The sequence below is a fragment of the Myodes glareolus genome, chromosome 19 (genome assembly GCF_982192425.1).
Source record: "Myodes glareolus chromosome 19, mMyoGla1.1, whole genome shotgun sequence".
In the NCBI taxonomy this organism is placed as follows: domain Eukaryota; kingdom Metazoa; phylum Chordata; class Mammalia; order Rodentia; family Cricetidae; genus Myodes; species Myodes glareolus.
In genome coordinates, this window is record NC_142044.1 from 50,305,171 (window position 1) to 50,377,259 (window position 72,089).

Consider the following 72,089-nt stretch of genomic DNA (forward strand, 5'->3'; position numbering starts at 1 on the left):
TGGCCACATATAGGGCAGTGGACCACTAATATATTTTCAGCGTCTCGTGGTCGGCCCATGCTCCCTCTGGTCACACTTTCCCTCCGCTGGAATCTCCTTCGTCTGGCATTGGTGGGTGTTGTGGGTCTCCGTCCCACAGAGAGCAGCAGAGACGACAGGGTCATCTCCCATTCATTCACATTGGTCTGCCCGGAACTCTTAAGGGGTTCCATCTTCTGTGGCTCTCTTCTCTAGGGCTTGAGATGCGATGGGGACCACGATCCTGGAGCTCTGACCTTGTATATGACAGTAGAGGAGTGTGTGGGTTGTGCAGCAACCGAAGACAGTGGCACAGTCGACGGTGGGAGCTTTCCGCGTCAGGCAATAAAACAGAGCTCATACTGAATATTAAACAGGAAGTTTAGGCCCATCAGTGGCAGGGTCGCGGAACCACATAAAAAAGACTCTTGATGTTATTAACTCGTTAAAACTTCAGAGCCGAAGTGCCTTTAGCCCAAGGAGTGCCTTTTGTCTATTGGCATGCTAACAGGCTTATTTTCTCCGTGATCAGTTAAGGCGGGTGAATAGATTTCCCAACACCGAGACACCGTTGTGTTGCTGAGATAAAACCTTTGGCTGGTGATGTATTGGTTTTTTAAGTACCTTGTCGAAATAGTTTCCATCTTTTGTGGAGGGTCTAAAAGCTTTAGACTTGGAGGTAAGAGGCTGGTGAGAGCACCCTCCACACCTGCCACCTGCTGTCACAGAGCGCTCAGGCTGCCTTCTTTTGTCTTACTTTGTTTCCTTCAGGCAATTCCTGGTCGTGTTTTCTAGAACATGCCTTCTTCTGGCATTTAAGCTTCACGATTGTGTATTCCACATTGCTTTCTTATGATTATTATTGCTTTCCTTTTATCTTTAGTGGGCTTGTTGTTTGTGTTTTTTAGAGGAGCATTTGTCGTTTTTATCTTCTACTTCTTTTTTGGTTTTGTTTTTCAGCGTTTTGGAGATAAGATTGATGAGTTAACATAAAAAAAAACACATTTGGCTTGTCACCGTTTGAGGCCCTTTAACACATGCAATAAGGCCGTCATCACACAGAAAGAAGTCCATCATCTTCTGTCACCTTTGTCTTCACAGACGCCTGCATCTCAGACACCCCGGCCAGCCACCCCATAACAGGCCGTCAGCACCTAGATTTCTGTGATTGTGCCTGTGTCAACAACTTTACTGAGCGGTGTCAGACTGTTCTCTTATGCCCTCTGTTAGTATGGCGGCTTCCACACACCTGCACTGCAGGCCGCACAGGTGAGTCTTTTCTTTGTTGAGTAATATTCCATTGAGGGGTCAGTTAGCTGTTTAAGGACATATGTGTTGGTTTTATGTGGAGGTCTTTGATCCATCTGGACTTCAGTTTTGTGCATGGCGATAGATAAATAATCTATTTGTATTCTCCTATATCTTGATATCCAGTTATGTCAGTACCATTTGTTGAATATGCTTGATTTTTCCATTTTTATATTTTTAACTTCTTTGTCAATAATCGGTTGTTTGTAGGTGTGTGGATTGATATCTGGGTCTTCAATTCAATTTCATTGGTCCTACTGTCTGTTTTTATGTCAATACCAGCCTGTTTTCATTATTGTAGCTCTACAGTAGAGTTTGAAGTCAGGAATTGTGATGTCTCCAGAAGCTTCTTTGTTGTACAGAATTGTTTTGTCTATCCTTGTTTTTTTTTTATTTTTCCATATGAAAAAATGTGTATTGTTCTTTCGAGGTCTGAGAAGAATTTTGCTGGAATGTTGCTGAGCATTGCATTGAATCTGTAGATTGCTTTTGGCAAAACTGCCATTTTATGCTGTTAATTCTACCTACCCAAGAGCATGGGAGATCTTTCCATTTTCTGGTGTCGTCTTCAGTTTCCTTCTTCAAAGTTTTAAAGTCCTTGTCGTACAGGTCTTTCACTTGTTTGGTTAGGGCCACACCAAGATGCTCAATCATACTACAAGGACTTGTGCTCAACTATGTTCATAGCAACATTATTTGTAATATCTAGAACCTGGAAACAACCTAAATACCCCTCAACCTAAGAATGGATAAGGAAAATGTGGTACATTTACACAGAGTACTACACAGCAGTAAAAAAATAACGACATCTTGAAATTTGCAGGTAAATGAATGGATCTAGAAAAAAAAAGCATATTGAGTGAGGGAATCCAGACCCAGAAAGATAAATGTACTCACTCCTAAGTGACTTCTAGACATAAAGCAAAGAAAAACCAAGCTACATCCGCAACCCCAGACAACCTAGACAACAAAGAGAGACACATGGATCTAAATAGGAAGGAAAAAAAAAAGACAAGATCTCCTGACTAAATTGGGAGCGTGGGGGTCATAGAAGAGGGTAGAAGGGAAGATGGAGGAAGGGAGGAGAGCAGAGAAAAATGTACAGCTCAGTAAAAAAAATATTATAAAAAAGTGTTTGCTCAGAATAATAAAATAATTTATGTTTCTCAATTATCAAAAAAGGGGCATATGTGTTGTCCAGTGTTGTCTTCTGTGAAGTTGCTGTGAGCTTCCCACACACAAGTCTTTGTTGGCGTTGATTGTTCTGTTGTGACTATCAGAGAGTCAATGGGTTGACTGTACTATACAGTAGGCTTCAGGGTCAGTCTCCCAAGACCTAGAGCATCTGCCCCGTTTCAAGGCCCTGTCAGCACTGCTAAGCAGTGCGACTGTTCTGTGTCTTTGCCAGCACTTGAGAGATCAGACTCTAAATGCAGGCTTTTCTGGAAGGTGAATGAGAACGTGTCCATGTGGCTTGTGTTTGTATTCTTGTAACGCGTGAAGAAGCAGGGCGAATTCTCAAGCGCTCCCCATCCTCCTGATTTTGATTTCTTTAATTCTTTCTCTTGCTTATTTGTTTGTTTGTTTGTTTATCTTTGGTTGAGATATGATTTCTCTCTGTAACTGAGAAACTGAGAACTGACAGCCCTGGCTGTTCTGGAACTTGCTCTACTGTAGGCCAGGCTGGCCTCGAACTCACAAATACCTGCCTGTCTCTACTTCCCAAGTACTGGGATTAAAGTTGTGTGCCATCACCACTGCCCAGCTGTCTTGTTTATTTTAAGCGTCATTTGCATTACCAAGTTGTGAGAGTCCCTGTGCTTTCTGGCATACATCCCCTGTTACTTCCATGTTTGTACTTCCTTCTTGCTGCCATTCCTCTATGAAGAGCAAACAAAGCCTCAAATGAGTCCCGTTTACTTCTCGTTTTATTTTGTAGTGTGCCCTATCTGTATCGAGTTTAGGGAACACTCAGCTAATACAAGGTGGTTACAATGTTCTGTAGGTGTTCCTCAGAAAGCAGCACTGTTTATATATCTGTGCATGAGTGGGTGTGCATGTGGATGCACATGTGTGTGTAAACCAAGGATCAGCCTTGGTGTTGTTCCCTGCGCCATCCTTCTTGGCTTTCTGTGTGCGCGCACGTGTGCATACATAGGTGCGCTCATCTGTGTGGGTACAGGTGGAGGCCAGAAGGCAATGTTGAGTGTCTTCGATCTGCTTGCCAATTTGCCTTTTGAGACAAGGGTTTCTCACTGAACATAGTTCGTGGAGGTTCATCTCTTCACAGCTGCACATGGCTATGCCAAGCTTGTACATGGGAGCTAGGGACTCAAGATCAGGTTCTCATGCTTGGGTAGAAAGCACTTTGCTGACGTAGCCATCTCCCTAGCCCCCAGAGGTTATAACCCTGTAAGCTGTCTTCAGTTTTGAGGACATGAATGACACTTATTTTATGATACTGGGAATTCTAGTACCAATCATTAACAACATTTAAACAGATGTATCTGTTTTTAACTTTTATACATGAGTGTTTTGCCTGCATGTGTGGCTGGGTATCTTGCGCATGCTTGTTGCCTGTGGAGTTCAGAAACAGAAGGCCAGAAAAGGACACCAGAAGCACTGGAACTGGTTGTGAGTTGCCATGTGGGGGCTGGGAATCAAACCCAGCAACAAGTGTTCTTAACTGCTGAGCCAACTTTCCAGCCTCCCCAAACACCATTCTTACCAACAAGCTGTTGGACACCTATTCACATCTGAATGCAGCAGACAGAATGCGTCTGTTCCTGCACCTTCTGTCACAGATCCTGATTTTCCATGGCTAGTTTCACTTCAGGGCAAAAGTGCCACAGCCCTGAAGCTAGGTAGTGGGCACCTCCAACTTGGTTCTCTTCCCAGTCGCTCTATTTCCTTGCATTTTTACATGTACTTTAGAATCAGGTGAACAATCTCTTTAAATAAATGGGGGAAAACAAATATATTATTATGTGCAGCATCATTTCCCAAGATTGCAGGGGCTTAGGAGATGAGTTTAGCGGATTTTATCTCAGCAGTATGTGCTCTCCAAGCCATGAACAAGTACATCTCCCAACGATGTACAACTTAAGGCAATCTAGCAGGTTCCGCAGCTTGCAGGGTAGCATCTTGCCCATCTTTTATCAAAATTATCTTTAGCGTCATGCTATTTAAGTATTGTTGCTTTTTCAAGGCAAGTTCCGAGGACACATTACTACAATGGTAGAAATGAAGCTGCTTCTTATGTATTGGCATGTGACTGGCTGGGAGTCACATATCAACTCCAATGATGGCTTCACGGGCTACCGGGGATTTGCTACACAGAGTATCATGCAGTCTGATGACAATTTCACTTCTTCTTTTCCAACCCATATGCCTCTATTTTCTGTGCCAAGTTGAACTGGCTCAGAATTCAAGTTCAACGCTGAGACTGAGCGGTGAGACAGATGTCTTTGCTTGCTCTCAGTCTCGGGGAACACGCCGTGCACTTCTCTCCCCCAGTGATGTCAGTCGGTTGGCTTCCCTTACGCCTTTAGGAATCTGAGGGAGCACCGTTCTATTTCCAGTGTTGTTTAGTCTTTTGGTGAATGGGTGCTGGATTGTGTCAAGGACATTTGCTATATTTTCTAAACTGATATTTTCTTGTGTTTCTCAGCCAGCAAATACGATGAATTGTGGAGATTGCTCTTTGCAAAGGTTAGCCAAGTCTAGAAGCCGGGATAGACTGATGGAAGTCTTCTTAACTGGTGTGTGTGATTGTGTGCATGTGTGTGTGTGAGAGAGAGAGTGATTGTGTGTGGGATTGTGTATATGTGTGTGTGAGAGCTAATGATTGTGTGTGTGCACGTACGTGTGTTTATGTGTGTGAGTGATTTTGCATGTGTGTATGTGAGTGTGTATATGTGTGTGCATGTATATGTTTGTGTGTGTGTGTGTGTGTGTGTGTGTGTGTGTGGTTTTTCTCTCCACTTCTAGAATATAGCAAGTAGAGACGTCTTCCCTGATGTTGGTGATGAATGCCATGTCTGTTGAATCAGTCTGGCTCATGGCTCACAAATTTTACTGCTATCTCCTCAGAGCTAGCGTACTCTATGATTCAGAGACTCCACTCCTAGGTACTTACCAAAAGCAAACCATATTTCACTGGAAACCATAGCCGGTGTGCCAAAGACACAGCTCAAAACACCCCTGCTCCTCAGGAGGTGGGCAACTGAGTACCCCCACCCCACCCCATGAACCCAGCAATTAAAAATAGGAGACACAAAACCATAAAGACCCTCTGGGGAATTAGCAGGGACATATTCCAATCACAAGAAGTTACAGGTGGCATGGCTCCATTCTAGATCATTCCTAACAGCACAGCAGAACTGGAGACTCCTCAGGGCGGGAGAGAGGGGGTAAGGAGAGCACTCAGCGGGACTGCTGTAGGCAGCACCTGAACTAGATCCACATCAGTACTCTGTGGCCAGGTTCTTTCAGTTTTGGAGATGTTACTGTGGGCCAGCCCCATGGTGCATGACCAGGGCTGCTCTCATCTTATGCAGATGCCTCTCCATCTATACCCTAAATAAAACATCCCCACTCCCCTTCCTGCCTCCAAGGAGAGCTCTCTGTTTCTTGGGGGACTTTTTAAAAATTAGTTTTATTTTTGAAAATGGGATTTCTTTGTTTATTCCTGACTGCCCTAGAATTTGCTCTGTAGACCAGGCTGTTTTCAAACGCATAGAGATCCGCCTGCCTCTGTATCTTGAGTGCTGGGATTAAAGGTGTGCACCGCTACTGCCTGGCCATTTTTGGAGGACTTTCATACCTAGTTGCAGTATGAAGGACAAAAAAGAAAGAAAGGGAGAAAGGAAAGAAGGAAGGAAGGAAGGAAGAAAGAAAGAAAGAAAGAAAGAAAGAAAGAAAGAAAGAAAGAAAGAAAGAAAGATTTGAAAACTACAGCCAGTGGTGAGTGGCCAGCCCTAAATGGTGCATAGGGACCATCACAGAAAGGGAAGAGAAAGAATGTAAGAGATGGAAGTGTGCTGTGAATGCTGTCTTCTGGGCATGACATGGCTGTCACATCAGCTATGGTGACCCACAGAGCATTTGCACATGATCCAGCCAGTCACCATCCCATCTTGGACTGGGGAGCGGCTCATAAAGCCTCACCCCGCCTCAGGAAGCTATGGGTAGCTATTAGTTTCTGGGATAAGGAGAACCATATCCCTCAGTAGTGTAGTCAACGATCAGCTGCTCTTACTCAAGGAGAAATGGCCACCCCCACCATGCTCGGCCCAGCAATCACAATTAAAGGAAGTAGGTCAGAAAGAAAAAGACATGCACATAAGATAAACGAGGGCTTGGAGAGCAGGGGAAAAGAGAGAACTATGGAGAAGAATGTGATGAAAATATATGATATGTATGATTGTATGTCTGGAATTGTAGAAGATAAAAAAAGAGGAGAGAGAGAGAGAGAGAGAGAGAGAGAGAGAGAGAGAGAGAGATCTGTAGTCAGACAGCTCGCTCCCTCTGTTCCCTGACTGCATCTGGCCTCCTTTGTTGTTTTTGGCATTTTTCCTGCTAAATCTGGGTGTGGATGTTCAGGAATCACTGCTAGCCAAGCATTACTGAACTTTCTCATTGGTCCATGCTAACATCTCCCACGGGGGTCAGACGCTGCTGGTTTACTTTAAGAACCCTGACTGGATTTTTTTCCCGTGTTCTCTGATGCACATTTTTTATTTGTCTTTTCATATCACTCCACAAGTCTCTGTACTCCATGCATATTGTTCAGTTTTCCTCTTTCCCGCTGTTCCATTGACACATTTTCAAGTTGATTTGGTATGACGGCACATGCAGGCAGTGATTAATTTTTAACATTGGTTATTGGAAATAGTCTGTGGTTTTGGGGAGGTGCTTATGTGAACGTTTTGATCAACAACTCAAAAATATGCAACTCATTCCTGGCCCTGGGGGTTTTACTTGGCAAATGGTGTCAAGTTGGGGCGTTCTTCCCCCCCTTTATGTGGTAAGTCTATTTAAATTTCTTTCATATATGTGTATACACTATCAAGCATCAACAGAAAAGGTTTCCATATGGCTTTTCAAAGGCCTTGTATGCTAGTTGACCCTTCAGATTCCCCCCTTTAACCTGCCCTTCCACATCCCTCCACACTTCATCCTGTTCTAACTTCCCCCTTTGTAACACTATATACTATTTCCCCTTCTTTAGAAAGCCCCCTCCGCCTCCCCAGTCCTTTACTAGGTACCTAACCTCCGTGGATATTCTGAAAGCAAAATACACATCTAAAGCATACAAGCTAACATCTACAAATAAGAAGCTCACTGTCTGTCTTTCTGCGTCTGGGTTGCCACACTCAAGGTGATTGTTTCTAGCATTATCCACTTACCCTCAAAGTTCTTAATTTCATTTTTCTCAACAGCTGAATAACGTTATATTGTAGAAATGTATTACATTCTCATTATCTATTCGTCAGTTGATAAACATCTAGGCTGTTTCCAGATGCTGGCTATTATGAATAAAGCAGCAATGAACATGGATGATCAGGAATTTCGGTGGTAGGATGTAGAGTCTTTTGACTACTGTTGCTAAAGACACCACATTTTTCTGTCATTGTTTAATTGTAGGCTTCATTCACCCCTACTGACTAGCCTTCATGGTGCTGAAAGGTACCACATATGCAACCAGAAGGGAAAGGTTGTCATCATTCTCTTTTGGCTACAAACTCTATGAGCCACGACAGAGACATGCCTGAAAGAAATACCCACCGGTCCAATGGCAGCATAAATAGAGTTATGGGACTAACCAACCACTTTTTGTTTGGCAGCTCCTTGAGATGGAGCCCATGCCTGATACTATTAATAAAGCTAAGAACATGAGACTAGATAGGCCATGGGCCTAGGGGAAAAAATCTAATGCTGTTATTCTGCTAAAGCAATGTAGCAATACAATGACTCCTAATGGTATACCGTTGTATCCACAGAGCAGTACCTCATTCAGCCCACATCAGAGAGGCATCTTCTTGTGGTGGACAGGAGTTAGCCCACAAATAGACAATATGCAGAGAGTGAAAAACTTTAGGGTTCTCGGCCCCAAAGAGGATGTCTTTATCATATACCGTCCCTCAGAGCTCAGGGGTCTATGTGGATGAGGAGAAGGAGAGATTATAAGATGGTGGACGTCACCAGGGAGACAGGATTTTCCAGACATAACAGGGTGGATGCACATACAGACTCACAGAGGCTGTGAAGGCGTGCATTAGACCAGCACAAGATCTCAAATGGAGAAGGGGGAGTGTGCACAAAGTCCCACCTCTAGTCAAGATGATTGCTGCTGGGAGAGAGAACAGTGACCTGGACCAGCGAGGCTGTTCTTAACTGGCAGGTTCCTGACAGGGAGGACCAGGAATGAGAAAATAAAGAAGGCAGAAAAGTTGGGGACAGGAACTCTTGCATGAGCTGATAACTTATGTCAAATGCATTTCTGATTTCAACAAGAAACTTCATTTCTTCTCCATACTTCAAGGCCTCAAGGAAAGTCTCGCATTGGCTTGGATCCCACTAAAAAATTCACTTTTCTCCAATGTGGGATATATTAACCACATTCCAGGGTAGGTCCCATGCTCAGGAGCAGTTGGTCAGCACAAAACAAACTCCACATTTTCTTGTGCACTATTTTGTTTGTTTTGGTCTTGGGTTTTTTTTTTTTAGAGAAGAAGAAGGAATTTGAAGTTGTTTGGATGGGGGGAATATAGGAACTAGGAGAAGCTGGGGAAGGGAAAAAGACAATGATCAAAAATACTGCATAATCTTTTATATTATTTATTTTATTTTTTATTGAAAATAGATTCTTTTCTTAGACAATATGCCCTGTTTACAATTTCCTCCCAGTTCTTCCCCAATCAATCTCCCCTCTGGATCCATTCCCTTTCTCTTTCATTAGAAAAAAAAGGCTTCTGAGAATTAATAACCATACATGACAAAATAAAATACAACAAGATAAAACAAAAGCCTTCACACTGATGGTGGACAAGGCAACTCAACAGGAGGAAAGATCCCCAAGAGCAGACACAAGAATCAGAGAGCCACTTGTTCACACACTCAGAAGTCTTAATGTGGAATGTCCTTCTGTATATGTGTTGATTTTATTGGTTAATGAATAAATCTGCTTTGGCCTATGGCAGGGCAGGATATACCCAGGCTGAAAGGGATAAGGAGAGGGAAAGTAGGTGGAGTCAAGGAGATGCCATATAGCTGCCAAAGGAGAAAGACATGCAGGAGCCTTACCAGTAAGCCACAGCCTTGTGCCAATACACAGATTAATAGAAATGGGTTAATTTAAGATACAAGAGTTAGCTAATAAGAAGCCTGAGTTTATAGGCCAAACCCAGTTGTAATTAATATAGTTTCTGTGTGATTATTTGAGTCTGGGTGGCCGAGAACAAACAAGCAGTCTCTGGTTACACAGTCCCATAAAAATACTTAGCTGAAAGCTATAATATACATGCAGAAAACCTGGTGCAGACCTATGTCAGCCCTGTTCATGCTGTTTCCATCTCTGTGAGGTCCTGGTTTTCCTGATGTCTTCCATCCCCTCTGGTTCTTTCATTATTTCTGCTTCTTCTTCTGTGGGGTTTCTTGAGCTCTGAGGGGAGGAATTTGATTAGGACATCCCAGTCAGAGCCGCTCCATGTCTGTTCATGGGTCTCTGTTCCTGTCTGTTGCAGAAGGAAGCTCCTCTGGTGATGACTGATAATACACTGATCTGTGAGTAAAGCAGAATATAATCAGTCATTTTATTTATACATATATTTTTAGAGCAGTGGTATTTGGATTTACCCTAGGTCACTGGGATTTCTAGTCTCTGATTCTTGGTCATCCATACAGTGTCAGGTATGGGTTCTACCCTGTGGAGTGTCTTTAAGTCAAATCAGGCATCGATTGGCTACTCCCACAAGTTCTGTGGCACTCTTACTTTAGTATATATTTCGACAGGACTGATGGTAAGACAAAGGCTTTGCGGCTGGGGTGGTGTTTACGTTTCTCCTTTGCTATTCTGAAGAGAACCTTCTTACTCCAAAGACACTAATACATAGGGGTGAAGGCTTTGTGTGGGCACCAGCTCGTCTTCTCCATGTTCAGTGGATGTTGTCCTCAGCAATGGGGACTGGCTGTCAGTTTTCAGACAGCAATCCATTGTCTTAATAGTGGTCTGGGCTGTTGAGGGATTTCCATATGATTTCCCTTGGTGAACAGCCAATTGAATGCTACCTAGTTCTGGTACTGGAAGCCCCATTTGATGACAAGAGATGGACAGCTGGGACTCTGTCTCCTTCATTCTTAGGAGACCTCACTAGGCTCACTTTCATATATTCTAGGAAGTTTCCACTGCACTAGATTATTATACCATTCCTCAAATGCCCCTCAATTCTAGCTGTCTCTCCCCACATTCTCTCCCTCAACCCCATCTCCCCTCCCCTTCCCCAGCTGATCCTCCCATTCCTGTCCTCCACCCCTGCCCCCAGTAAAATCTACTGCATTCCCTCTTTCAGGAAGATCCCTGTGTATTTCCCTACCACACTCTCTTCCTCTATATATAACCTCTATGGGTCCACAGAATGTAGACTTATTATCTCTTTAATGGCTAATATCCATGTATAAGTGAATACATATAATATCAGTATTTTCAGGACTGGATTGCCTCACTCAGAATGACTCTTTTCTAGTTCCAGCCATTCAAAAAAATAGGAGAAAAGGAGAAACCAAAGATACAAACTCTTAAAAGAATAAAACATTGGCGATCTAGCAGGCTGATGAGCAGACTAGAATGCCAATGCTTATGGAGCGGTTGGGATGGTGCTGGTCCAGCCCCAAATTACAACTTCTCCTGGGCTCCCTTTAGCCCCGTAAATACCCATCCCTTGCCACGTCTGTGTCAGACTTCACATCCTTGTGACTGACACACAGACTCTTCCGGGATACAATGACCTGGCGGAGCTCTAGCTTCCTCCATTCCAAAAGCAAAAACGCCATCAGACAACATCTGAAGCCCATAGCCGAGATTCCTCTGCTCTGCTCCAACCGTCTCTCTGATGTCTCCACGAGCGTATTTGGAAAGCATCTTGGTATATGACTTTCTTCATTCTGTAGCTGTAAAAACTTCACGGACGGTTTCATGTTGGGGAAGAACTGGGGTAGTTTAAACCTGCGCTCCTGGGCCGTGGTCTCTCCTATTTGTCTTCATTTCAATCAGTCTCTTGGCCTCTTGGTACTAAGGGTTGTGATGCTGCACTGTCAGATAGGAGTCTGGAAAACCCTTTGCTCTGTGCTCAGCCTTTCTTTTCTGTGCTGATAGACTGTTGCTCAGGTAAGCAAGGCAGGTTCTTACGCTTCTAGGATGTAGTTGGAATAACCTCAAGTTCTTCTGATGAGATCAACTGCTGAGTTCTGGCTCCTTCTCACTTTCCTTTTTTGGGTTGAGATTTTTCTTCTCTGTTGAGACTTAGGTTGCTTTTCTGGGTGTCTCCATATTTCTCTAAAACCTGGGACCTTTGATGGCTGAGGGAGATGTCCATTTCTTTCGGCTTTGGTTTTCAGTTGTTATAATTCTTAACCCATATCATTTGTCCACAGCACTGGGACTCATGGCAACACCTTCAGGTCTTCCCCTCCCCATCCCTTCTCAGAACCTGGGGTCACTTTTGTTTCCTTCACTTTCATTTTGCTCTATTTTAGCACAGATTGTGGTCTCGCCTCCTAGTTCCAGTGTTAGACTCCACGCTGACACAGACTGCTCAAGTAAAGCCTGTGTTCAATAACCAGGCACTGGTCTGAGCCTCACCTCCTAGGCTGCATCACCATCTCTGATGGGTTTAAGAATGTGTACACACACATGTGAGAGAGAGAGAGAGAGAGAGAGAGAGAGAGAGAGAGAGAGAGAGAGAGAGAGAGGGAGAGGGAGAGAGAGAGAGGAGAGAGAGAGAGAGAGGTGGGGAGAAAGAGAGAGGGAGAGAGTGAAAACCCAGTATTGAGGCTTGGGTTGCACATAGTACCCTAGCCCTGACTTCTCTTTCTCCCTCCTCTATACCTCATCCCTAACACCTACCCCACCTCAGCATCTCCTAATGGTTCTTGGTAGACTCAGTCATTGGAACCTGGACCCTGAAACACACTTCAGTGGCTATACCTCCATCTTGTCTGAAAGCTTGGGGGACAGAAAGAGGTGGCTGTTGTCATTTCCGGGTTTTCAGACCTGATGGTAGGAGAGGAAATATGTGCACCTATTGAGTCCCAGGTGACCAGCAGGCAGCTCACTGTCTCTTTCTGTGCCCATCATCACCTCTGCTGCACTGCTGGCAGAGAAGCAAGTAAGAGAGAAGGGAAAAGACGTATGATCTCTCTTCCAGTGCATATTCTCAGCTGTCTCTTCCCGTTCCTTAGCTGCTACCTGATTGTTTCTATGGGAACGCTCTTTGACTTTTGAGGACCATTTGTGGGTTTAGGGATCCCTGGCACCCAGCCATATGGCACTGAAAGAAAAGATGGTAGTGTTACCAGAGGCTGGGCAGAGTACTGGGTTCTGGCATGCTTCACCCTTTGCATTTAGACTGTCTCTGAGGTTTACCATGCAACCTGAGCAGGACCCACACAGCCATGTTCTACAGAATTCACAAGAATATGTACGTGCTGTATGCATTGACTCCTTCTTGCCCAGCATGGGGTCCCATCAGTACCATTTTATTCTTTATTTCTGTTCTTATAGAAATGCTCAAACATCTCTCCGGTGACTTCTAGAGATTTCTATTCGCTTTGAGTCCACGATCCCAGATCATTTCTCTGGGTGGATTTGGTCTTTTTATTCACTATTTTAAGATCTTCTGTCTTGGAATGGATTCACCACAGGTGTTTCTCCCATTGTCTCTGTACCAGTTCGCGTATGTGTGCTGCCCTGCAGAGCAGCTTACCTTTCTTACATACTCAAAGCAATTCTCCGCACTGCCGTATGTGTTTCCAGGACTTGTTGGTTGCTATGTTTTTTGCATTTCTCAGCACTTTGGAACTTGTCCCCTATGTACAGTATAAGAAATGAACCCAACTTACCTGGATCTACTCATAAAATGAAGTCATGTGACTTCCGTGGAATCTTTACGGTGGCCTAAATTTCCACTTCGTTCCTGGATTGTCCTTCTGTCAGTCTGTCCATTCACACACAGACACCATAACAACCCCTGTAGAGGATGTTGTGCGTGCTTGTTGTGATGGCTGCATCCTGCTTCTTATGCACTTGTATCAACATTGCTCTGGTTCCTTTTCCCTAGAAGGAAAGTGTGGTCAGCCTGCTTCTGCAAGCACAGCAAAAACTGGTGGGATTGCATGAGATCCTTCTAAGCTGATTTCTTCCCCTGTTGCTATGGTAAAATACCCTGGCAACAGCAACTTAAGAGAAAGAAGACTGAGTCTGTCTTACAGTACAAGGTACAGTAGTCTGTTGTGGCAGGGATGCTAAGGCAGCAGAAACTCGAAGCAGTCATAGTCCATCCACATTCAGAAAGCAATGAGTAAAGAAAGCATTAGTGCTTAGCTCCCCATCTATGTTTTATATAGTGCAGGATACCCAGCCAGGGGTGGCCCAGCCCATAGTTAGAATGGGTCTTCCAACATCAATGAACATAACCAAGACAAGTCCCTACATGCCCGCCCAAGATGTTTCCCAGGTGACTCTAGAATTTGTCAACTTGGCAATCAACATGAATCATCACGGGAAGTAAAGGGTTACTTACATACACCAGCCATTGTGGTTTTCTGTCCTCAAATACTAGGCCTTCCCTTCAAGATTGTTTTTGAGGGATGGTTTAACCATCTGTGTCATAAAAAGCCACCTTACATTAGTTGCCAACAGACAGCAAGGAAGCCCAGCACTGGGGAGACTTTGAGAATGAAGTCAAACATGGGCACAGGAGTCCTGCAGACCTTGGAACTTCAGCTTGCCACCCACCTGCTGGGCTGCTTCAGGCAAGCTGAGGAAGCTCTCTGTGCTCAGGGCTGTCAATCTCTTCCGATTCAGCCTGGTTTTCTTCACAGCACAGCGGATAGAACTTAATTATTCTCCGGTGTCTCTCTGTATCATGCCCCAGCCATGAGCCTTTAAACGGGATTTTTCCAAGGCAGGAGCTCTTGGGGAAGAAAGCAGACACCAGTTGGATGTTCTTTCCCTCTCTCTGCAGGAAATATACGCTACCTCCACATGGAAAGTTAAAAATAATAGTCAAAATTTCATGTTGGAATTTGATGTTCTATTCTTTCAAACCTTATTTTTGAAGGAGAAAGTACACGCATTTACATAATTGGATTCTTATCTGGAGGAAGCGGGAACCCGAGGAAACTCGTGAGATCTGCTTGCTGTTAATAAACATTTTTCCTTCTCGGATGCTTCAGTGAATTCACCAAAATTTGGCAGATTATGTGCGGTCCCATGGTTTCCCTGCTCACCAGTCTGTCCCCAGAAGGTTCTTACCAGGAGATACAATGCCAGCTTTATTTAGAGCACTGTAGAAATGCTTGCATTTACTGTACATGGAAGACAGGTTGTATGTAATCAGTACGCATCTGCCAGAGGCCTGTTGCATATCCCACACTGTATTCTGGTAGGTGGTATAAAGTGAACACAGAACGCTGCTGTAGGCTTCCCAGTGCTCAGGTCCTAGTCCTGGAGATGGAGCTGGTCTCCCAGCCTCGGCTCAGCTGCTTATCTGCCTGTGTTGCCTCACTGTTGCTCTCCTTCCAATCACAGTGCCATTCACTATGTACCCTATCTGTGGAAGGTAGTTCTGGCCCCAGCCTGTAGACCACTGTCCATGTTCAATGTCATTCGGTGTGGTGAGATGGCCACCTCCTTTGGGGAACAGGCAACCACTCAAGGGTAAGAAGCATTGCTTAACTGATGTGAAGTGTTCACGGAAGCTCACGCAGACATCCCAAGGCCTCAGAAGGAAGGGATGTGTGAAATCAGACAACTGGTCCTGCTATTGGTCACAGGCTTCACTCCTCTGACCAACATGGTGACTGGCTGTACTGGTCAGGGTTACTTTTTCTTCTCTCTCCCCATGTCAACTTACTGAACAGAAAAGTGTGCAGCGAGTACCTGATGCTTGATCATTTGCTTCTATCCAGGATGTCATGTGACTTTTCGTGCAGAGACATAGACAAATGCCTATTCGCCTCAGATTGGACACCAGTGACCAAAGAAGTGATTCGATCCAGGTCTAGCTTAGGGACGCAGCCACAGCAGCAAGGGTGACTCCAAAGCAGCCGCATCGTGGAAAAGCCCACTCCAGTGTGGTTGACCACTCATGAACGCTGCGTTACCGGGGCTCTCTGCATGTCTGACAGGCAGCTCCGTGTTGGGATGCCCAACTCACTCCCCATCAGTTCTGACTGTCTGTGAGCTTGTGGGCATCTCAGATTCCTAAACCTGGAAAGTTCATGAGCTTGCTTCCTGCCTTCAGGAGGAAATGTCTCCACTGGGAGGAACTGCTTCCACAGCATGGAGACAGGACAGGACCTCAGGACCACATGGAATTGATGGCAAAGGGATGAGGCTATTAGTGGAGACCCCCTTAGCTGATCTGCTGGAGCACAGGAGGGTGGGATGCTCCAGCTGGACAGAGCACAGGCAGGAGGGCCGTGTCATCTGTTTGGCTTCTCAAGGCTCCGATGTCTGGAGAAGTCCAGGGCCAAGATAAACCCCAGCTGCTCTGTGACAGCTTTTTGTCCTAGTGTGCAAATATTTATGGTTCACAAGTGATGCTGGGGATGTTGTGATTGCCTTTAAATGGGAAGGCTTCATCAAAATCTCAGTCGAAGTGTTTACGGACACACTGGGACTGGCCTGCAGGCTGGCTTCTTGGCTCATGAGCCGGTTCTCCCGCCCTGACATCCATACAGAGGCCAGTGTCACATGTGCTTTCTGCCACCCAGCGACCCTTTCCTCGGGAGAACAAGGCCTCACATGCTGGTCTGCTGTCTGTGGAAAAGGCCAATCACAGCAAGTCCCTCGACTATGGCACAAACCAGTTACACCATTAGAAGAAAAATCAGCGCCTGCCCACAGACTACCCCCCTCGCCGACGGCAGCACTAACTCTTCCCGTTCAAGCCTGAGCAGCCAGCGTCTGGGATGTCAACACGCCAGGGAGGTTCAAGGCTGAAATCCCAGAGCCTGCAGGGAGTTGTTGATAGAATGGGCACTGACAAGCATGCATGCATGATACTCTATCGCGTGTGTGCGCACACACACACACATACATACACACACACACCTGTGAGTATGAGTATGTGCACCTGTTTATGTACTGAATGTGTTGGCATAGCAACATGGGGCTTCATGGAGAGTTTTTCTGTCGGTATCTGGAACTGAGAATATTGAGATCTGAGAAGCAACTCAACTCTCGCCGGACTTCAGATGAAGCCAGGAAGCACAAACTGGCTGCTGGTTCCCATCCTCCTAGATCCCTGTGGCTCACCTCAGTTCTGACATGGCCTTTTCAGCACCTACCCACCAGCAAAATGCAGAAATGTCACGTCTCTGATTTGGGGACGTGGAAATCAGTTCAGAGGGAGCTCTCTAGCCCCCAGCACTCTGAAGAGGACGCAAGTCTGAATGGGTCTGATGGAGTCTGGGGCTCACTGGCAGGAAGCAGAAAGCAATGAGGTCCATTTGTTGAGTGTGGTGGAGTCTCCCAGCCTCAGGACATCCCCCTGACAGTGAATGACAAGCAGATCAGATCTACAACCAGAAATGGCATGCCACGGAGTGAAAGTGTGGGGAGGAGCGTGTCCCCAGCAGGATGGATCCCCTAGATATTGCACTAATCTCTCTCTCTCTCTCTCTCTCTCTCTCTCTCTCTCTCTCTCTCTGTGTGTGTGTGTGTGTGTGTGTGTGTGTGTGTTTGAGAGAGAGAGAGAGACTCTGAGTATGTGGGTGGAAGGGGAGTCCTATTGTGTCTTCATTTGTCCCAATAAACCTCAGAATTAAACATCTGAATCAAGTACAACTACTACTCCATCTTCTGACTCTAATGTTCATACTGGGCAGAACTCTGCCCAGCCTGGTGGCCCTGTGTGAAAAGGAGGTCATTATGCCTCTTCCAGGTCCCTGGGCTCTGGAAAGCCTTGATCCTGGCTCAGTGGACAGAACTGGCCCCTTTGACACTTCTCTGCTGTTGCCAGGGACAAGTCAGCCTGAATCTAAGGCAGGATAGGCAGAATGTCTGCAGACCCTGCTGGCTGCCCTGCAGGTTACTAATAGCGCTAGACGGCATCTCTGTGGGTGTAAGCCCATGGTTTGGGCTCCTTCCTGGGTCATTGGCTTTTGCTGGACTTGGACTAAGGGAACACTTGTTCAGGCTGTGCTGGGAGGGAATCAATCAGAACCATCAGCCCCATGATAGAGAAGCCAGGTCTGGGAGGGATAACTAATGTAGAAGTCCGTAGTTCTCAAGCTTCCTAATGCTGAGACTCTTTAATTCAGCTCCTCACATTGTGATGATCCCCAGCCATAAAGTTATTTTTGTTGCTACGTCCTAACTGTAATTTTGCTACTGTTTTGAATTATAATGTAAATATTTGTGGTTCCTGATGGTATTAGGTGACCCCTGTGAATGGGGCATTCAACCTTAAAGGAGTCCCGACCCACAGGTTGAGAACCTCTCATTCAGAGTGCCTTGTCATTCAGAGTGCCTCCAAGCCCCAGACTGGTGGCTGGGATCTGGGCCCTTCTCCTTCTACCTTCCACTATGAAGGGGGACCGTAAGACTGGCCTTTCATAGCAACTTCAAGAAGACTCAGTGGTATAAATGTCCTCAGTTCTGGGACCCTGTGGTCAGTAGGAGGGCAGAAAGAGCACATTCCACCCCCATCACTCTCTTTAACTATTTAATTATATGTCTATGTATCTGTGTGTGCAGATCCCCAGAGGCATGGGGTCCTTCTAAAGCTGAAGCTTCAGGTGGCTGGAAGCTGCCCAATCTGGAGGGCTGGGTCCTCTGCGAGATATGTGTTCTTAACCACAGAGACATCTTTTCGGCTCCATGCTTCCCCACCTGATCCCTGTCGAAACTGCAGACCTTGAGATCTGCCAGATTTGGTGCATTCAGGGTGGCGTGACTCTTCTTTCAAGACTGACCTGATGATGCAGCTAAGTCCCTGACTGAACTTAACTCCTATGACTCTGACTTTTGTGGAGGAGGCCAAGGGCAGCAGCCTGTACAAAGATGCTTGCCCAGTCCTGAGGTCCAGCGGCTCTTTCCCTCAGGCACATGTGAGCTGACCTGCTTCATTCTCAGGACAGGGCACCTTCTTTTGCCGTGGAGATCCAGGGTGAGTTCCTCCTGCACCAGCTTCTGGTGGCAGCAGACAGTCCTGGCCACATCCCCTCCCTCCATTTCTCTCAGCTCAGAACCAAGCAAGAGAAGGCAGGGTGGTGCGTCTGGAGATTGGTCAGGTGTGTGCACCTGCAGAATCCCGTTCTCCCATGTTTTGCACAGATATGTCCTTTGAAACAGCGACCCTTGTACCACATTCCAGTTTGCTATTGGCCCGAGTCTGGTGGTCCTTGGAGTTTCCTCTCGGTCCCAGCCAGATCAGCTAGTAGGAAGGGATGAGAACGCAGCACCAATGCTCACCTGTGGCTAGGAAGGATCCTTGAATTCTTTCCACCTGGTCTTCCACGCAGACGTGCCCTTTAGCCTGTATGAGATTTCAGAGTCCCGAGAGAAAACAGTTAAGGCCAATTGGTGATGAACTTCTATGTCGAGAGTTCTGCCATGCCTTCAGATCCTGGAGAGGGTGGATGTGAAATGAACCAGGTCCCCTGGCCCCTACCACAGAGCATAAGAAGGGAATTGAACAACTGTATTATGTCCCAAGATGTCTATGGAAAAGCTCGAGATGACTCCCCGTCAGGGCCAAAGGGAGGCCTGCTCAGGACACTGATGTAAGAGGGTCTCCCTGGATTGAGTCTTATAGTCAAGAGAGACTGAGTAGGCTCTGGCTGCCTGTCCATCTACAGGTCAAGAGGAACTGGAAGGTGTTCCACATTTAGTGAATCATCAATGTTAGCATAAACACTGCATAGCGCACCATCGTGTTTTCAAAGACTGTAGCTTTGGATTGCAGCCCGGAAGCTTCCCAGACCAGTCACTCCCTGGCTCTGACTGTGGATATTTTTTTATCACTTTAGCCTTTCATAGTCTTACCTTGGCTCTGGTAAGGTCCCCCAGTTGCATCTTGCACCATGAATACACATGTGCACAGTGGGTCTATTGCTCCTGCCTGTTAGGCTGACCTGTAAGTTTGGAGACTCTTGACCCAAAATGAGAAGGAGGCTTCAGGACCTCTAGAGGGACATCACTTCTCATGACCTGGTGTTTGGATTCAGACAGGGTCCATCCAAAGCCCTGAGCCCTCCTAACAGAATCTGCATAGTTACCCTGCAGCTGTGAGGAAGTGGTTAAGAGTGTTAGCACCACCCTACAGGGTATCCCTTGCTGAGGGTTGAATAATTTCCTCTGGAGGAAGAATAGCTCGGGGCAGAGCCTGGGTATCCTAGGAGACGGGTCACTGCTTCCAGGGTATCAGTTATTGCTCCAGTATGTGACTTTCCTCTGCCCTGAAAGGGAGAGAGCTGGGTCCCAAGTAGGGATATCACCACCTCTCCTCTCAGACCCTAGAACTGTATGTGAGGGATGCCTATGGGAACAGAAACTAATCCCAGCCAGGCTTCCCAACATGCTCACCCCTGTCACTGAAGACCCAGTATCTAGCCGACAAAGCTTGTCAGCTAGTGACACCACAAGAGTTGGCTCTGCTTCTGGTGCGAAGTACTGGGTAACACACCATCAACCTAGCCACTCCACACCACCGGTGTGTTACCAGCCTGCCACAGGTGAGTGGTTGAGCACACATAGGCACACCATGTGCGCACAACATGCATGAGCTCATGCACGCTTGTGCATACACAAAGGACTTCGGGAGCAGGTGGCCTGGGGTGCAAACAGACCGGAAGAGAGCAAAAGTCTCACCACCATGCTTGGTAACTGGGGTCTTGTGGGATCCCTTATGAGGAATGAGCTGTGAGATGAGGTGGGCATAGGGCGAACAGGCTGGGTATGTGGTGCCCCCTGCTGGATAATTGTTCCTGCCCTGGATGACTGCAGACGTACGCTTGGTCAGCATCTTGATTTCATGCTTAGAATTACAGCCTCTAATGACAAAGTGGTCCTGGACACTGATGGACAGCCTTGTCATGACCTGGTGCCATCCTCCAAGGAAAAGCCATGGTGTTCTCCACCTGCCTCTTCGCTTTCTCCCTTCCTACTCAGTTCCCTTGCAATCCTCAGTCCTTCAGTCTCTTATGTCAGCTGTGTAAGGCATCTGCTTTCCTTACCCCAACTATCTAGAAATCCCCCTAGGTTCCCCATCTAAACGTCAACACTGCTCCCTCCTTACCATCTCTCCTGCTGGTGTTGCTGCTCCTCCTCAGCCTCATCTCTGTCTGAAGAGCTGCTTCCTTTAAGTACATCGTGTCTGTGATCTGTACCCTCAGGATAGAAAGGAAGTCCCCAGGGACATTTGCTTCTGTTCATTACTGAGAGGCAGGACAGACTGTAGACAGAAAAGACAGTCTGGCATTGTGTCTTGGGAAGAAGGAGGGAGCATAAGCTCCTTTACTCAGCTACCAGGCCCCCAGTCAGGCTGGTCCTGGCTGTGGTAGATTTGAGCTGGGGACCTGGGCATCTCAGTCATCTTTCAAACTGCTGTGTAGGCCCCACAGTGCCCCGCAGTCAGAGCCTGACCTGGCCAGTGTGAGTGAAAAGCTGCCCTTGTCCATCCTACTGCAGTGCCCAGCCTCTGGGAGAGAACATTCCCCAGCTCGAAGATAACATTGTTCGGCCAAATCTTATTAAAGGGCAGACAATGTTTAAAACCAATTTGAAGTCCATAAACACCTCGGCCCACGCATCCACAGCCCTGACCGCTGTGCCTTCCCGATCTGTCTTCTCCCAGGCAGAGCAATGCCACTCCTAGGAATGGCTTAATCGGATTCCTCTGTGGCTCCCAGGCAGGCGGCTCTGGGAGTGTTTATTTTCCAGACTTCCAGACTGTATAGAAACAGACATCTTGTACCTGCGCCAACGTGGCGTCTGTATTTTGGGTGAGGATCGAATGTAAGTGTACTATTTTGAGGGTGCCTGGCCAGACTTCTCTCCCAAAGTCCCAAGCTCCAAAGCTTTCTGTGCAAGGAAGTCTATAGTTAGCACCCCCTTCTCCTCCCTTCCCCTTCTGCTATTATTTAAAACTTGATCCTTTCGAGAGAAAAGTGCTTGGAAATGCTGCCTGGCCCAACTGGGAACCCATCCCAGACACCTGCTATCACCTCGCTCATTTTTCTGGGTGGGGTAGGTTTCTGGAAACTGCCCTGTTTGCTGAACTGTCACTGAGGAGGGAGCTCCAAGTGACTTTGCACATTCAGGAACACATCTATTGACAAAGCCTGGAGCAGCAGATGAGGGAGGTGTAAATGGTGAGGTGTCAGGAGGGGTTAAGCAAGTGGCCCAAGGGTAAGGAGCTGTGAGGACGGCTGGAGCCCCCAGGATTCTTCACATGTGACCCCCTTGCTCTCCCCTGTATACTGCTTGATATTGAGCATTTAGATCATTTGGTCCACATGATTTGCCCTCATATCTACAAGTGACTTGCCCCAAGGTGTAAGCAGAGGCTGTTCATTCATTTCCCAGCCACTCAGACCTGAATAGCCACACAGAAACCGTATTGTAATACTATTTGACCAGTAGCTTAAGCATATTTCTAGCTAGCTCTTACATCTTAAACTAACCCATTTCTATTATTTTATATTTTACCACAAGATTTGTGGTTTACCAGTAAGGTTCCCAGGCTTCTTTCTCCTTCGGTGACTACATGGCATCTCCCTGACTCCACCTACTCTCTCTATATCTTTTTCAGTCTGGCTATATCCTGCCCTGCTATAGGCCAAAGTAGATTTATTCATTAATCAATAAAAGCAACACATATGCAGAAGGACCTCCCACATCACCAAGGAATGGGCTTGTGTTTTGAGGATGCTCTGCTGACCAGCCTGTTCTGAGCAATTGACAGAGGCAGAGTTGCCATGTTAGGTACTTTGGGCAAGGGTAGCAATACTCTGAAGTCCAAATGCAACCCTCTGCTTGGTTCAGCTAAGCTTTTATCAGAACCAGCTGTGTTTATTTCATTATTACTCAGGGCATTGCACATCTATAGCAGGGTTTAGCATCTATAGTAGAGATCAAATGGCCCACAAAGCCCAAATTATTTCCAACTGCCCCCTTTTATTAGTGTCTATTAACTGTACAACACAGTGGGCCATTATGGTAACTTACTATATGTATGTGGGGTGAGGTTATTATAGCTGTCCTGTGGATAACAACCATTGCTGTCTTGCCCCTCTGTGCACCCTACAGAACAAGTTAGGAGGCTCCTGGTTTCCCATGTCTCACAGAGGACTAAAAAAATCCCACATGTGCTTGGATGGCTATGTGAACCAGTTGAGAGTCCAGGCAGAGGCCACTGAATGGACATCAGACTGAGAGATCAAGCTAGAATGTTAGTCAGTAAAGTGGAGTCCCATTCTAGGTGGCTTGTTCTCCTGGGTCAGAAGCCAAAGTTTACCTTCTGGAAGGTGCCGCAAGGCAGTCTGCCCCTCACATTGGCAGACAGAAGGAGGTGCCTTTCCCTGCACTGAGCCAGAGTGGTCTAACCCAGAAACAGACTTTGACAGTGATGGGGCCTCTCGCTGCCCAGATGACTGCGGTGCTGGGTAATCGATGGTCACCAAAAGTCAACCTGAAGCAGTGTGGCTCTCAAATTCTTAGTCTCATGGTTATTGGACAACAGATTGAACAAAGCAACAGCAGCTTTATTCAAGAAACTTCGGTGTAGCCCTGAGACCTGGAGAGGTGCCGGACGCCGCGCTGCTTGCCCAGGAGCTTTCTGACAAACGCTGAGATTATTTCTACTGCGATTAAGTGCTTCTCTGTGAGTATTGCTGGCTCAACCAGTGGGGTGCCCACATACTCTGTGTATGTCCCCCTAGCTCAACTAGACAGATGGTCACACATTGATGATCCGATTAGGGCAATGGCCCCCCCTTTAAAGCCCTTCTCTATCCATCTTTGGCTTACACTGCTAGCTGCTACAGACCTTGACTGGCAGGGTAAGGGTTGCTGGTGTCTGACTCTGCCTGTGTCTTGCTGGCTGTTAATTATACTAATGTCCTCTTTAGTCTCATGTCTGTGCGATCAGCTTGATTTTAACCTGAGTCACTGTCTACAGAGAACTAACTCTCACCTCAGTCCCACTGCAGACCCTGACACCCCTGTGTTCCCAGGCTCTGGCCAGTATCTTTTTTCTCCTCCTCTTGATACCCATCTGGTGGTAGCCAGCGCTACCCCGGGAGGCAGAGAAAGCGGGAATCACACCACAACCAGCCTACATAGACCAGATCAGTGCCTTGTGAGGGCCACTCACACCAGCCTGGAATTCTTTCTGTCTTGGGACCGTGGGTGGGCTCCCTTAAACTATGGCTTCGTACAATCAGCTTGCCCACTTGTTGCGGTGAACAGCTAAACCTGAACGCTGGTCCTGGATGCTGAGACTCTGAGGAGTGGAAGGGCACAGAGTAAGCGCATCTCTAGTCTCCAGAGAACACCTGCAAGGCCTCACGGGAAAGGTGCTCACCCAACTAAGCTGTACTTGGAAGCCCTGTGCAAGGGTTGGCAGAACTCTCAGTGCCTTTCAGTCATAAGGTACACAGAGCAGAGGGTGGTGGCAAACAGTCGTCTCGGGCCCTTGTGTAGGACTGTGTACTTGGGGTATAGGTCACCCCAAAACGCTGACCCCAGATAGAGACAAGGCCAGCCTCAGGCTCTCGTCTCACTCTGCTGTCTGCTGGAGCCTTGCCAACTGGGCTCAGATTTAAAGGCAGAAAGAAACTTCACTCCCTGGTGAACTATTTACCTCATCTATCTGACACATTCCTCAATGACATTGGGGCTCCCTGACCTCCGATTTCTAAGAGCCAAGCAAACCAGGAGCCCATGTTACGTCTGAGCAGTAGGAAAAGACATTGCAGCGGCTGATGGTAGATTGTTCTGCCCCACCCCTCACTTATTTATAAATCCTTTGTTAAATCGGACACTCAACGATGGACAGAACAGGACTTAGACACCTCGCTCTCTCTGTCGTTTAATTACTTGATTTTGTTTGATTTTATTCACAAAATAATTAGCCCACTAAGCATCTAATTATTACCTGAGCATTCATTCTCAGGCTCAGCCCTGCAGCTTGGGACGTTAGCAACGTTAGCAACCCTTGTCGCCTTTGGTCTCAGCCTCAGAAGGCAGAAGCAGTTGGAAATTAGTTATCTTCTTTTAATAAGGGCTCATGATCTAGCCCAAGGCTCATTGTGGGCTGGGCATTGTCTGTACCTTGCTACATTCGCTAGTTCTGGTTTCCTTTGAAAGGCAACACTGTTTCCAATTGAAATCGGCCCTGAAAACAATGACTCCCACTCAAGGTCAAAACTCTTCTCTAATCCAAAGTAAACAGGGTAAATCTTTTATCTCTGTGGCTCTTGGAGATTAAGGTGGCATCAATCCCTTCCCATTATTAAAGGTGCAGGATCCGCATGTCTGCAGCAGATACCAGAGTTTGGGAAGTCTAATTAGAGAGATGAGCCGATAAATGGAATGGTTTATAATTTATCTAATCATGAAGTCAGCTTTGCCTCGGGTGTGTGGTGTTCACAGGAAGATTTCTATCTAGCATGTGCTCTGATGATCCTGGAAAAGAAGCTACTGTTGGCCCCCTTTCCTGGCAATGGCTTCAGAAAACCTTTTGGGGGAGATGTTTGCTGTCTGAGCATTTGCCCCAGGTTTGCCTCAGAGTAGCTGGTCCTTGTTTTCATGTGTCTGTTTATGATACACAGGCAATGAATATGATCTCTCAGAGCCCTGCTTTAAAGTCTGTGGTGGAGAATTTCCCCAGAGAATGTATTACCAATCATTTGACACCCTGGCTAGCTTCTCTCCAATTGCCCACCTTCTATTGACAACTAACAGACAGGTGCTGAGGTCAGAGGTCAGCCTGCCTGCTTTCTTTGGTGGGGTTAGTGGACTCCAGCAAACACCAGGACATGATGCAGGAAGCTCTCAACAAGAAAATTTGCTGCCACCATGGACTATGGCGGCGTGGGAGGGGGGGGTCCATGGATGTCACTGCTGAGTCCCTGAACAACTCCAACCTTCTAGTTACCTCATCTCACCCTGCTGATACTTAACTTTCTTTCCTTTCCCTTTCCTTCCTTCCTTCCTTCAGCATACTGAATATATATAACATATATGAATATATATATATATATATACTGCTATAGAATCTTCATTTAGGAAAAGAAAACAGTGTATAATGAATCTAGAATTTTTGCCATGTAATCCTAGAGGGATACACCCCCTTGTGAGCAACTGGCCAGAGTACATGATGTTTGATGCCCAGTCTGCTCTGTTTGTTTAGGGAATAACACCCCCGGGCCTGGTTGAAGGGGTGAACTCAGTCCTAGGAGAACACAGTGCTGATAAGAAACGGGTGAGTTTAACCATTGTGCTCCCGCCCTGTCTGTGAGAGCTAAGTGACCCTTTAGGGACTCAGAGGGGACTCACATGTCCTGAAGTGGGGAACAGCTCCACAATCAGGATCCACAATCAATACTAGGGTTCAGTATACATCTGTCAGGTTTAGGGGTACCTGCATCTTGACAAAAAAATCACTTTGATAGACATATTTTTATCACTTTTTATTTGGGAAACTTTAGTTTGGGATGAGAAAAGCCAGAGCTACTGAAAGCTCAGTCAGGAGGCGCAGTTCCCTCAGGGCCACTGACATCAGGGATAGACATCCTGGGTAGGGTCAGAGAGCAGAGGAGTAGTCCTGACCCACCTCCTCTCTTGTCCATGAGCCCAGGTGACAGCTCTCAGCTGAAACCAGAGGACCAAGAGGTGGGAAATGGAGAAATCCGTTTCTCTTTTGTGATGCCAGCAGTGGCCCCAAGCATGGTAAGCCACTGGGCTATGTCCCTGGTCCGGGCTGCGGAGAATAATTAATGAGGGTGGAAGAAGAGGCAGTGTCGGGGCTGTCCTGAAAGATGTGCTGATAGATAGACTATAAACCCCAAACCACACAGACCAGATCCATACCCCGTCATCAGTCCTGGGGAAGATGGCTCCACCCTGGAGCTCTCAAGCATAGCAGTGGAACCACAAAGAGGAGGAGAAGGCTGGCAGCCCACCCCCAAGCCTGGTCTGCATGATGCACAGCTGACCCTCACTCTTCTGAGTTAAAGCTAACATCAGCTTCAGCTGATGGTTCTGAGCAAGCTGTACCTCTGAGCCCCAATTTCTCTTCTGAGATAGTTTACAAGAATCAAACACATGGGGCATCCATGAGGGATAAACGAGAAGGGGCTGTTCCACTGGGAAAGCCTGATAAATGCTTTCAATAATATGAATAATGTAGGCTGGGTGACAATGACTTGTGATCCCAGCACTCAGGAAGCTTAGGAAGAAAGAACATGATTTCAAGATCATTTTCGGGTGTATAGCTAGAATTTGTTGGAAGGGAAAAAAAGGAGAAGAAAAGAAAGAAAGAAAGAAAGAAAGAAAGAAAGAAAGAAAGAAAGGAAGGAAGGAAGGAAGGAAGGAAGGAAGGAAGGAAGAAATAAAGAAAGGAAGGAAGGAGTGCATGTCCTCCGACAGTGAGGACATGATTGCCCACATTAGACATCTGAAAGTGCCTAGAAGGATACAGAAGACACATACACATAATCTTCCTATCTTCAGGTAACAAGAAAAGCCCCTCTCCCCTCCCAATTTCATGTCAGACACATCTAGTGTCATTATTAGCCAATCTGATGGCTGGGGGTGGGATAGCAGGCTATGTCACATCTGTCCTTTGTCCTGTCAGATAGACAGCCCGAGTAAGGAAGTGTGTCAGTGGCATGAGCGCAAAACCTATGGACTTTTCTTTTGGGTTGGTTTCCATTCATAGAAGCAGAGCAGGGCTGGGCGTGTGACTCCATCCAGGGTCCCCCCACAGAGACAAGCACAAAGTGTACACTGTGCCTGTTCGTACTGACGCCCTGTCTAGAAACAGATCCTGAGTCACAGTGGGGGTCTCCTCCCTAGGTCCCCAGAGATCACTCACAAGCACAGGTGCCCCAAGGAGAACTTTAAGAAAGATGCAAGCTCCCTGAATGACTAAACAGGGTCCTGAAGATGTCCCTAGAGCAGAATCCAAACAAATGCATTAAAAAAAATTAGCTTCTCATGCATCACTTAAGGAAGGGAATGAACATTTCAATCAGGGCACATCCCTGCCAGGATGCTGATACATTTACAGCTCTCTAAAGGAATGGAACTGAGAGACTGGGGACGTGTATATGTATATTAAAAGGGGGCTTATTACACTGGCTTTTACAGCGTAGCCAGGATAGTTCAGCAATGGCTGTCCTATACTGGACAGGCACAGAATCTGGTAACTTCTCAGTCCTTAAGATCAGATGTCTCGGCAGTCCCGATAGTCTAGAGGATTCCCGGAGAGCTGCTGTTCTTCAGTCTATGTTGGAATCCCAAAGAAAACACTGCACCAGCAGGGCAGATGAACTTGCCAGTGAGGGCAAGAGCAAGCAGGCAAAGAGCCAAGCTTCATCCTTCCCTGTCCTTTCATCTGGTCTGCCATCCTAGGTGCTTCCCAGGTGGATCTGCCTGCTGCAGATAATCTGGTCGGGAAAAACACCTCACAGGACACAGCCACTGTCCCAGTCACAGTTGACAATGGCAGGTGACATAGATTTCCATACGCCTAGAGATAAGGAAGTCACCTGTAGGATTTGCAACATCAACATTTATTTTTTTTTTGGCCATACAAAGTCACTGTCCCAGGCTGTGTGAATTGACATATTGGCATTTATATGGTTTGGATGTGGTTGAATGACCCTAAGGGTTCCTGTGTATTGATATTTTTTCTTTATTGTGAAACATGATGGCGGCAGAATCATGGGGCATGATGGTGGCAGAATCAAAGAACACGGTGGCAGCAGAATCATGAGACATGATGGTGACAGAATCACGGGGCATGACGGCAGCAGAATCATAGTCTGACCATTGGGTTTGGAGGCAGGGCTTTGAAAGTTGAGCAGAATCAGACAAAGTTATCAGGATGGAACTTGTGACTGAGTCTAGGTGGCTTTGTAGAGGGAGAGAGAGTTAGAGAGATGGGGAAGGTAGAGAGAGAGAACCCTCTAGAGGATGGAAGAACTGACATGAACACAGGGGCGTGTGTGCACACAAACACACACACGCACACACACACACACACACGCACATACACAGAAAGAGAGAGAGAGAAAGAGAGGGAGAGAGGGCCCTCCAGAGGATGGGTGGACAGAAATGGACAGTCATGGGCACAGGGCCATGTGCATGCATGCACACACATACACGTGCAAACACACACACACACACACACAAATTTATCTAGTGCTGTTGTAAACAACAATATGGCCTCTGAGTTATACCTCTTTTCTTTATGAAGTTAGCTAGCTACAAGAGCTTCATTGCAGCAGTGGAAACTAAATGAAGATAGATATCTTTGGAGAAACCTTTCCCTGCCACATGCCAGGATGGCCGGAGTATAGTAGAGCTCTCAGCTCTGAGCACACGCCTAGAGAGGTCACACTCGCAGCCTCCCAAGGTGTCTCTGCTCCTGGGCCGATTTTATCCTGCCCTGTCTCCGATCTTTGCTCTGTGTGAGTGTGATTACCCCTGTCTCCTCCCATTCAACAAACATGTATTGGGCTCATACTACACAGCCCAGCCGTGAAGACAATGATAAGGTGGAGGTGTGAGTAGGACCTGGAAGCAACACTGGAGGTGGGGATGGGGTGGACTGGAGTTAGTGCACAGGATGCAGCAGGTCTGCTGGATGGACTGGTATGAATTCTGTGAGAAAGTTGAGGGATGCTGGCCTAGTCTGAAGCACACAGTGTCTATGCTGCATTAGGCCTGAGATATCCTAAGTAATGGTGGAATTAAAGGAAGCCTGGGAGGTGACAAAAGCAGGACTTGGGGAGCTATTAGGGAAGCAGGACCAGGCAAAGCTAAGAGTGAAGAAGAACTTTGAGGTGAGTGTGGGAGCCGTGGAGTTCTGTATGAGCCATGGGAAAACTACCTGACTCCATTTCTCCTGGCTTTCCCTGCTGCCAGCACCGTGCGGAGGTGCCCCAGCCTCCATGTTGGTCCCCCTGGGCCACACGTATGAGGAACAGCACTTTTGCTGTTGTTTCTGCATTCTGTCTGGGATAAAAGGAGGCAGATGAAATTAAGCTTTGAACATAATCATATCACCTCTGAGCACTGAATCCCTGGCCACTGCAATTGTCTGCAGCTCTCGCTTCCCCAGCCAGTGTTCCTCAAATGCATAAACAACAGAAGAAAATTAACTCCGGGGCTTGTTCAGCCTCCCAATGAAGCTCCAGTTTGATGTTAATCACCTGCTTCTCTCTGATCAGTGGTCTCCAGTAGAGAGACCCTGCTCAGACACAGTAGACCTTGATTTCATCTGGAAACCTAGCTGGAGACGATCTCTCTCACAGTGCCTGGTACTTGCCAATTCATGAGATACTGTGCCACCTACCAGCATGGATGCAGGGGGGCAGATCCCAGTCCCTGCATCCAGTTCTTTCTGTAGAAGTAAAATAGCTCGCTGGTGTAGGATTCCTCGGTGTAGTGTGGACTCGACTGAGAGGAAACCAAGGCGGAGAGCTTCTCTGAGTGGGAATGATAGACAGGCTCTTGTGTAGCACTCTCTTGCTGAACTGTACTTTATGCCAAGGCAGAACAGCATAAGTGGCCCAAAAGAACCATAGCTGAAGTACAGGATACTCTTTGGACCAAGCTACCATGGAAAGCTAAGTGTTGTCATGTGACATCTGACGATGATCCTTGGATTATTGCCTTTTCCTGTTTGTTCTCAGGTGAACTATGTTACCCCACTGAGCAAGCTTGAACTATAGTGTCATCTGTTAGGAAGACTAGTCCTGTCAAGGTTCTTAGGAAGGATGTAACAACCTCTATGTACATGTTCCCACAATGTCCAGTGAGTGCTAACATTCATGTCAGTGTATCCACCACCATCATCACAAACTCCACCATCATCATCCTCATCCTTACCACCATCAACATAATCGTAATCCTCAACGTGGTCCTCACTACTCTCACTGCCACCATCCTCAGAATTGTCATCACCATCACCATCACCACACAACTACTATTACCATCCTCCTCCTCCTCCTCACTATCCTCAACATCAACATCACCATCATCATCACCCTCACCACCACCATCACTGTCAACCTCACCATCAGCATCACTCTCAACATCCCCATCATCATCATCCCCATCATCATCACCCTAACCATCAGCATCACATTGTCAACATCATCATCACCATCATCATCACCCTAACCATCAGCATCACACTGTCAACATCATCATCACATCACTGTCAACCTCACCATCAGCATCACTCTCAACATCCCCATCATCATCAACAACCCCATCATCATCACCCTCACCATCAGCATCACACTGTCAACATCATCATCACCATCATCATCACCCTCACCATCACCACCACTGTCAACATCATCATCACTGTCAACCTCATCATCACTGTCAACCTCACCACCAGCATCACTCTCAGCATCCCCATCATCATCAACATCACTATCATCATCATCCTCACCATCAGCATCACACTGTCAACATCATCATCACATCACTGTCAACATCACCCTCATCGTCACTCACCCACCACCATAACTGTCAACATCACCATCATCAACCTCACCATCAGCATCACTGTCAACATCATCACCACCGTCACTGTCAACATCACCCTCATCGTCACTCACCCACCACCATCACTGTCAACATCACCATCATCAACCTCACCATCAGCATCACTGTCAACATCATCACCACCGTCACTGTCAACATCACCCTCATCGTCACTCACCCACCACCATCACTGTCAACATCACCCTCACCATCATCATCACCCTCACTATCACTGTCAATCACCCTTCCCATCATTATCACTGTAGCCATCACCATTGTTACCATCATTATCATTCTCACACCCTCACCATCATCATCATCACCCCGCTATTAGCAGCAGCACCACCAACACCATCAGCCTTTACCCCACTGTCTTAGTCAGGGTTACTATTGTTGAGATGAAACGCCATGGCCAAAAGCAACTTGGGAAAGAAGGTTTCTTTGTCTTAGGTTTCCACATTACAGTTCCTCCCTGAAGGAAGTCAGGACAGAAACTCAAGCAGGGCAGAAGCCTGGAGGCACGAACTGATGCAGAGGCCTTGGAGAGGTGCTGCTTACTGGCTTGCTACACATGCTTGTTCAACCTGCTTTCTTTTTTCATGTTTTATTTAATTTTTAAAAATTTTACATACTAGCACCAGTTCCCCCTCCATTTTCTCTGATGAGGTTCCCTTCTCTCTGATGACTTCAGATTGGATCAAGTAGACATAAAACTACCCTGGATGACATCTAATGTCACTTTTATCATCTTCATCACCACCATAACAGCCACACAAACACTGTTACTGTGATTGTGAGGCTCAGCATTGTCCTTATCATCTTCACCACCACCATTACCTTCATCGTAACCGTCAACATCCTCTCCATCATCACGTACTACTATCATCACAATCATCACCCTTACTACCATCAGCATCACTGCCACCATCAATATCCTCAAGGTTCCTACAAAGCCATTATTCTTGCCATCCTCACCTTTACCAGCAACATCACTATCACCACACAGCTATCATCATCACCAAGATCCTCCTTATCATTGCCATCTCCCTAACCAACCTGTCATCAACATCACCACCATTTTCTCTGTCATCATTATATGAGAAACCCTGTCCTTCACTCAATACCTAGGTATATAACATGATATTTGAATGCACAGCAAGACTTCCTAGAACAAGAGCTTAGTGAAGTCTTCTTTACTCTAAGATCTGAGGTCCTCTTTGTATGGAAAACATCTAATTAAAATGGGTCTGGACATCTAATTAAAATGGGTCTGGACATCTAATTAAAATGGGTCTGGACATCTTGGTCATGGTTCCCAGTTGATTATCTAACATACAAGCTCAGGGAAACAAATGCCTGTGAGGCTTAGAATTACAGTGATACTCTACTTTCTCTCCTTATCATCCTCAAAGGAGCCCAAGGAAGACGTCTGATATTCTACTTTCTCTCCTTATCATCCTCAAAGGAGCCCAAGGAAGACAGTCTGTAACATGAGGGCCTGCTTTGTTGGGGTTTCTGTCCTGCCCAGTTTCCGCAGCCATTAGTTCCCAAAGAAAATCACATAGAGGTCTCCATAAGTTATAAACTGATTGACCCATTAGTTTAGGTTTCTTGTTAGCTCTTACAACTTAAATTAACCCATTATTTTAGTATATGTTAGCCACATGGCTCAGTACCTTTTTTAGCTGGGTAGGTCACATCTTGCATCTTCGGTGATCTGGGCAGGACTGCAGAAAGAGCTTTATTCTTTTTAGAAGACTCCTGTTCTCCTTGCCCCACCTGTACTTCCTGTCTGGTTGTCCCGCCTATACTTCCTGCCTGGCTGCTGACCAATCAGCGTTTCTTTAAAACATAATTGACAGAATACAGAATTGTCCCACATCATTTACCCTCTTTTTTTTCCCAGAAAGCAAAAACATTCATAGTTCATTTTTTGGGAATGTGGCCCAGACGAGAAGATGCTGTAAGAAGGACTATGGAACGTGAAGAGTAGAACAGAAGGACACAGGAGGCTGCAAGGAACAGATAGAAAGAGACCTAAACAGGATCTGGAGGAAGTTGCTGGAGCCGTAGACACCAGAAAATCCCAGGAACCAGCAGCTAGAGGAGACACGTGTAGATGTAGTGCCAGGGGCTTGGGTATGAGGTGGCTGTAAGTTACCCAGAGAAACTGTTGACAGCAGAACCCTCTGGATACCACCATGGTGGACTAAGGAAGGATGCACCTAGAAAACAATGCCAGAATGGACAGAGGGAGTGTCCAGGTATATGGACAACAGACACTCAGCCTGTTCTTGGGTTTCCTGTGTTGCGGTTGTTGCCAGAACCTTCTCTGAGTAAGCCTCAGGGTGGAGAAAGTCGCTAGAGACTGTGGCTTAGTGAGATGGCATGATGGCTAACCTGTCTTCCATCAGTTCTAAGTGAGGCTTTGCTGCCACGCACAACTTCTGATTAGCATGGGGACTCTTCTGGCCACGCATAAACATGTGGGCTGTATCCAGCATCCCTGGGAAACATCTACTATGAAAGGAACCAGGATCAGCAAACCAAGAAAGGAGCTCAGTATTCCCAGAGGAGTCTGGGGAGAGCAAGGCACCGAAACAGTACATGCTACTTGTCCATGGAGGACAACTGTCTCCAGAGATGGGGAGACATCCCACTGCATCACAGAAATGGGGCAATGAAGAATCTTCAGAACATAAGGGGAGAAATTAGAAGATTAAAATTAGTACAGTAGGTACCAAAGCAAGGTAAGATGTGAACCCATAGAAATTCCCTCAGGTAACACGGCAAGCACACACAAAGGCTGTGGTATGGACTAGGGAGAAATTACTGATTCATCTGTGCAAGCTCAGTGTTAGCACACTAGAAGGTCGAAGAAATAATGGAAAACTTAGTAAAGATGTTACAATGAAAGGCCATCTCCCGGGGCAGAGGGACTGCAGGCTTTCGACAAAGTACAGAGGAAAGAGTACGGGGATCAAACAAGATGAGCTGTAAATCCCTGGCTGCACCTTCAGAACCAAGAGGATGGAAGAGCTGACTGGGTTAGGAAAAAGGAAGGCAGGAAAGCGAGCTGCAGAGCAGGGCCTCAGTGTGAGCCCAGCTCTCAGCTGCAGCTTGGAGTCTAGCCTAGACCTCTGCATCTCTCCAAGGGTTCTGTTTAGCCTGAAAACCAGCATCATGTGTGCCTAGATGTTTTCACTCCAGGATGTGGGAGAAGCGCTGTCCTGACCTGAGCAAGGAGAGAAGCCTTGAGGTCCAGAGAACATCGGTCCGGGTGGGGATGCTGAGGCGAATGGTCAAGGGCATAGTCCAGGGGTGTGGCTCAGCTCCTGTTAGAGTCATGTCTAACTGCATGTCTACAGGAGGACAGAGAATCTTCTAGAACACCCAACATCTGTCACATACTATACTATGTGCACATACCAATCATAGGTGACACATGGCAAATGCACTGTAAAGTCACATGGCACATGAACCACAGCTTGCCACAAATAGACAATACCTATGCCACGTACCACACACTGCACCACACGTGTGGAATATATCCTCCACGCACACAGCAGCAACCTCATCATACAGAATGACACCACCTCACATGTACCACACACTTTACGTGTGTTATATACATGACCCCCACTTCGTGCACACTTCACACACCGCTGCCCTGTGCCCCACACTGTCACATACCTCGTATAAAGACCACTTTCCTCAGACACACACCATCCACACCCCTCACACACCACACACATCATACATGCCGTGAACACTGGCACACACCTGTCCTCAGGAAGTCCAGACTGTAGTTTTCCTTACAGTAGTGTGGAGTGGGTCTGACGTCACCAAAGCTTCTCCAATCCCCCCACGTGGTTTTTAGACAAACCACTTATTTCCCCAAAGAACGAAGATAAAGCGGGCCAATGTCTTATGAGCCGAAACTGGGGACTTATTTCTTCAAGATCTGGAATGAACTGGCAGTACCCTGGGTGCCCAGGGCTTTGTGCATTCACAGAGCAGGGGACTGCAGTGCAGGCCTGGGCTCTGAAGAGTGAGGAATCTCTGATCAGCATCCTCATCCATGTGGCAACAAGAACAGGCCAATCAGGGACCCCAGCGTGCCAGGATCTATCCCAGTGTTCAACCTGACGCTCTGTTAATATTTCAAGAAGATATGATAGATTATCCAGTAATACTTGTGTAAGGTAAATAATATAAAAAGCTCAAAAATGAATTTTTAACTGAACATAGAATCTGTGGGTGCTGCACTGGGACTTGGGGTTTGAAGCCAAATATCGCTGTTATTATTGTCACTGTTTAATGAACGCCTACCCCTAACGATGAATGGCTCCTAATAGGAGCATGAGCTTCTATTCTATCTTCTGAGGCTGTAGCACTTGGAGCAGATGTGAGTCCCCCTTGAGGCTATGTCAGTGCAGCTTTCTACATGGCTAAGTGAGACTCAAGATATCCCAAGAGCACTCAGCTGTCCCATTTCCTGCCAGCTTCCGTGGGCTGTGGGTACCGTGAAGTGCTCACAACAGGGGTGTGCATACCAGGAGGCAGACTATCCATCCAGCTGCCAGGGATCAAACTGGGTTTTCACAATGACTCTAAAGAGGAGATGGCTTCTGGGTATGGACTCGTGGAAGCCCAGATGGAGGGCCTGTAGAGAAGACGGATAAGGGGAAAGCCCACCCTGCTGGTCTCTGGTGTGGAGACACTCTAGGCAGAACATCTGACCTGTCTGAGCTGGGCATCCACAGTGGCGCTGAGAATATCTAAGACAATAGGCCGTGGAGTCTACCTCACTCCACCCATGATGGCTATCTTCCTGTGCTTGGTGTCTTGATGACCTGACTGCAGGAAGGAAAACTCCAGCAGGGCCAGCAGCCTGATCCCTGAGCAGAGAGATTACCACCATAAACTTAAGTCCTTTGATTTGGCTGATCTGCTGTCCTTGCAAAGGTAGTTGTAGCATGAATTCCAATTGGTCTTAATAATAAACATTTGGAGTCAGATATTAGGGGGTGAAAGCTGAAAGACCAGAGAAGTAGAGCAGTCAGCCACTAGAGTTCTTACCTCTGTGAAATCCTTAGATCATAAAGGGACTGAGCTCCTGTCTCCTCCGGCCTTACATTCCTCTCTCCACCCAGCCATATTGCTTCCTGTCTCCAACTCATAGTGCTGGGATTAAAGGTATGAGATCCCAAGTATTGGGATCAAAAGTGTGAGCTTTTTAGATTTTTTTAGATTGCTTAAAACTCCTGTAGACCAGTGTAGCCTTGAACCCCTCATCTTCCTGCTTCCAACTCTGGAGTGCTGGGATTAAAGGTGTGTGCTGCCACTGCCTGGCCTCTATGGTGAACTAGTGGCTAGCTCCACCCTCTGATCACCAGGTGAGCTTTATTTGTTAGGGCACAAACAAAATTATCACCACAGGTAGAGGCCATAACCAATGGTTCTGAATGGCCCTTCTTATCACTGGGATCAAGCAGCACTCAGCAGGAAACAATCAATTTATTCACATTTGCAAAGTCTGTGACTGTGTGGATGAGACCTAGGGAAGCTAGAGTGGACTGAGTCCATGATCCTGTGAGCTCGGAAGGAAGCCTGTCTAGGCTTTCTGGAGGACCCCGGCAGGATCTTGGTAGACGTGGACCCATCTCAAACACATCCTATAGCCATCCTTCTCATGATAGCAGACAGGACCCTGGCCATGTGCTCCCAGTGGGTCAGCCTCTAGACTCTGACAAGGGAGGAAGGAAGCTCAACTGGAAGGGAGCCTCTCCTAAGCATTCTTCCTCACAGTCTTTCCCCTTGTTTCTGAAGCCACAATTGTCACTGAGGTTGCATGGTGCCTCCCACAGTGATCTTCCACTCTCGGTTTCTTCCTGGAAGGCTCATCAATGTCATGAGCTTATATAGAGGTCTACCCATATCACACATACTGTGGGTATAAGACATCTGGACAGTTCTCCAGCTCTTATCTGTTGCCTACAGCTCACCGCAAGGTTTAAACTGAAGGACTCTGTCCACGAGCTAGCGCCTCTCTCCCCTCTTAGACAAGCTCGCTGACATATCTTCTCCTAGGCTCCCCTTCCAAGGGAAGCAGTCTGGGAGCGCAACATGGTAGCTGAAGATAGTTCCTTTTCTTCTCTGTTGGCTGTTTTCAGAGCCTCAACTGCAGGCTCCTTTACTGAGTTTTAGCATCATGACTACTAATGAATGAATGAATGAATGGGTAACTAAATAAATAGGATTAATTAAGTTCTTGTATGAGAGTGTTTTACAAATCAACCTCAAGTTGCCTAGCTCAGTTACTTGTCTGTCATGTGACTCAAGGATGTTTGTTAAATGGCTGGAAGAACCTAGGACCATATGCTGTGGGCCTCCTCCCATCATGGCTGGTGCGTGCATCTACAGAGTCCCTTGCTGAGTGACCCTGGCACTCACGAGGAGCTCCTTGTTTCCCTCGTGCTTATGAAATTCATTTTCCTCATCCTATGCGGTTTATGTGAAGTGCTTTAGCTGGGGATGACAGATCTTTTTTTCTGCATTTCCTATTGGTCATAGGTACAGAATGGGAGCAAATCCTCTCTTTTCTACTTTTCCTCATCAAAACCAAGTCAATGGATGGTTCTCCTCGGCTCCCCTCTTCTCTTCAAGGATGCTGTGTAGACACGGGCCCCAAGAAGCTGGTCTAAGAGTGATCCTAAGCAACTAACCTATCCACCTTCCCCTGGCCTGGGAGAAATGGAAGCTGTGACCTGTTCTCCCTTAGTCTTCCAAGGACATCATGTAGGAGGCCACATCACTCAAGTGGCCTCCCCTCTCTACCTGAAATGGCTTACGAAAGACTCACCCTGCAAGCCACCACCAACCTTTGGGGAAGTGGCAGCTTGTGCACCTCAAGGTAACATGCAGTGTAGGCAAAAGAAGGAGGATGTGTCCTGCTGTCTATTACACAGGGAACAAATTCATCTCTGGGGGCTTCCATAGAATTTCACAGCTCTGTACTTCTACCTACAGCCCTGGCTGGCCCACTCACCCATGGTTTTTTTCAAGAAAGATGTGTCTGTGCCCTGTGGCCTTGCTCTAGAACACAGGAGAAGGACCTTCTGTAGCATTGAATAAATTAGATTAGCAGGTATGTGGTGTGACCACAGGGCCTTACAGCAGGGGCCCTGGTGATCTGGGTGGACACTTTGATTGCTGTGAACCTATCCTCTCTTAGACTCTGCTTCTTCTATAGCTGGGTGGTATGGGGAGCCTTTGTGGAACCTAAGAGAATCATCACCCAGGTCAGGGAAGTGGAAAGGAAAGCAAGTTGTGAGGAAGCCGCATCTCTCAGGGCCTTCAAGACTGCACCAAGAAGCAGGGTATCATCTGAGTGGGTGGGAACCAGGGTGGGAAGCGCACACTCGCTGTAGTCAGTGCATCATGGAGAACAGCACCAGCTCACCCCCAATGACTGGCACCTCCAGGAAGTGCCAAGTCGAGACTCCCTCCTCTCTGTGTGTGCCAACAGCAAGAGGCCGAGCTGCAAAGACAGCTGAGGAGAGCAGATGTCTCCCGGCACCTCCCTTAGGAGCTTACAGTCTCTGCGGACTCAGCGTGCCCAGGAGATTGGAGTGCAGACGGTCAGAGCAAGAGGGCCTCACACAGCCCTCCACACTGGTGATCTGGCTTTTTGGTTTTTGCTCCTGCTGTACTGGGGAGTTCTTAACCATCTGTTGTTGACAGACACTCCAGCCTTGCTTGGGCACCCCGAGTGCTTCCTGGAGTCTCTGGAACACAGAACAACTTGAACCACGTGGCCCTGGGCCATTCCTCGGTAGAGCTGACCCAGTGGCAGCCAAGGTAGAGCCTTCGTGGGCTCAGGTGACCAGTTTATCCAGGTGTATCTGTGCCCTTCCTTGCTTTCCAGGAATCCTACAGTCCAGGACAGATGTGGCCTCTGAATTACCATGTGTGTGTGTGCAAGGGGCCCCACTCCTCAAGTAAATGTGTGGCTGGGCAGAAGGACTCAGCTGCTCAACAACAAACAAAAGCTGCGGTAGAGAAGAGACATAGCAGCCTGGTGGGCCGATGCCCACGGCCCCAGAGGCACATGGATGGAAAGAACAGGGCCGGTGGGCTGGGGGTAAACCCAACCTCATCCTGCTGAGACATGTGCAGCTTCAGTCCGAGGGTGGAAACTGACTGATCCCAAAGGACTAAACACCCAGAGCAGCCAGGATGGATTCCTTCTGTCACCCTGGCTTGACCACATGGACAACCATCCTTCTCTGACCTACGACCCCTGGACTCCTACCCTTGCCACGAGTGTGCTTGCCGGGGAAGGATTTGCACTGGACTGCCAAGTCTGATTGGTCAGCTCTGGCCAGGAGGAGTTTTTAATAAAACAAGCTATGAGACAGCCAAAGTCGCATCTCTCCTGTGTTTGGAGTGCCGCAGCCTGAAGTCCAGAGCCATGTCCTTCTCCGCAGTTTTACTACCTGCCTAACACCCATACACAGGTACTATTGATTTTGCTTCCCCGAGGATGTAAGAAATATGCATATTGGTCACTCTGTAAGAAGGCCTCGGCTCCCCCAGGCTGCCAGCTCACAGCCTGAACTGTTCGGTCCTCAGAAAACTCCAGAATTAGAGAAGGACCATGCCCACTGAAGTCCTGTGAATCACCCCCTTGTCCCAGTTGAAATGTGAGCCTGGAAATTCCCTAGAACCCTGTGCCAGGGAGAGCAGGAACGGCAGTGACTCTTGAAGAGCCCACAATAAACTCCTTATAATGCGGAGCCTCAGGTTGCTCTCCTTGAGCTATCGACCTGGCTTCCTTCTGGACTCCCTAGCGGCAATGTATTCTTCTGAGACTTCAAGGATCCTGGGAAGCAGGTACCCTGGCTGTGGTGGGCTTCTACCCCCTGGACGTTGGTTGACACTCACCTGTTGCTAGTGCTGATGCTGGGAGCTGGGAGAGTAGCATCTACTACTAACTTGGCTGAGTTGCTCCTAAGGCAGTCCTCCATCTCTTCTTTAGGTCATTACACAATAAAAAATAACATGCACAGAGTCACGCAATATCCCCCATTCTGAGCCAGCAGGGGAGGGGGCATTCTTTACTGTGTCAGTCATCCAGCGGTGGAAACCCCTCAGGTGATGTTGCAATAAACGATTGAAGAATGGAAAGGATAAAGATTAGCATTCAATACCAACCCACATGGAGGCATTCTTCTGTACCCCTGTCCTTAGGTCTCTGCCACACTTGCCCTCACACAGTTACGCTCCCCCTAAGCGAAGCCATCTACACTGCCGCTCAGAACACGCAGGCCCAGACATGGAGATGTCTGCAGATACTGCTGGACACTCCCTTTACGGAAGGTTCTTTTAGGCACTCTCTGTGTTGTGTTAGCAGTAACCATAAAACCACACAACCAGAGCAAGGCGTTATGGAGATACTCACTGTCAATCTTAAAGGGACCTGCTGCCTGCTGCCTGCTGCCTGACACCTTTGAACAATTGCCTCCTGGCAATTACTGCCTGGAGCTTGCCAATCAAATAGAAGAATAGCAAAAACACTTAGTAATTAATTAGCATAATTAATAAAGTATACTTAGTGATATAATTAATAGAAGGAACTTGACTTTGAACATACAATAAGTCTCCCTTCTTTTTAAAAAGATGATTTATTTTTTCTTTATGTGTATGACAATTTTGCCTGCACATGTGTTTCTGGGCATGTATGCCACACACAAGTGCAGTGTACACAGAGGTCAGAAAAAGGCATCAGATCCCTTGTGACTTAAGTGACAGTTGATTGTGAGCTGCCACGCGGGTGCTGAGAAGCTAAGCCAAGCCCTCTGGAAAGGGAGCTGGTGCCCTTGACTGCTGAGCCATCCCTCCAGCCCCCATTTACTCTTCTTCAAGTTGCACCTCAGACCTGGTCCTAACTGTGCCGCCAGGATGCTTGTCTGTTTCCCAGAGAGCCTTGCACTTCCTCAGCTCTCCAGGACCAGATGTGGCAGATTCCGCTGAGTGCCGCCAGTCCCTGGAGCTTACTCATACAATGTCTGATAGTCAGTATTTTTAGAGTTTTGTCTAATGCAATTTTCCTCTATATTCTCAAATAAAGCCTCTGGGTTTTCTATGAGGGAAGCTTTTGCTCCAAAGTCACAGGATGGTGTTCTAAATTTTATCTTGAGATTTTTATTTTCTTCCGGTAGTCTCCTTTCCTGAGTCGACCTGGGATAGACTTATTCTCAGACATGAGGTTAGAATATTTTTTACTACAAACGGTGGCTATTTAGATAAATACCAATAAAACAAGGGTTTTCCTCTATGAAACCAGGACCCTCCTGCCATTACCAGAGCTTCTATATCAGAGGTGACTGTCTCGGAGCCCTGAACTGTTTCGGTCATGTGTTCATTGGCACCTGGGTCAGAGCCTTGCTGTTCTGGTTTCTGCCACTCCATATTAACCTCTGACGTTTGACAAGGAGTGTGTTCCTTTTCTGTCAACCTTCTTAAGCATATTCTCGGGTAAGATAATTTCAACATTTTCCATGGTATGTGTCAGAAAAACCCCATTCTGATGCTATTTGGAGCAACTACAAATATAAAAACTATTATTTTGAATAAAGAAAATACTACAGAAAAAAATTGTATTTTTATTTTGCTGACTTTTTTTTCCAGACCGAAAAAGCATCTTTTTCTTTGTTCAGAGTGTCCCTCAGCACAAGTTTGTATTTGTCCTCCTGGGGGACCAGTCCATTTCTTGCTCAGCTGTATGCCCCGTGCATAACTTACAGGCCTAATTCTGAGTGAGAGGTTATTGCCTATCTTAAGCTAACACCTCGTCAGTAAGGGTGGAAAGTGACTGGTTTTTGTTAATTTCTTTTTGATCCAGCTATCCTTAATCATCAAGTTTCCTTAGCATAGAATCATATTTCATGCAACAGTAAAGGAGGAGACAAAAACCAGGAGCCAGTTGGTGGGGCGGGGCATCCCCCATGTGTTCTACTCACAGATCTCACAGATACTATCTCTTCCTGGGGGCTCTGACCAAGTCCTCTAAACATGCACGACACAAACGAGGACATTTAATTCTCATGGGTGTGGCAGGGAGGGGTGCACAACACTTGTTCCCCAAGGGAAACAGTCTTCACTAATGTATAAAGAGACCATCAAGTCCCAAGAGGCCCTGGTGCCCACAGGCATCACAACAAGGCTGGGTCTACTGGCTAAAGCTGAAGGCAGGGCTCCCAGGAAGCTCAGACACCCCCAAGTCCTTCATCCATCGAGGACTAAACGTTCCTAAAAACAAAGAGGACACATTGTGATAGCAAAATGCAAAATTAATGAAGGGTGTAAATAGGCAATTTGAAGAAGAAGAAGTGCTAATAGAAGTTCAAACTCATTTTACTAATAATTATATATGTGATTGGCTTTCTGTCTTTCAAGACTTTGATTGACAAGGCTTAAAATAATTGCCAGGAGAGAGCAAGGCAGCGGGTAGGCACTCTGCACTTGTGGAGAGAGCCTGGCAGGCTGGCTGCCGAAGGGACTGATCAAAAGCCTGCTCCTTCCCAGCAAGCTCCAGCCCTTTGCCTGAGAAGCCAGAGGGGCTGGCTTCCGGGTGCTGGGCAGGGTACATTCACCCCCAGGACCGCTTGCTCACAGTATGAGACTAAGTGCTTCTCTGCTGATTTCTGAACTCCGTCCCATCCCCCCATCTCACAGAGGACCAGCCATACTCACAATCACATGTTCTTCTTTCCTGTCCACTTCCTTCTACCCCATTCCTACCTCCTTCCTAAGCTTCAAGAGGCATCCAGAGGTCTCCCGCAGGAAGACTCAGCTGGCTGCCCTGTCCTTGCTTTCTACCTCCACATCTATCTGAGACTTTGCCTTTGCCCCACAATACATCTGGGGCTTTGTGCCCACCTGTAGTGCGACCCTAAAAATGAGAGCTCCTTTGTTCTCAGTGGGACCTCTCTGAGGACAGCACAGATGGGGTGTTAGCCAGGAGAAGTATACCAGTGACCCTCCCCCATCCCCTGCCCTCCCAAAAAAAAAAACAGGACAAAAAGAACAAGAAGTTATTATGGTCTGCTAGCTGTTTCAGTTCAAACTGGCTCTCCAGGGAGCAAGACAGAGTGCCCCTCCCCCTCTCCCTCCCCCTTGTGAACTCTTCAACTTTGGGGGATCTTAAACCCCAATACTATTTTTGAATCTCAGACATCTAATTATATTAGATTGAATTCTGGGTACAATGGGCTTTTAAGAAAAACACAACTCTTTCCTGGAAGGGCCCTCCCTGGGGGAGACACAGGAGAGGGGATGTCAGGGAAAGAGAGCTAAGCCATGGCTGCTGGGGTGTGGGGGTGCTCAGTTTGAGGTGCTCTCTTTCTGGAGTATATTCTTGCTTCCCCGCTTTCTCTAGTTAAACTCCTGACTGCTCACACAGCTACGGTGTTCAGTGTGTGAATTCTTCTCTTTCAGGAACATCAGAACCATGAGTGTTCCTGGGGTGGAGACCAGTATGTCACCTCCTCACAACGGGCCAGTTTGAGCCTGAGAATCCTGGTGTCAGATCAGCCATGTCAGCACTCTTGTCCACAGTTCCTGGATGTGAGAGGTTCTGGGGGCCGGGGTTGGCTACTGAAGCCTCCTCTGTGGACGGGAGGCCATAGGGAACCACCAGACCATGAAGAGCAGCTGTGGAAACTGAAGCAGTGGGAGCACTTAGGGCACCCCTCAAGGTTCCTGCTCTGGTGCTGAAGAGCAAACAGAGTTACCAAAAGCGAGAAGGATACATAGATTCTAGACATTGAGACAATGTGACAATGGTTCAGAGCAATGACAGGCAGCCCCAGTAGAGTGTTCAGGGCCTGAGATACCTGGAACAGGATGGGTGGAAGGCATGACCCAGTCCCTGCATCCTCAGGATTCCCTGTAGGAGAGCCCTGAGAACCTGGAACCTTTCTCTGCTCTGGACCCATTTTCCTGGAGGAAACACGATACTGGGAGTCATCCCCTGACTCCAGTTGCCTTTTCAGGCAGAGTTTCTGAAGCAAGTCAGTCTCGGGTCTTAACAAACTATCCCTTCGTCTTCATTAGAAGCTTTTAGGATGGAAGGCTGGGGCTGTGGGTCTGTTTTCAAAAAACTGGATGCAGCTGTTGGCCCAGTGAACTGGATGGACCAGATAGGGAGGGCGACCTTTGTCTCCTTTGTACACTGCAAAGGTTAGCATCTATGTGACCTTTCTACAACAACAGACCCCCTGCACGAGTCCTCTGGCAGTCACCAGACACCCTAGGCTGGCAGACAAGACCCTCATTACTGTGCCCAGCTGCTGAGCTGAGTCCATTCCAGATCCTGGAGGAAACAGTAGGTATGTTCCTTGGGCTGAGGAATCATACTATCACAGGGGCCAGAGGTAGCCTCTCCAAACGCCAACACCAACCACTGACTTAGCACAGCAGTCCCGCAGCCCCTCATAGGGATCTGAACTCCACGAATGCAGATAGAGACCAGCTCAGAGGATATTCTCAGCATCTGTGCTAGGATCTCACAGTATTGCTGTCTCCTAGTGAGGGACAAGCGTGCTCAGTGGGATGATATATCCTATGGAGTGGAGAGAAAATGGATTTCGATAAACAGTGGTTGCATCTCTGTCCTGATTTCCAATCCTAGTGCTATATATTAATTGAGAATTACCTCCCATCGTTTTAAATGTTGAACACTTGGTGCCTAGGTGGCAGCGCTATTTGGGGAGGAAGAAGTGGGTTTTTGGGGGAGGAGGGCAGGCTCTGTCTGCTGATTTCTGGAACTTTCCCTTTGTCCAGGGTGTATCCTGCCATTTTCTCCACGCAGAATGCAGACACAAAGGGTCTGCAGGCTTCTCTTCCCCCGTGCATGGCTTCCCTGTCTTGTCACTCTGCTCAATTTTATACTTAAATTTGACTCCAAAAATTACATAAAACATTAAACAGAGAGTCCTCAGGTGCCCCCTGGTGCTGATACCTATTTTTAGTGCAAGAACAGGTTCCTCAAAGCCCAGGTGTGTGGCTTCTCCTTCACTGTAGTTTTGCAGAAGACCAAGCCCAAGGACCACAGCGCATCTATGCCGCTCAAGCCTGGATTAAGAGCTTGTGGTTTAATTTAAATCAAAGTGACAGGGAATCATGACTAGTCCTATCGCAGCAGCTCGCAGGGAGACTGTCTGATACAGAGCTCCGAGTGTCTGAGGGCTACAGATCCTCAGCAGTCAGGTTTTGAGTTCAGCTTGGATTACACGGACTGTAGACACCTAAAATGTCTAAGGAGGACAATTATAGGACAGACTGACAGACACTGGGCCTCCTTATTTCTCCCACATCACGACTGAACGATGTGTTCATCCTCCCCAATTTTCTGAAGATATGCCAGGTCCCAAGAGGCACTGGTTCCCTAAAATATTGACCCCCAAACCCTCCCCTTCCTCTTCCTCCTCTTCTTCTTCTTCCTCTGCCTGGCTTGGACCAACCTTTCACAATCCCTTTCAAGAGCTGACTTTCCAGCCTCTGTTGGCTGAGCATGAACGCACAGCCCCTGATAACAGGCAGGTGCATCCTCAGCTCACTGAAGGTCTTTGCTGTTGGAAAGGAGCTCTGGGCCAGGAGGCCACAGTTGGTGCAACGCTACTGGATCTTGGTTCCCTAGGTTTGATGGGAGACCATAACCTCCCCCAGAGCATCTTGGGCCACCACCTAGGACTTAGTTCAATCTCTGTCCCACGCTGTGTAGCTCAGGACTCTCACAGCTTCTTGAAGTATCCCAGCCTGAATTTCTACCTCTAGGGTGAAAGTTATCCCATCCAGGGTCACCTTCCAGTGCCTATGCAAATTTGTTCTTCATGATGCACCCAATATACTGAAACCCAGTGACCAATTCTAAGTCCCCCTGAGTCCCCAGCTTTTCTGTCTCTGGACTCTATACTCTAAAGGGTCTGGTACTTTGGACCTTTCCTTGGACATCTTCCCAGGTGCTGAAGCCCGGCTCACTGTGCCTGGGGCAGACCAACAGCGAGTGGACAGGGGCCACACGTCAAGGGTTGTGGTGTAACTATTCCTCATCACAGATAAGGATTACCTACTGACATTATCACTGTCCAGTTCAACCCAGGCAGATCTTGCACACACACTGAGTTAACATACAAGCTGCGCTCTCGATAGCCCATGTTGACCAAAGAGCCAGGCAAAGGCCCCCACTGCAGACAAGGCAGGTGTCCCCAAAAGTGTGCACTCTCGGCCCAGGGACCCATCTATGCCTCTCCTGTCCTGGCCGATGTCCCACCGGGCCGGGTCTCTATTTTGTCTTGTCCCCCATATCAGGAAAGCAGAGGACACGTGTTGCGCTTGCTCCTCTGACAACAGAGATTTGTGTAGGTTATGAATATCAACTGGCGGGTGACAAGTGACAGACATTGCCAACCTTCAGCTCCAGACTAAAATAACACAGTATTGACCTTGCTCAGAAAGGCTACCGAAATAGAAAGTTCAATACTCTCTGTTTTAACTGACAGTTAAAAATTCAATAAATCTCCCTGTGCCAGACACCTGTATGTATGCAATCAAACTAAGTAAATACCCTCAGATTTCTTACAGAAGGCCCGGCCTTTATGTGTAAAGCCATTGGCCGCAGCTGGAAGGGATCAAGGTCCCTCACGCGAGAGAAAGGTCTTTTTGAAAAGTAAACAATTGCTCAGTCAATCATGGATCACGGACTGGCTCAGGAGTTGCATCAGCTCTGCTGGTATTGGCTACAGATAGATCTGGGGAAAAGAGAGTCCTTGTCTTCTGCTACATACCCAGTGATGAGCCTGCTAGTCTCCAGAGGACAGTGCCAAACCTGTAGACAAACAGATGGCCCTGGTTGTATCAGTGGGTTGTAAAATGAGCCAAAAGACTTAGATGTGGGAAAAAGGCTTTTAGAGAGGAGGAAAGGATCTCGGAAGTGGGAGGAAGAAAGAGAGTGTGGGGATGAGAGGAATCGGAGTGCATTATAGACACATGCATGTAATTGGCAAAGAGCAAACTTAGGATAATGGCAATCATTTCAATATAAGTAGACCCAGCATGGCCATCACAGATAAGGTCCTAGTCCACTTCAACAGCAGAAGTCAGGATGCCAGCTATCTCCGGGACCATGCAGGCGTGGATCTACCCACAGGCTTTAGGATAGAACCAGGTGCCGATTAGCAGTGGATACAGGATGGTAAGACCATTGAGGGACCAAAGAAAACCTGTCATGCAAAAGAAAAGAGTCATTCTGATGGTTAACCTTGATTGTCAACTTGACTGTGTTTGGAGTCACCAAGAAGACTTGGTTCCTATGTCCCCTAGACTGTAGTGATACCTAGCATGGCTGTGTGCCACACAGCTAATACATGTTGGGCGACAGGACCTTCTCAGATGCAACAAGTACCTTTTTCTTCCCTTAAGCATGGTCCAGGAAAAGCAAGCACATTCTAGAAGATTTGGTCTCTGGGCTGTCCCAGACTCTCATTTCAGCAGTCAGGGAGGCTAATCAATGGAAGACTACACCCCGAAGATTCCGAGTTCAGTATCTGGATGCCTCTAAGTTAAGATCCACCTGTAGAGCACCCCTCAGGACAGAGCATGGCTGCACAAGACCCTGCATCCATTACATCTTGGTGTCTTTGGCATCCTCGGTCACCACCATGTTCTGGATGCTAAATGGCAAGGATATCTTCTTCTTCTTCTTCTTCTTCTTCTTCTTCTTCTTCTTCTTCTTCTTCTTCTTCTTCTTCGTCTTCTTCTTCTTCTTCTTCTTCTTCTTCTTCTTCTTCTTCTTCTTCTTCTTCTTCTTCTTCTTCCAGTTTTTGGCAGGAAAGTAACAGTGGGGATCAGGGGACAGGGGAAACTTTACTGACCTCTAAATGTCTCTCCAATCACAAGTGAGACCTCTGCCCCTGAGTCCACAAATTGCACAAGATGATTATGATTGTTGCTGTGACTATTACTTCTGGGAATGACAGCGATTTGTGCAAAAGATTTGTTTGTGTCAGACACTAGAGACAACACCAGACTTTGGGTACCCCAAGGAGACTTTTAGGAATTTTCTTATTATTGATTGGGCTTCCTTTTCTGGGAAGTTTTCTTCTTTGATCTTATACTTCATTGTTTCCTCTTGATGGTGACGGAATTTCAGAAGGCACACTCATCCAGCCAGTGCATCTTGATCTGTAGACCCAACACTGGGGCCCCACAGCAGTTGAAGGGAGAGGAACAGAGAGAACAACCGAGTACAAGGTCCAGTCCTGCACTACTGTTCAGTGCCTTTGTGACTCAATCCTCAACTCTTCGATGGACTTATGGTCTGAAAATACAGGGGATTTGCTGCCTGTGTAACAGGTGACATCAAGGATAGACATATAGCAGTGCCCTGGCAGAGCACTCGGGAAGATTGTGACCATGGGTAGCAGTAATGGTGTTTATAGCACGAAAGAACATGAGGGGTAAGAATGTGAAGGACTCTGAATCTCATCCCAAGTTGGGAAGGAAATAAGACAGCTCGGTTGTCCACACCCCCAAGCCCTCCAGGCACCCTGAAGTGCTAAGATACAAAGATCACATAATTCCCACCAGGTCAGGAATGGGATTTCATTGAACGAGCTTGGGTTCTGTGGGAGCCCCACCACACATTGAATTCATCTGCCCAGGTACTTGACCCATAGGCATCCAAGAGGCCCTTTTGGACTCTGATTTGTTGAATTCACTAGTGATAATAACTATATCCATCAGAGTCCCCACTGCTCACTATGTCTTGGTGAAAGTTATGGGACTTGTATCTCAACCCCTCTGCTTTGATAGCCTCCAAGGAAATCTGCATGTGAAATCTTAACCCTGTTCAGGCATCAACCCTATCCCACAGTTAAATGAACAGCAACAGTGGCCTGGGGAGGTCTAGACTTTGAAGATACATTTCTACATAGCACAATCTTTGCCTGTGTACACACACGCCACACGTATGTGCACAGAGATACTCAAATACCACATGGAAACATACACATGCATGCAGGTATATACAAACATTCATGCACACACACATACTCAGACATATGTACTCACACATCATACATGTGCACAAAAGCACGCTCAGGAATAAGTACACATCAACACATGTATTGACACATACCTGTGCATGCATCACACACATGCACAGCCATGTTGCACCCCTATAGGGTTTACAGGGAATGTTGAGGGTGCAAAACTTCTTGTGACAGTGGCCTTAGCCCCCCCCCCCCCCCACAGACTGCTGTCTTGTAGTACGAGACAGGCATTGATGGCTGAAACAATCCCTACTTCTGTCCCTAGCTAATCATCCTGGTGCAGGCCACTTTTGCCCTGCAGAGGAAAATGGCTTCCAGAACCTATGTGTTTGAATCAGACTGGCAGCAGCTCTACCTGGCATGTGGCTGCAGCCTGGCATCTCTTGACAGGTTGAGAAAGGCCAATTAGCAGAAGACTGTGGTGTTCTGTGAGTCAGCGATGCCTCTAGGGCAGAAGAACCAGAGGACAGATTCACTTTCTTATTTATCATTTCTCTGGTCCTGGCTCCAACAGTTCTAAACAGAATTTGGCTGTTGGAATCTTTTACTTGAAAGAGACATCTCCCCACCCTTGGGTTGCAAACAATTTGAAATTTTGTTTCAGTGTGTGTCATTCCTTTCTCATTGAGCCCCGTCCATGACCAGCAGGCTCTCTAGCCAGGCAGAGATTTGAAGTTTGATGTCTCACAGCACAGTGGGTGTGTGTGAGAGAGTGGGGTAGGCTGGGCACAGAAGCGGGTCTCCCAAGCGCTGGCTCAAGCGAACACCTCAAGATGTGTAGAACGTTGTGCTGTCTCTCAGAGACCTGGAGAGCTCTGGGGGTCCCAGAAAACCAGAGAGGGAGGACCTGGACACTGAATTGGATGAACCAGGGCTTTCATTCATTAGTTCACTCCTTTAGCTGCCTGTTGACTTGTTCCCTCATCCCTCCATTTGTTCCACAAACAGCCATTGAAAAAGAACTAAGCTTCAGTGTGTAGTTGTTTCAAGTTCAGGGACAAAGCAAATCCCTGCCAGGTGGTGGTGGTGTTCATGGTGGTGGTGGTGGTGGTGGTGGTGGTGGTGGTGGTGGTGATGGTGGTGGTTACCATCCTGGTTGGACTTGAGAGAGAGAGCAAAGGAAGCCAGTGCACAGGAATCTGGGTTGGTGGGTGGTAATGGCCTGGGTAAAGGAGAGAAAACTGTGGGTCTCTGGAGAAAGGCATGCAACCTCAAGACACTGAAGGAACAGGACTGGAGGAAGGCAGTGGCTTTCTCCCTCTGGCTCTGTAGTGGCCAACCTAGAAGCCCAGCCCCCTGGGGACATCTACTCTCTGATTCTATAGCATGTGTAGATAGGTTGTAGCAGTAGAAGCAAGGGGAAAGTCCTAGCTGCCAGGAGTAAGCGCTGCCCTAGTCTATTGCCCTTAAGAGTGTAGAGGCCCCCAGTATCATTGAGAAGATGCTGGGGAAGCCCAACACCACAGAGCTGGAGCAGAAGACCATTTGTCATGTGCCATGGCTCCCTGTCCACTGCTCCAAGCCAAGGATTATGACAGGAAACAAATCCAACTTGCTAAGGCATCCAGCAGGAGTCAGAGAAGGACCTGATGTTTGGGGGCTTTGGGGAGAGGGGCTGTCTCACCCAGAGTTATCATTACTTGGAAGTCTAGGCATGAAATCTAGGCTCAGCTCAGCCCAACACTCGTTGTACCCTAGAGCAAGCGAAATGGGATTACAGTTAAACCTGGAGAAGACTTTCACAGAAGCAACTGACCTGGGCTACCTACCCACCCTTCTGTCTTCTCAGAACCCCCTTCCTGGAATAAGTCCAGGGTATAAGACACTGGAGTTTTTTTAAAAGGAACATTTCTAATAAGATAGCGGCAACATTCACATAAGAGCTTGCAAGCTCCCCATTCCAGTGCACACAAGAGGCCCCTCCCAAGCAAGGACTATGCAAGAATGCCTCCAATACTAAGGACACCAATACTAAGATGGTCAAGGAGGAAAACAGCCCAAGGTGGCATATTGACCTCATGACTCCACTATAACGCCTCCTCCTGGCTTTTCCCTTTGCCATCCTGAAACTGAGCCTACCTCCTAGACAAGGAAGACAGTTTTACCTCCAGTATTGAATCTTTGTTCTGGGCTGAAAGAAAAGGAGCAAGAAGTGGGCTGAGGGTAAAATCCACCCTTTACCTGCTTGTTTCAAAGCTGCCTGGAGCTCTGCAGAGAGGTAAGTCTACTGTTCCCAGCAGCAAAGACTGAGTCATGTGACCAGTAGCAAGGTGAGGTCAAGACTGGAAGTGTTATCACTTTCTTTTATTTTGCTTCCTTGTTTAAAGGTCACAGGAAAAAATAGACCCATAGGGGGAAGTCGCTTTTCCTCAAACCTCTATAGTAAACAGCCTGCCTTTCCCATGAGATTTAGAAAACTGACAGAACTTTCTGGAACTGTGGGTGGATTTGAAGCCAAGCAGCCAATTCCAGTAGCATCTGTTGGAACCTTTGTAGCAAACCTTTCTAAGGGCTTCCATCAGGGGTAGTCCCAATGAGGTGTTATCTCCCGTGAAAGACCAGGAGTCCCCGTCACCGGAACTAAGCAGATTTGATTGGAAACCTGTCTCCATGCTCAGAGCAAACCTCTCATTTTGCATTAACCTGACACTTGGTGCTTCATTTATTTTAACATTTATGGTAATGGTTTTCGATTTTTTTTTAAAAGATAAAGGGGATGGAGAGTACAGGGTAACAAAACGCAATTGACAGTAAGTGCTTATTATGTAATTATGGGATCTTTAATATGCATATTTTCTCTGCGGTTGGTAGCAACTAAATACATAATTACTGAGTTTTAAAGAAGAATATTATCTACAGAACCTTCTGTCTGATGGAAAGTAGGAAAAGATTCTTGCCTGAAGTGGAGGAACCCACCCCACAATGTAAGGTCAGTTAAGGTGAGGGCAGCAGGCCCATGTGCAGGGAGGAAGCCCCGGACCCTGAACTAGGCAGTCGTCAGAAAATGAGCTCCTTAGCAGTGAGCAGCCGGCTCTAGCAGAACGGGAACTGTTGAGTCTACTGTGGTTCCTAAAGCAAAATACCACAGGCAGGGTCGTTCCCACACCCCGGAACTGAATTACTTACTCTTCTGGAGCGAGGGAGTGCAGGCAGTAGACACACATCTGTAGGGGACTGCTGGGGACTGACCTGCCCAATAACACCTCCACTCTGCACCCTTGCACTGTGCGGGAGGTGAGGAGTCCCCAACACCTCTTTACCAGGACCCCAGTTAAACTTACTGTGAGACGCCTCCCTCATGATGTCACCACAGTCCGGGCCCACCTTACTGCCCACTGCTTGTCAGTTAGGTTTCAGCGTGTGGGGGTCACATACTCATATGAGAGCAGTGAGTAGATCAAAGAGAACCGTGCAGAATGTGGTGTGGGCTTCAGCGGAGCTGGGCAGAGGCATTTAAGAGTTGGGAAGTAAGAGCCATCAGATGAGAATGCACAAGAGTGGCTATAGGAATGGGCTGCCCTCTTCAGACACAGATGTGGTGGACACTACTCAGGGGAGATCAATGGGGGACTCCAAGGGAGACAGACGGTGTTCAGAATCATATACAAATAGCACAGAAGGCTTGGAGTTCAGAAACAGAGATGGTGGTGTCCATGGGAAAATGTCCCTTTTTGTCCCCTCTCCCTGATTTTTTTCCCACACTCCATCGCCTTCTTGCACACAGACAAGCAGAACCCTCAGGTGCCAGCCTGGAATTCTGAAATGCCCTTCTCAGGACTTCCTCATGCCTAGTTCTCCTGGCTCACAAGACCACTTGCCACATGCTATCTAGAGAGGCTGCCTGGCCTGATGTGTATTCACAGCAGAGAGGAGCTCTAGACCCAAGCACTTGGCCAACTACTGCCTGACCTGGTACAGCAAGGGGGGTCTGTGAAAAAGCTTCTAAGGCAGCAGCTGGGAAAAGCAGGCATGCTGGGAGAAAAAGGGTGGTTCATTCACTAGGTTAGAGTAAGGCATGCTGGGAGTGGGATTAGGTGTTGGGAAGACAAAGGTTGAGATGATGGGGAAGGAAATAGTGAACGAAATGATGTGTGCTTAGAGGCAAGGTGCATGCTGGGGGAAATGGGGCATGCTGGGAGAAATGGGATATACTCAGAGGCTTACAGCCAGGGCCCTCAGACATCTTGGACCAGGCCAGTTCTCCCAGATACCCATTGGTGCATCTCTCTGGTGTTCAACTTTCTTTGCACCTTGCTCTGGCAGAGGTTGAAGGGTACAGGCTCAGATGAGGCCTCCACTGTGATATGTATACACAGTATAGAAAACCCACAGTGGACAAGGTTTGAGTAAAATGTGAGCTGTGGGTTTCGTCTCAGTCACTGCTCTACTGCTGTGAGGAGACACCATAACCAAGGTAATTCTTATAGAAGAAAGCAGTTAATTGGGGTTTGCTTATGATTTCAAGGGTTAGTCTCTTATCATTGTGGCAGGGTGCTGGAGCAGTAGCTGAGAGCTGCATCCCGAACCACAAGCAGAGAGAGAGAGAGAGAGAGAGAGAGAGAGAGAGAGAGAGAGAGAGAGACTGAGCTTGGCTTGGGCTTTTGAAATCTCAAGTCCAAGCCTCACCCCCACACCCATGTGACAAACTTCTTCCAACAAGGCCACATCTCTTAATCCTTCCAATCCTATTCAAATAGTGCCACTCAGTGGTGAATAAGCATTCAAATATATGAGCCTATGGGCACCATTTTTATTCAAATCACCAGGGTACATTTTGTTTCTGTAGAATACCAGGGCTCCTCCCACAGAGTGGAGAGGCTTGGCTATTCTCAGGCTGGGGCTCTGCATAGGCATGGGGGATCTATGCAGACTGTCATTGTTTGCTTTATGTTGTACTGATAAACACCATCACCAAAAGCAACTTAAGGGGGATAATATTTTATCTTATGGAAGATAATATTTTATCTTCTACTTCCAAGTCATCGTCTATCATTGAGGGAAGTCAGGATGGGGACTCAAGGTAGGAAAATGAAGGCAGAAACCTAGAACAAAGCTATGAAGAAATGATGCTTACTGATTCAGTCAGCATGGTCCATGGTCAGCCGGCTTTCTGAACATCTGCCCAAGGGTGGTCCCAATCACAGTAGGCTAGGTCCTCCCACATCAATCCACAAACTTTTCTCCACAGACACCGTCTAGGCCGATCTGATATTAGTCAGACCCTCAGCTGAGACTTTCTCTTCACAGATGATGTCTTTATTGTTCAGTTGACAACAAAACCTAACCAGAATAATTCCCCCTGCTCCTTGATCACTTGACATAAAATACATCATTAACCATAACCCGTAATAGTTCCTTTCTTGTTCTAAAGTCTCATGTTATCTCAATATAAAATAAAACAACTTCAAAAGTTCCATAGTCTTTAGATTTCCCAATAATTTAAAAGTTTCAATATCTCTTTAAATGTCCAAAATACCTCATCTTTGGGCCTCTGGTAAAAAGAAAAAGTTACGAACTTTGTTATTCTAAGAGGGAAGAACAGTGCACAATTAAAACCAGATCAAAGCAGAATCCCCAATCCAGTCATGAGAAATCAAACCTGTAGCTCGGCGTCTGGCATCTGGATCTCACCTGTGATCGCCTCAACTTCAAAAGACTTGGGCAGCTGCGCTTGTTCAGCTCTGCCACCCACAACACACACAGTTGGTCTCATCGGCTTAGACGGGCCCACTCCACATCTGTCATTAGCATTCGCAGAAACCTCATTGTCCTGGCATCTCCAGTATCAGTGCCCACTCTAACTGAGGCTGTGCCTTTGCCAACGGCCTCTCCTGGCCTTTCTTCAGGGTGACTCTGATCCTGCCACACAATGCCAAGCCTTGGCTGCTTTTCATGACCCTTCATACTTTCAAAACCAAGACTTTCTGGGAAACTCTTACAAATTACTTGATAAGTTCTGCTGGCGGCTTGATCTGTAGCATTGGCCACCTGATCGACCATCACGTCTGTGTGCCGATACCAAGGAAATCTCATCAGGAGAACTCACCTCAAGTATGCTCATCTTTTATGAGTCGTAGCTGATTCTTTAGTCCCTGCTGACCACAACCACCAGTTCACAATTCAAATGCGTCCCATAAGCAGCCACAATAGAGTCTTTGCTTCCCTCTGGAACACCACAAGGCAGCCTCTATTGTTTACATGGCTCTCACCGTTATCTTGTCTTCCGAGGTCCCACAGAACAGCCCATTAGTTTTGATTATTCAGTGGCTTTTTTTTTTTCAACCAAAAGCTTTAAAATCTGATCTGAACAACTCCTCAACTGAGACTCTCTTCTCTCAGGTGGCTCTTTGTCGTATTGGGTCTAACCATGACACACACTGAACTCTGGACACTGTTGTGACAGCCCTTCTGTGTGTCACCACTCAGGGGTCCTGTGTAACCAGAGTCATTGTGTAGATGAGGGCGTGTTGTAGGTCACTTGTTGCCCTTATTGTGAGGTATCCCTCTAAGACACCCCCCCCCCCCCGCCCTCTGACCCTTCAGGTTGAAGTTCTCCTGTACTTCTGACACAGCAGGAGCAAGACTGGAGTTCAGTTTTCTTCCAGGACACACAGGACTTGCTGGGTAAGCTTCACTTTCTGTTAATTTGGTTTCCCATAGGATCCCTCTGTCCCTCCAAGTCAATGCTGTTCTCCTGGCCATGGTGCAGGGTCATCAGAGACTCTTTCCTACTGAAGTGGTTCATAGGAGGATTCTTCCAGTAGACGGACTGACCACCCATCATTCAGGTGCCTCAACATCCTTTATCTTAGGGTTGACCTATGAATCAACTGTTCCAAGGTCCCCAAAGACTCAAACTTCTGGAGTCAAGCAGTCACTTTGACCTTTGTCACCCAGAGCTCTTCTGGCTTTACCTCTCCAGGCCCCAGAAGGGACCGACTAATGGTCGGAATATAGAAGAAGGCATCCTCTTTCAAGGAGATTCCGAGAGAGTCACAGGCAGGCTCTCCACTACCTGGCCCTTCTCTGACATCCCTCAATTTGAAATCCAGCACCTGACCTTGACTCTGAATCTTGGCCACCAGTGTGACCTTCACGTGACCCTGACAAGGCTTCAGAGGCTACTATTCCCTTCACCTTGGGGCTCTGCCTCCACTTCTCTTTCTCACTGTTACACTGTGTCTGGGCAGCTTCCTCTGCCAATCCCAGCCCTCTGGAGATTTTTCAGGACCTCAACCCGTCTATCCTTGTTCCTTAGCACAGAAGGCATGGAACTGCCCTCTAACCTGATCATCACCCAGGAGGACCCTGAGCTTTGAGCATCTAGTCCTGCAATATGGGCATTTCCTTCCACATTCCCAGGCTATGGAGCCCACAGTCCCCTATTGAATAATTGAAGGTTTGTTCAAGGTCCAATGACTGGATGGCACGAAATGAATGGATTTCAGCTCTTCCTGGCATGATCCTATCTAGATGCCGGGGTGGGGGCTATTTTGGGTGCAGAGTATGGAGCGACACCCCTTTCCTACAACCTTGGCCCCCAGAGCTCTGGCAGGCCCTGTCACTTCTCCTGCTCAGCATTTCGGGACTGGGGAGTTATCCATGCACGCTGAGCATCAAGGTCAGTATTTTTAGTTGTGATTCTTAAATTTTTGAAAACCCTCCAAAGAGACTTTAGTGATGGGTACATAGCTGATAAATATAAATAAATGCAAGAGCTACAAAAATAAACCCAGGAAGCTCTCTGTTCTGTTTACCACCCCAGGAGGACTGCACAGACGTTCTTACCAGAGAACCAGGCATACCCCAGCCTTGGCAAGAGGAAAGGGGTCGGTAGCTCTAGGCGGTAACCTAGAGTCCAGGACATTGGTGGTGTAGTTGACACAACATGTCTTCAAGTCTTTTCCAAATCAGGAGCCTACACCACACCAAATGGTTCACACTCCAATCTTTAACAATCTGGACTATGGATCTCAGGGGATGGCAGATCTCCAAGAGCCTGGCATGGCTGGGTTGATAGCGTTTGCTATCCTTGCAGCACGCAAGGGATGCCTATGTGGATCCCGTACCAGTACATCATCCTCAGGCAACAGAGAAACTAACTGGGAAGGGTGATGCCCTTGATGAGTCCTAGATCTGGAGAAAAACCACAGGCAGAAGAACTTAGGTGACTGATGTCAAGGGAGATGCCCAGTGTCCAGAAAAGAGGGTCCAGTGAGGGACCCAACACTGGGGCAGGCCTTTCTTCTAAGGGCGGGATTAGAGCCAGTGTATAATGAGCCCCAACAGAGGACTAGCATGTACACATATCTCGAGGTCAAGGATGTGTGCAGCAGTATGGAAGGGGCCTTGTGTGGTTCAGAACGAGGCTGCTCTGGAGACAGAGATAACAGTGGAGGATCTAGGGCCTCCACAGCTCTGCTCTTGGGGATTTATCCAAAGGGCTCGACTCAAGCTTCTAGAGGAACAAAGAATGTGTTAGAGAGAACTGTAGCCTACCCTCAGAGGGGGCTACCTCAACCTCGAACATCCCAAACATGGCAATTCAGGTTATTCCAGATAGCCCCCTTGGGGTTCTTTAAGGACCTTTGGTTTGCTAGCTCTTTTGTTCTTGTCTACTATCTATCCCAGCTCATGTCCTTGCAGCCAAAATGTATCCCTCTGACTTTCTGGCACCAGAGTCGCCACCTGGGGCCAGCACCTTCCATCTTTATGAACCTGCAGACAGACCTCTCTGAACCTCTGGACGGGGACCTTGTCCACTTGTTGTCAGATCCTACACGATGAAGTGATTCCTGGCTTAACTTACACACACCCTACCCATACCTCTGCAGGTATCTGTTGTACCCTTTGGTACCCACCCTCTGCTCCATCCATTCCTCATCTCTGCAAGCTGATACTTTCTCCTGTGGGAGCCCTCTCAGATTCCCTACACCCAAAGAGGACGCTCTCCTCTGCCTCTGAGGACACTTTTCTTCCTGTACCACGGTCATCATGGATCTATAACAATCATATATTGAACATGGAGGGTAGGTTCTGGAAATATTCATGAGAGCAGCGATGTCTTGAAGATGCTTCATAATCACGAGCACGCAGAGGCTGTAACTCCACCTTCCTCTTCCTGCTCTGAATGATGTGGTAGATCGTCCATAGAAAATGAACAAGGCAGACATTATTAATTAAATTAAAGTAAACTGCGGGTCTTTATCCTGGACATTCTTGCATATATTTAACAAATTAAATGTTGACGTAACTGGTGCACCCTAAGTGTCTATGTTGTGGGTTTTAGATCTCACCACCTCATGCTATAGCCTTCCTGGTATTGGTTGTGCACTTCCTGGTATTGGTTGTGCACTGTGGGTGAGGATATGATGAGACCAGAAGACCTGGAGGAAGGACGGTGGCCTGGAAGTCTTTCATCACATCTGTGTGTTAGGTGCTTGCCTCAAGCCCGAGGGTAAACTGGAGACTGAGTATGTGGGACACGTATGTGCGGATGGAGATACACGACTAGCATACTACAAAGCTGAAATCTGGATATCTGGATACAGACTCTTTACCCCCTCCCCTCCCCTTCCTGCTCCGTTGCTTGGCTACGTGTAAATAAGGCCTCTTTTGATCTGTACTGGCCCGTTTGGATCCACAGGAATGAACAGGGGTCCCCCGTGGGAATTGTCTGAGGCTTATGATACCCTTGCCGTTGCTTCCACACAGCCAAAGCCATCTCCCACTGTCTTTTGCCCAGCACCGATGGTCTCTCTGATCTTCGGCAACCACCCCACAAATGTACATGGTCGTTTTGATTGTCCCACTTTCTCTCTAGAACAGTCTCAATTTCACTCTCAGGACTGAGCCATGTGCCTAACACATAGATGCCCTGGAAGCCTTCTAGGCCACCGCCCTTCTTCCAGGTCACCCCAGTGCACAACCTATACCAGAAGCGGTGCACCTTGCCTTTCCTGATGCTTTCTCATTTCTTTGGCCCTTGTTTGACTCCACTCTGTAGACAACCTATGTGTCAAAGGAAAATCTTCCCAGAAGTGGGCTCCACACAGAGACCTATCTGCTCCAATATCCGCCCAGTGTCCTTTTCTGTGTCCTGTCTTTGTCCTGGCTATCTGCTCATCGTTTTCTGTACTTTTAATATCCTCTTTGTCTGTCCACTTCTGTGCATTCTTGCTGGCATGATCTCGTCCCCATGTGTCCTAATTTGGTCCTCATTAAGCACATTGGCTCTGGTTCAGATAAAGGCTCTGGGCATTGGACAATCACTGGCCTCTGGTGAAGATGGGAAGTCCAGCAGTGGCCACCTCCCGGGAACAGTCTTAACTTTGTCTCACATCCTCTCAGCTCTGTCCTTGCCTCTGGGCAGATACTCACTTCTGTGTCTAAGTCAGAGTTCTGTAGTGGAACTTCTGGGCAGAAACACTAGACAGCAATTCCTCAGAGAGGCTGAGAGACATCTCAGCATCTGAGGGTGGAATACAGCAGCCACCTTGTGCTCCTGACCTTCACACGCAGGTCAGTACCCTAGGAACATCTCAGCGTCCATGACCACCTGAGTTCACTGTCAAGAGAATACTGAGTAACTCAGAACCAGGCTGACTGTACACTGTAATGGAACATTCAGGAAAGCTGAGTGACCAGATTCAGACTTAACACTAATGGGAAAAAAAAACATGGTCAACTGTGGTTTTGGTTCAGTGTTCAAGTGCTTTGATATATTCACATGGTAAAGTACGTTTGCAGTTCTACACATGTGGATGCCCAGACACATGGACATGCTGATATGTGCTGTGCACATGTGTCTATTCTCATCCATGTTTATGCACACACATTCATGTGCAGGCCCTCACATATATTTGTGCATGACATTGACATGTGTGGCCTAATATACTCATATTCATTCCCACATGCAAATGGGTGATCACATGTGCATGTTTTTACATGAATGCTCCCATTAACACCAGCAGGTGGGCACACTTGCATTCATTGCACGTGTTGATCAACATCTAACAAGCTGCAGTGGGCACTGGGCTTGAGTGGTGAGCACATGGAGTGGGTGGTGCCCCTCTCCAGGTGGAGCTTGTCATCTAGAGCAAGGAACAGATGGTGACAAGGGAGCAGACACATGCAGATACAGTAGCAGTGGTGGCACTGGGAGGTAGAGTGTGCTGCTGTGGGACAGCCTGAATGCTGGTGCAGGAAGGTGGACACAACGTTCTAGTCTGGAGAAAATAGAAGGCCTGGTGCCCCTGGGCTCCAGAGTTTAAAGCCAGAGGAAAGAAGGACACGAATAGTGTGGAGAAGTAGGAACCATCAGAGCGACAGAGACAGAATCCTGTCATTATACACACATACACATACAAACACACCACAGGATGCGAGTATTATACATGGATGCATGTGTTCACGCATGCACATTACACACATAATATGTGAATATTATGCATGAATACACTTGTTCACAGATGCACAATCCACTCACTGACTGTATATCACACAGATACACATGCATGGATACACATACACAGAAACAATGAATGTGTATTGTATATATGCACACCTATGTGGACACACATACACTCATATACACAGTGACTGAATATTATATAAAGATAAACATGCATTCACACATGCACAGACACATAGTGAGCAGGTATTATACATGGATGCACATGTATTCACACATACACAAACCTGCATGGACATACAGACACAATGTACCTACACCTTCACAGAGTATTAAGCAAACAGCATAGATATGTTTATAGCACACACATGTATCGTGTACACACATATTTCTGTAGTGAAAGTGTTGTGTGAGCATGTACTCAGAGGTATTCACACACTTATGTAATGGAAAGGCTGTTCATGCAGATGTGGATACACACCAATATGCATGTGTGCACATGCACACACAGAGGATAAAGTATGAGCTGGGGATTCTGACTCGGTCTCCACCCTGCACGCTGCCTGCAGTCCACTCATCCTTCTGGTGGTGACAGCCAGCCCTCTTACCCATATCCAAAGCATCACCAAAAGATCTATCCGATGTAAAAACAGATTCACATTTGACATTTTAGAAAACAAAACACTTCAAACCCAGAGAGAAGTTAATAATACAAAACAGACAGGCAGTTCCTGACACTCAGGTTTAGTAATTTTTGAAATATTTGCTTTAAACATTTTCCTCAGGATCCTAGGGCACTCAGGAGCTGGCAGGTCTTAGTCCCAGCTCCAGGGTGTCTTGTGTCCTCTGCCTGGTGTCAGCTCTGTCCAACAGTTAATGCATAGCCTTCTCTGTTCTGTTTTTAACTGGTGCGGGCATGTCTCTTGAGCTAGGTGGGATCACTGTGTGTTGTACAAAACAGACCAGTGGGGGATGAGGAAATGATCACCAGGTAAGAGTGGTGTTGCAAGCAAAAGGACTTGAGACTGGATGCCAGCACCCATGGAAGCGTTCAGGCATTGGTTCATGCACTGTAATCCCGGTGCTGTGGGTGGTGGAGACTCAAGGACGGCTGGCAGTTGCTGAACCAGTCTAGCTCCAGATTCAGTGAAACTCTATCTCAAGAGATCAAGGCAGAAAGTGACAGAGCCCTGCACTGGATATCCTCATCTGACCTCTGTGCACATGCATTCATGTGTACACTACACACATGTGCACACTGACCATGCACACACACACACACACACACACAGGCACACACACACACATACACAACAACATTAGGTGAGTAGTGTCCTCCGTGTACCTCATCAGCATTTTCATTCTCCAAAACCTTTGACCTTGACATGTACCTGTGTACACGTGCACGTGGTTTATCCTCCTCAGCTTTCTGCCGACTTTCCATTGGGGGAATAAAATGCACCAAGGCAAGTTCCTGTTTGTGATTCTGCCGGGCATCCTGAGAGGTATTTCACCGCATACACATGAGAGCAAGACTCTGCTGGCTTTCTTTAAAGCCCTTGCACACCCAATCCCAAGGACCCTAGGACTGCAGCCCCAAGTTCAGCCCGTACCACCTATGCTTGGCTCAGTCGGCTGCGCAGTTCTTGCTAATCCTGGGGATAAGGTGTGGAGTATCCGCAGCATTTTAATTTTCTTGATTAATGATGAGACTGAGAAGATCTTGGGAGCGTGTGAGCCAGCTCGTCACATTCCTCCTCCCTGCGACTCGTCCTTGTTCAGGATGCTGAAGAGCATACTTCTTGGTGATTTTTTTCAGGAATGATTTCCATGTTTTGAATAAAATCCCATGTTTAGTAAAGTTTCACAGATACAGATAGCTTCTTTCATCTCTGGCCTGTGTTTCATTTTTTCTGTTCTCGGTCACAAAACTGTTCTGTCTAAGGGGGAGGCACATGCACCCACACATGTGCTCACAGAGGCCAGTGGCTGACACTGAGTGCCATTCTCTCTCCCTTCATGTTGTGTTTGAAAGAGTTTCTCACTGAACCTGAGAACTGCCCACACGTTCCATGGATATACCTGTGTCTCCCCCTCCCAATTCTGTGATTATGGGAGTACACAGCCAATGTCCACTTTTATGTGGGTATTGGGGTTCCACTTCAGGTCCCAATGCTTGCCCAAATAAGCACTCTGGTCACCAAGCCATCACTCTGGCCCTCAAGTTTCACTGCATTTTTTTTTTTAAAAATTTAACTTCTTTATTGATTGTTTGGGAGTTTTACATCATGTACCCTAATTCTGCTCACCTTCTAACCCTCCCACATCTTTCCCTCACCCATGTACCCTAATTCTGCTCACCTTCTAACCCCCCATATCTTTCCCTCACCCCTGCAGTGTCCCCCAAAGAAAACTTTAAAAAGGCAAAATAAAACAAAGCAAGCAAGCAAGCAAGCAAAAACAAGAACAAAACAAAAACCTCTTCTCCTTTCCTGCTTCTCCTTTCCAACACCTTTTCATTCATCCTAAGGGCATAGGAAACCTTGGTGTATCATGTAGGATACATTTTTGTCCAGTCAGCTGATTTTTTTTCCAGTCAGCTTTCCTAGTTCATTGCTATGAGTCAGTGATCTGATGTAGATGTGATTTTTCTCATTCCCGCCTACCCCAGCCGCTGGACCTCTTTCTCTCCACCCACCGGATCTCCACAACCACTTATGGAATAATCGCTCTGAGGTTTAACATCAGTTACAATTGTTTGGCCAATGGCTTGGGCTTCTTACTGGCTAGCTCTTTCTTATAAATTAACCCATTCTAATTAGTTTGCATTTTACTAAGAGACTTGTGGCTTGTTACCTCACATCTTGCTTCCCAGGTGACTAAATGGCATGTCTCTGCCTCCACCTTCTCTCTCTTCCTGTCCTTGTTTCAATTTCCCGCCTAGGCATATTCTACCTGGCCATTGGCTGAAACAGCTTTATTCATCAACCAATAAGAGAAACACACAGTCACAGCATACAGAAGGACATCCTTCATCAGTCTGGTTCAAGGGCTCTGGTTTGAGACACACCATCATCACTGGATCCCCACCAGAACTCCTCTGGGATATCCCTTGGCTGCCCCAAATCATGGAGATCCTACAGGTATTGCTCCACAAGACCAGTCCTTTCTCCAGCTCCAACAGATCCTAGATGAAGCAGACATTAGTGTGAGCCAACTCAAGACTGAGCTGTGGGCCTGAGTGGTAGATGAGCTGGTTTGTCCAGGCCCACGGGGCCACCCTCCTCAGGGGAGAGGGCAGAGTCAACTCCCCTATACCTCTGCCCTTAGGGTCAGTTCACCCTCACCTATGGTGGGGGGTGGGGCCATCTCTGCAAAGTGCAGGGGCTAGTTTTTCCCTTTAGTTAACCTCTGCACTTCCAGATAGTGTTTAGAGTCCCTTTCCATAGTCTTAGGTCATATGACCATTTCTGTGATAACTTTTTGAGAGAAAATAAAACTTAAAGGAAAATGTTCATTTGGTCTGGATCTTGGCTTTGAAGGTTTCAGTCCATGGTGTGTGGACCTGCTGCCTTGGGCCTGCATGAGGAAGAAGCATGCCTCATGTTGCCCTTCAGTTCAAGTCAATGACTTTGTAAGTGTTTCTTTCTCTAGTGGCTTTGGTCATTCTTAGGCCTTTACTCCAATTCCCAGTGCATCATTGCTCCTGGCTCCCGTTTCAAACCATTCACTAGCTCTGGTGGGCTTGAGAGTTGATCATCTCTGCCCAGATTTTCGAGGCTGAGGTTAGGACCACACTGAGCCCTGGACTCCACATTTGGGCCTCATCTCAATTGCAAAATTGACTTCATGTCTGAGGCCTGCAGAATACTTAACATCACAGCCAACAGCTCTGCCTCACCTGCTTTGCCTCCCAGGATACTTTCAACATAGCATTCTCCTACCCCATCCTCTTCCGGTTTTCAAAATTCCCTTTTAGGAGATTTTTACCCCGGAACACAGTGTTTTAACATCAATAGAGAACCCTTAGCATGACCTCCTTGTCAAAATCTCCTTTTCACCTCAGGAAAAGGAGGTTTGGATTTCCCTGTCCTCCCACTCCTGGGGTTGATAAGCTGGAGAATGAGGCTGGTCTGTGGTCACCCACATAGTGGGTCACAGACATGATGTGAATGTGAATGTGACCAGCTGGTATCAGCGAGAATCAGAGCAAAAGATTCCTGTTCAACATGGTTACACTCAAAGTTGCCTTAGGAACCACAAATGTACATTTGCCCCTAGCAAGGCACCCAGGGACAGCTGCTACCTGACCAGCCTCTCAAGGCGTCAGGATAAAGGGTACAAATGGCTCCCCAATGACAGACTGATGGCCCCTCCTGTGAGCTACCCAGCAGAATAGGATAGGGAAGGAAAGTGTGTTTCTAAAGAGTGCTGAGAATACAATCTCAGCCTCAAGTGGATCCCACAGATAGAGTGGTCTGAGCCTTGCCTGTGAGTTCCTAAATCTTAAAGGACAAAAATGTCCTTGTTGGATATTAAAGCTTATGGAAACATCTCCCATTAGAAGAAAGAAGAGGGGGTTGGAGAGATGGCTCAGCAGTTAAGAGCATTGGTTGCCCTTCCAGGGGACCGGGGTTCAATTCCCAGCACTCACGTGGCAGTTCACAATTGCCTATAACCATAGTTCCAGGGGATCTACTACCTACACATGAACGTAAATGCAGGCAAAACACTAACACACGAGAGAGAGAGAGAGAGAGAGAGAGAGAGAGAGAGAGAGAGAGAGATACACACAGAGAGAGACAGAGAGAGAGAAAGAGAGATACACACAGAGAGAGACAGAGAGAGAGAGAGAGAGAAAGGGAGAGAGAGAGAGAGAGAAAGAGAGAGAGAGAAACGAAGAAAGAAGTTTCTTGTTTTAGTTAGGTTTTTATTGCTGTGAAAAGTCACGATGATCAAGGCAACTTTTATAAAGAAAAACATTTAATAGGGTGGCTTACAGTTTCAGAGGTTCAGTTCATTGCCATCATGGTGGGACATGGTGGCCTGCAGACAGACACAGTGCTGTAACTGAGAATCCTATATCTTGATGGACAAGCAACAGGAAGTGAACTGAGACACTGGACTTGGCTTGAGCAGATATGAGACCTCAAAGCCCACCTCCACAGTGACGCAGTTCCTCCAATAAGGCCACATCTACTCCAACAAAGTCACACCTGCAAGTAGTACCATCCCCTATGAGTTTATGGGGCCAATTACATTCAAACTACCACACTCTGTCAAACAAGCTGCTTCAGTTTCTGCTCAGTCTGTGATATTAGCATGCTTATCTCTATAGCATGAGAGACAGGTGACCAATAGGGAAAGAACCGAGTGGGGAGAGAGACAGAGATGGAGGCACAGATGCAGAGAAACTGTAGAAGGACCCAGTAGAATATATTGGATACTGTAGGGATCAGGACACAACCCTTACTATGACACACAACACACATGCAATGGTGAGGAAAATTTATTTTCAACTTCTGAGGATGAAGATGGCTTTTCATTTGTTTTACACCCTAGTCCCAATCCCCTCGTGAGTAACATGTGAAGTCAGGTGGGTGAGGGGTGCAGGTGCCCCCTCCCTGAAGAATTTTCTGCATGTCAGAAGAAATGTACACACATGGCATTCCTGTGAGCTGAGGAATTCCATGTGAATTCCATGGCATTCCATAGGTACCATCTGTCTGTGTTTGTCTTGGAGCTAGAAGGAGGCAGTGCCCTTGGATCTCGCTTCCTTTCTGAGTGACAAGTACTGTCCACATGGCCACTTCCTTCAGCTCCTGGGACTGGTGGTCACAGTAAGGCTGGCTTCTTACTGTGAAGGAAGGATCAATCACAAACCAAGGAGCAAGCACACAAATGACATAGAAAGACGCAAAGGGCAGGGAGGGGCCACCTTGTGTAGCTAGTGTGTCGGGACAGCTCTCAAAAGGGGTGACATTCAAACAAAACAATGCAGACGTCAATGTGTTAGAGCAGGGTACGAGCTGTGGGTGGCTGGGTCAGTGTGCACCCACTTTATTCAACACTAAGCTTTAAAAACATTATTCTAATTATGAAGCGTTAAAGCACACAGAATACATAAGGAAACAATTGAACTGGACCTAAGCGCACACCTCAAGAATTAGCCCATGAGAATACTGTGTGTTTGTTTAAAGCTGAAACCCTTCCCTGTGTTTCACGGGCCGTGTTGTCTCCAGGCTGACTTGTACTGCCCAGGGACTTCACTGCCCTCGGCTTGCAAGGGGTTCTTCATTCTCTCTGGCTCGCCCATCACATGCTTGGCCCACATTTATCACCCAGGCACCGTTTCCTCGATGGTTTTACAGGTCCCCTTTCTCGTGCTTAGATGGGAATGCTTGCAGCTTTAGATATTGGGGACAACTTTATACCAGAAGTCTGTGTTTCTTCCTTAGTATCTTCTGCCCGTCATTAAGGCTTTTTAATTTAATAGCATTCAAACTGATCACGCATATCCTGTGTGGTCACTGCTCATTGCACCTGGTGTAAGACACTTATCCTACTCCGATGTCATAAAAATATTTTCTGAGATTGTTTTTCCAAACTGTCATTATGGTTTTTATAAGCATTTAGTCATCCTGGATTCCGTATCTGTGCACTGTGTAAAGGGGGTGTGCCTTAGTGAGGGCTGTATTGCTGTGAGGAGATACCAGGACCACAGCAACTCTTTTCTTCTTCTTTTTTATTAAGAATTTTTAAATACAATCTTTTCTTCTTTTACATAGCTATATCTGTTCCCAGTCCCTCCCCTTCTCCCATTTCCTCCACCTTCTTCCCACTCAACCTCCCCATCCACTCCTCAGAAAGGGTAAGGCTTCCCATGGGGAGTCAACAAAGTCTGATACTTCACTTGGAGGCAAGACCAAGGCTCTCCCCCCATATCTGGGCAGAGCAAGGCACTCCTCCAAAGAGAATGTGCCAGTTCAAGCACTAGGGATAAATCCTGGTCCCGCTGCCAGTGACCCACAGACTGCCCAAGCCTCACAACTGTCCCCCACATTCAGAGAGCCTAGTTTGGTCCTATGCAGGTTCCCCTGGTATCAGTCCAGAGTCAGGGAGCTCTCTCACTAGCTCAGGTCAGCTCCTTCTGTGGGTATCACCATCGTGGTCTTGACCCCTTTGCTCATATTATCACTCCTCCCTCTCTTGGACTCGTCTCAGGTAGCTCTACCCAGTGCTTCACTGTAGATCTCTGTTTCTGCTTCATCAGTCGTTGGTTGAAGGTTCAATGGTGACAATTAAGGTAGTCATCAGTCTGATTACAGAGGAAGGCTAATTTAGGCGTCCTCTCCACTGTTGCTTAGTCTTAGCTGGGGTTGCCCTTGAGGGTTCCTGGGAATTTTCCTAGTGCCATGTTTCTCATTAGCCCTTTAATGACTCCCTCAATCAAAATATCTCTTTCCTTTCTCTCCCTCACTGTCCTTCCTCCTTCTTGGGCATCCCATTCCCTCACATTCTCCTCCTCCCTTCCCTTCTCCCTACCTCTCCTTCCACCCTCCCTTCTCCACCTAATTTTCTCAGGAGGTCTTATCTGTTTCCCCTTCCCAGGGGGATCCATATATATCCCTCTTATGGCTCTCCTTGTTACCTAGCTTCTCTGGGATCAGACCACAGCAACTCCTATGAAGGAAAGCATCTAATTGGGGCTAGCTTACAGTTCAGAGGTTTAGTCCATTAACATTGGAAAGCATGGTGCAGGCAGACATGGTGCTGAAGAAGATGAGAGTTCTACCTCTGGATCCACAGGCAGCAGATAGAGAATGAGCTGAGACCCCAGAACCCACCCCCAGTGGCACCCTTCCCCCCACAACGCCACATCTGCTCCAGCAGCCACATCTCCCAATAGTGTCAGCCCCTATGAGTCTATGGAGCCATTTTCATTCAAACCGCCACAGAGCTTAGCCGGACTAGCATCAGGATGTCTGCGATTCTATGTGCAAATAAAGAGCATGGCACGCTCTTACATGTTTATACATGGCATGCTGCACATGTTCACAGTCATGACACAATAGCACGGGGAGTGCCAGATTTTCAAAGTATTGGTCTTATTTTTAACGAATTTTTGGAACTTTTAAAAGTTGAATTATATTTTGCATTATAAAGTAAATGTAAGACTTAGGGAACGATTGGTAGAAGGTTATAGCTTAAAGTGTTTGGACACCAAGTTGGCAAGTGGGAGATCTGTGATAATTAGTGTAATTGTGAGCTTGATAGGTCAAGAATCACCTGAGAAGACAGTTTCGGCGAGAGGTTGTCTAGATCACATGACTTGTGGGCATAGCTGTGAGGAATTGTCTTAGGTGTCTTGATGGCTGTGGGGAGACCATGGTTTCCCTGGTTTTGGGCCCTGGGCCATGGCGTAGAGAAAGCTTTCTGAGCACAAAGCATGCGTGCTCTTGACTGTGGCTGTCATGTGACCAGCTGCCTCACCTGTCTGTCAGCTTGTCTTGCCTGCAGTTACAGACTAAAGTGAACCCTCCTGCCTACATTGCTTCTTCGTGGTATTTTATCTCAGCAACAGAAACAAAACTAAAGCACACTCAGGGTGGCTCTACACATTAACGTGTGGACCGCCATTGCGTGTGTACAGTGTTGTTTCACATGTGTAGACCCACACGGAAACTCCCTCCCTCGAAGCGGTTAATGGGCATGCCCCGTCCCTTCTGCAACAGCAAGGCTTCTGCCTGGAATAAGCCTTGCCTTCCACAGAGCTCCCCTGCTCTGTTCTGCTGGCTTATCCACCTCTTGTTTGTTAACCAGTTGGATCTACTCTATCAAATCTTGGTATCTACTCAGAATATTCATCCCCTTGTAGCTTCACTTTTCTAATTAAATTTAGCATCCATATTCCGAAGTTCATCAAAAAAAAAAAAAACTCCCTGAGACTTTTGTCAGAATTAATGTGTACTTACAGATTCATTTCAAGAAGACATGTAATGCTTCGGGTATGAATTCATCCATTCCATGAGCCATTCATTTAGGTTCATTTCTAATATTTTGTCCAAATTTCTGTGTTCCTTTTGTTGGGGGATGTATCAATAATGCAGAGATTTTTTTAAAAATGATAAATGGTACATGTTGAAAGCTCACTGTAGCTTCTCTAGATACCAATGATTTTTCTCTTGGTTCTCTATATTTGAACCCTACAGGGGTTGGCTAACACACTGTGATCACTCAATAGGAATGAGTTACCCTATTCCTCACTAGCTGCCTAGTCAGTCCATGTTCATGAAGTGTGACCATATGTCAGGGACTAGTTAAATATATCTGAATCCTCTGTGAACAAATAGGAAGATCCATGGTTTCTCCCATCCCAGTGGCAAAGGCAAAGACCAATGAATACATTCATGTTTTTGACACCAATTTTTTTTGTTTCTTTTATGTGGCTCATCAAATGTGGGGCAGTACCAAGGTGGTAGCTGTAAATGACCTGCTTCCTCCCACCCTTCCTACTGACTGGCTCTGTGTTCTTACTGCCCTTGAAAACCAGATTCCCCACCCCAGCTCAGTATGCTGCTACTTCTCAACCTTACAAGTTCGGCCTTCAGATCCGAACACACATTGCACGGCAACTGGTAGATACAGCTTCCCCCAATGCCCCGACTGCATCTGAACAGTCTCAGGACACTTTCCCTTCTGCCTACTCTGTTAGATCATGTCATGTGCACTCTGCCGTGCTTGATAGCTGTGTGGGATTGGACTACTGGTATACCACTGTTTATATAAACTACCCAGGGTTGCTGGACATGCCTAGGTGTTCTGTTTTCTTCAAGGATGCAAACATCAATGAACACATGCCTTTAAGTTGTTCTGATGATCCCTTGAGATAAATGCCTCAGATGGAAGTGTCATTGTGTTGCCACTGGCAAAAGTGTCCTTGGTCAAAACAATAAGGATTCTAAAATTTGCCGGCCTGTCTTATTCATCAGGAAAGCTGGATTGAGACTATTATCATCATCTTCATCATCATCATCATCCTGATGTATACGTGTATATAGTATATGTATGTGGTATCGTGTGTGTGTGTGTGTGTGTGTGTGTGTGTGTGTGTATCTGTATGCAAGGGTGCTTGTGGTCATGCAAGTATGGAGGCCAGAAGGGATGCTTGTGGTCTGTTCTATGACTCCCCATCTTACTCCCTTGAAGCAGGGCCTCTCGCTGAACCTGGTGACCCCAGAAAACCCCTAGTGTAGGCCCTCTGGGAACATTCCCACTCACCCTCTAGGAAATCACAGGTGGAGTCTCTAACCTTCACCTGGGCAGAGTTACAGCCACAGTAGAAACTCAATAAACGTTCTCTAAGCCCATCCTACAAGCACAGCCAGGAGCTCCATGAAAGGCAGAGCTTGCTTTCAGATGTTAATTGTGTGGTTTAATAATGATTTCCATTAATTACACTATTAATTTTCTGAACCTAAGCTCTGGGGCCATCTGGCTCTGACTTTTGTCCTCAGACAAAGCCAATGACATTGACCTTTGAGGTTCTGGAGATAGAAGGCAGGCTGAGTCCCCTCTGGATTAAGTCACTCCAGGGCAGAGTTGGGTCAATAGCCATTAGGAGGTTCTGATCACCAGCCTGAGGATATTAACGGTTTTGTGTAAATTACTCCAGAATAAAAAACAAAACAAAACAAAACTTCAGTATCCCTCATCCTCCTCCCCCACAGCATTAATTAAAGATGTCTGAATAGTAGTAAAACTTGAAAGAAGGATTTGGTGCTTTGTTGTAATTAAGTTTAGCTTTTCTGTAAGGCCCTCATTATGCTGATTTCAGACTTTGTCTGTCTGCCTGCTTATGCTATGCATTAAGGAAGTTGAGTTAAAGACTCTTTTTCTTTCTCAAGTCTCACACCTAAAGAAAACAGTAGCAGCCAGGGAAATGGGCATGGGTAGAGGCCATCAGCATAGGATCTGTTCAGGAGCCACCCCAGGGGGATAATTCTGGGAAAGAGAAAAGGATGACCAGGTCACTTTGATCCATTTGACCCATCAGGGGGAATTGTCAGGGATTCTCATGCCCTTTTCATCTCTACTCCAACTTGCAGATCCAAAATCTGCCAGTCACAGCAAAGAACCCATACTTAGAGTAGGCAGAGAGAGAAAACAGAGTCCGAACAGGAGGCCTCACGCACACAGTTCACACCGA